The sequence below is a fragment of the Elaeis guineensis genome, chromosome 6, assembly GCF_000442705.2.
Source record: "Elaeis guineensis isolate ETL-2024a chromosome 6, EG11, whole genome shotgun sequence".
Classification (NCBI taxonomy): Eukaryota; Viridiplantae; Streptophyta; class Magnoliopsida; order Arecales; family Arecaceae; genus Elaeis; species Elaeis guineensis.
Genome location: NC_025998.2, coordinates 132,611,395 through 132,667,206, shown reverse-complemented (window position 1 = coordinate 132,667,206; position 55,812 = coordinate 132,611,395). Strand labels below are relative to the sequence as shown.

General features: G+C 41.6%; 2 protein-coding genes and 1 non-coding gene across 5 annotated transcripts; 1 reads left to right on the top strand and 2 right to left on the bottom strand.

Moving 5' to 3' along the window:
• Positions 1-14,930: 14,930 nt before the first annotated feature.
• LOC105046418 (thioredoxin H2-2) lies at positions 14,931-15,935 on the bottom strand. The gene is made up of 3 exons (XM_010924997.3): positions 15,749-15,935; positions 15,509-15,631; positions 14,931-15,376 (listed from the first exon to the last, which is right to left on the bottom strand). Exons 1-3 carry the CDS (start codon positions 15,872-15,874, stop codon positions 15,245-15,247), a joined length of 381 nt encoding a protein of 126 aa, XP_010923299.1. The 5' UTR covers positions 15,875-15,935; the 3' UTR covers positions 14,931-15,244.
• A 1,167-nt stretch (positions 15,936-17,102) lies between these two features.
• Positions 17,103-41,064, bottom strand: LOC105046419 (uncharacterized). Of its 3 annotated transcripts, none has more exons than XR_832264.4 (8): positions 40,904-41,064; positions 23,963-26,197; positions 23,768-23,825; positions 21,067-21,215; positions 19,027-19,113; positions 18,692-18,820; positions 17,655-17,885; positions 17,103-17,556 (listed from the first exon to the last, which is right to left on the bottom strand). XR_832264.4 is itself a non-coding variant. In XM_010924998.4 (7 exons), the coding sequence occupies exons 1-7, from the start codon at positions 40,970-40,972 to the stop codon at positions 17,760-17,762; spliced, it is 2,853 nt and encodes a 950-aa protein (XP_010923300.1). In that variant the 5' UTR covers positions 40,973-41,064; the 3' UTR covers positions 17,103-17,759. The 3 variants fall into 3 exon arrangements, 1 of the variants encoding a protein (XP_010923300.1); XR_832265.4 differs by having other exon boundaries at positions 17,103-17,537; XM_010924998.4 differs by having other exon boundaries at positions 17,103-17,885.
• A 6,992-nt stretch (positions 41,065-48,056) lies between these two features.
• LOC105046420 (uncharacterized) lies at positions 48,057-53,790 on the top strand. Its single transcript, XR_012142236.1, has 4 exons — positions 48,057-48,904; positions 49,001-49,191; positions 53,072-53,144; positions 53,230-53,790. It is a non-coding gene; the product is annotated as an uncharacterized protein (transcript).
• The last annotated feature ends 2,022 nt before the right edge of the window (positions 53,791-55,812 follow it).

The following is a 55,812-nucleotide window of genomic DNA, read 5'->3' as shown; positions in this document are numbered from 1 at the left end:
AGTTCTTCGAATTTCTTTATTCCAACGAAAATCGAGGCCAATTTTGAGAAAATAAAAGCTATCATCAATATGAAGCATCCTAGTTTCAAGAAAGAGATACAGCAACTCAATGGAAGGATCATCGCAATCAACCGATTCATATCAAGATCGTAAAAAGATGCTTGCCCTTTTTCAAAATCTTAAGGCAAGCAAAAGACTTTTCATGATCGGATGAGTGCCGACAGTCCTTCAAAGACTTGAAAAGATCCTTACATCTCACCACTGCTTACAAAATCAAAGGTTGAAGAAATTTTGTATCTCTACTTGACGACATCGATGGAGGCAGTAAATTTGGTGCTTGTCTAAGAAGATAAAAATTGAATTCAACAACTGATCTACTATACTAGCAAAGTGCTTCACAATATTGAAGTGAGATATTCAAGAGCGAAAAAAATGATCTATGCTCTAATCATATCATCGTAATGGTTCGCCCATATTTTTAGGCACACCCTATTATCATCTTGACAGATCAGCCGTTGAAGACAATCTTGCACTGACCTGGTATATCGGATCGAATGGCAAAGTGGGCAATAAAGCTTAGCAAATTTGATATAGAATATCATCCACATCCATCAATGAAAGTGCAAGTTTTGATCGACTTCGTCATCGAGTGTACAATACCTGATAATAAACTTGAGGATGAAGCTAACGATAAAATAAAGCAGACCGTGAATCTCAAATCTGACTTAACGTCGGTATGGATGCTACATATTGATGGAGCATCTAATGCACAGGACAGCAGAGCCGGACTCATCCTCACCAATTTCGAAGGAATTATTACTGAATATGTCCTTCAACTCAACTTTAAAGCTTCAAATAATCAAACCGAATATAAAGCACTCTTGGCCGACCTAAAAATTATCAAAGAGCTTGATATCGACAGTCTGAAGGTCTTCACTGACTCACAACTGATTGCTGAACAGGTTAAGGATGAGTTTGAAGCCCGAGATCCCATTATGATGAAGTATCTTCAGAAGATGAAGGATCTTACATCAATCTTAAAATATTTTAAGATCTTTCACATTTCAAAGATAAAAAATATTCGAGCCAATACATTTTTGCGACTCGTAACTACTTCTTTCAACTCGCTAGATCGGACATTCATCAAGTCGAGGAAGTGCTACAAATCACTGATGAACCAAGCTGGATGGATCCGATTGTCCAATATTTGATAGATGAAATTCTTCCTATGGATCCCTTAGAAGTCAAACGACTCAGATGGACGGCCTCATAATACATTTTGATGAATGATCAATTATACAAGAGATCATTCTCTCTTTCTTACTGAAGTATTTGAGACCGACAGATGCCGACTATGCACTCAGATAAGTTCATGAAGAGATTTATAAAAATTACTTGGGGGAAAATCTCTAGCTTACAAGGTCCTACGACAAGGATATTATTGATCTACCATGAAGAAAGATACAACTGAAATTGTTTAAAGGTGTGAACCATGTCAGAAATATACAAATATATGACACCAATCGGTCAGTCAGTTGACATCAATTGTTGCATCATAACCTTTCGCACAATAGAGAATTGACATACTTGGTCCTTTCCTTCCGACATCTGATCAGAGAAAGTTCATAGTGGTCGCCATCGATTACTTCACCAAGTGGGTGGAAGCTGACTCTCTGGCACAAATCACTGAGAGTAAGATGGAAGACTTCATTTAGAAATCAATTATATACAGATTCGATCTACTACATACCATTATTACTGACAATGATCGATAATTTGATAATTCTAAGTTCACAGAGTTTGGTACGAAATTTATATTACGCACAAACTCATATCAGTCGGCCATCTACAATCTAACAGAGAGATGGAGGTAACAAACCGAATAATTCTTTATGAACTCAAAATTATACTAAATAAAGTTAAAGGCTTCTAGATGAAAGAATTATATCCGATCTTATGGGCATACCGAATGACTCCTCACATACCAACGAGAGAATCGCCATTCAATCTAGCTTATAGAACAAAAGCAATGATCTCATTTGAGATCTAACTACCATCAATAAGAGTATAACAATACAATGAGTCGAGCAATTCAGAATGTTGGAGAGCTAATCTAAATTTGCTTCCAAAAGTCTGACGGTAAGCTCAAATTTGGATGGCATCATATTGGCAAAGAGAAATCGGTATTATAATGTAAAAGTTAAGCTGAGGATCTTCCATCTAAGAGATCTGGTCTTAAGAAAAGCCGAAGTCTCAAAATCTCTTAACCAAAAAAAATTATCTCTGAATCAGAGAAAATTAACTCCAAATTGGGAAGGATCTTACAGAATAATTGAAATACTTAGATCGGACGTATATCGGCTAGAAACCCTTGAGGGAGCAGCTATTCCTCGAACGTGAAATGCTGACAACATAAAGATATATTATCAATAAAGCTGTTCATATATACAGTATTCAGAATTAAATATTGAATTTTAAAATCATAAAAGTTTTGACCAACTATAAAGTGATTTTAGACTGATAGATAGACGGTCAGCTCCTATCGATTATATTTCGATTTTTCACTGTAAAAATTGATACATCGATTATATTTCAGCTTTCACCGTAAAAATCAAAATACCAACTGTATCTCGATACCGACTATATCTCAACTTTTCACTGTAAAAGCTGACTTTAGTCGAATGATTATTATGTCGCTTAGTTTTAACTAAGCGAAACATTATGCTAATACGATCCAGACATATTGAAATTATACCGACTTGACTATGGTCGGTCGAAAGATATTTGATTTATTACTGTTTATCCTAATACCTAAAAAGTAAAGTATGTATATTAACATTCAACTAATGAATGAATTCTACAAGTACTAATAAATGTTCGGCTTGCCGATCGATGTTCGATAGTTAAATAGTAATACTATGACATTGTAAACACAGAAAAGAGAGTTGGTATTTAGAAAAATTTTCTTCCATTCATTCATTGAAAAGAAGATTATAAAGTTGGATCGAAGTTCGATTACAAAAATTTTTGATTATAAAAAGAAGATAAAAATATGACACCGATCATCAGTCATCGTCCCCATCTCCTTGTTCTGATGCAACATCAGTGACTGGAACATCTTCTGGTGCAGCCGATACACCATCTTCAGCAGTCGGTGCGGCATCTTCAATCAGCACAGCTTCTTCTCCAGCAGCTTCATCTTTCAAGATAGGAGGGATGATGCTGCTCAAGTCCAAATCTGGGTACAGCTTTTCGACAGCATCTCGATCGTCTTCATATTCGATGCAATAAAAAGCGAACCTGCCTTCGAAGATTTCTTCTTTAAACTCTTTGGAGTTTTTGAAGTTCTCGACAGCTTGGTTCAAAGCTTCTCTTGCTGACTCTGCCTCCGCTCTCACCAACTCTATGTCAGTTCTTGCAGAAGCTGATTCATCATCAGCCAGTGCCAACCTTTTCAGGGTGGCCCGATGTCTTCCACATTCGATTTCGAGTTCATCGATGTAGCCGTCCCTTTCTCATCGAAGCCGATGGATGGAGTGCTTCTTGCTTTTGATTCGTGTCTCAAGAGACAAGATGTTCTTGTGAGCTAACTCAAGTTCGGCTCCAGAAGATTGAAGATCGACGGTCAGACGGAAGACTTTCTTCTGAAGCTTCACCTCCCATTCAGTCACCGCCTGGAGTTGTTCAAGGGCGACCATCTTCTCAGTATTGGCGGCTGCCACCTTGTCTATCCAGGTCTGATCTAACTAGCAACCTTCCGATAGCCGACCTCTAGGTCGTGCATATCGTGCGCTCACTGAAAGCAGAAGATAAATCAGATCAGATCAAAAAAAAATATTGAAGAACTTACCTCGAGTATCATCGGATAAAAAGAAAAGAACATCTCAGCTATAGATCGATTCTTTTTGTTCTTCTGATCAATCAGAAGAAGAGCAGTTTGGATGAGCCACCTGACCAATGTCGGATTGGCCAAGGCTGACTCACCCTCAGAAACTCTGATGTCGAAAAGAACCGAGTGGCCTACCAACGATCCAACATCTGTCGAAGTCATCGGTGCCTTTCTCCAGTCTCCTGTTAGCTGCCCCGCACTTGAGAATGCAGAGAAATTGGAGCTTAACTATGCCCAAGATGGTTCCACTAAAGGAATGACCAATGTAGCCATCGATTGCTTGACCATGACTTTCGCCACGATCCGAACTTCAACTGGTGGAGCTGTCGATGGTACTGCTATAGCTCCATCTTCTTCTACTACCCCAGCTTTAATGGACGGTACCTCAGAGAGCGTTGTCGGACTGACAATACCAAAATCGACTCAAGAACTGACACTGATGGTACGTCAGATTTCCTCGCCAATGCAGATGAAGCGGCTGTCCGACTCCTCTTTGGTGGTCAGAAAGGTCCAGCTTCGGATGCTGCCTTTTTCTTGGCAGCATGCTGACGAATATTGACGGCCAATACTCATGTCTCTGGCTGTATGGCTGCAATCAAAAAAAGAAAGTCAGTACAGTTCAGAAATAAACAAAGAAAAAATGAAAGTGATCAACTATGCTATACCTAAGGAAGTGATCGAACTAAGGCCAGCATCGTAGAGAGCTTGTTCAGTCATCAGCTTTCTCTGTGGTGGAACTATCATGTCCTTCAATCGATAAAAATCTTTTCGATCGTCGACCTCCATCCGACTATTCTCGTTTGGGCCGATCCTTGGATCACCCCAGCGTGAAGGAAAGTCCCAGGAAAAAGGAGAGAAAACAAAGAAGAATTGATTCTTCCATCCATAAATGGATGATGAAAGATCAGTGATGAAGGAAAGACCTTTTTTCAGATTGAAAAATCACCAACACTTGGCATTAGGATAGGGATGAAGAAGAAAGAAAGTTCAAAAAAAGAAAGGATGAGGTTCGATTGGTATAAGCCGACACAACAAAGCAAAACTAATTATCAGTCAGATTGAGTTTAGTACCAACTGAGTAGGGCAAAGACTGTAATAGTCAAGTAAATTTTGAACGACCTCCAGAATTGAAAATTGAAGATCGATCTGAAGGTCTTCAACGTAGAAGGCAACCTAATCCGGAGGAGGGAGTTCACCCGACCATCAAAGCCAGGAGCAAACAGTTGATACTGCTCTGAGATACGATATTGCTTTCGAAACCACTCAACATTAGGTTCGAACAGGGAAGAAGTTTCCACTTCCAGACTTGAAGAGATTCGTCGGTCGGATTCATTGATCGACTATCCCAAGAAGAAAAAGCCCTAGCCATAAAAGGTGAAAAACTAAAGAAGATCCTAAAATGAAAAGGAGAGACGAACTCAAGGAAAAGGATAAAAAAATTTGACCTGAAAACCAAAAAAGGAAGCGAAGAAGAAACCCTGGAGCTCTTTGGTACTGGGGCGATCTTCCAACAAAGCTTTCGCAGCTGAGAATGGTGACAAAATGCAAAGTAAAAGTTTGACTGAAAGTGACCCTATATATATAGGATCCATTAACAATCCAGATGAAATCGGTAAAATCAGAATCTCATCAGATGATGATACGTGGCAACATCCGGATCGATCATTGATCGGACGGTTCAACGCACCTACTCCTGATCGTGCCACCTCACCGTCATCCGTGTGAACAGCTCCGACCCAATGATGTTCGGACATGTGGCCAAGATCTACTAGTCAGAATCGTATCATTCGACGTTGAATTATTTTTTTGAAATGACGTCCGATATCGAATTATCCTATCGAAATGATAGCCCAATAATGATTCTGCAGCTACCGAAACGACAAAACAACCGAAGAACTCTCGTGCTCCAAAAAATCATAACGACCAGCAATTAAGTCGGGGCTTGAGGCAACACGTGACGACTTCTTTCGTCCAACGTAATAGATCACATGACAATATATATGTTGGACCACTTTGGATTTGGAAGTGGGGGGCAACTATTGGGATAAGTCAACCGACTTCCGACTCCGACTCTATATCGATTGCATGAACACATTACGCCGACTCACAATCGACTGACCGATCGATAGTCGGCTACTATCAACCATCAACTAATAATTTGGTTAACTTCCGACCAAAGATTATCGACATATCAGAGTTATCAGTCGATACTCATTCAGGTTTACTATTGACTTATCAGTATTACCGACATATAGTCGGCCTATCTGCTCAATATACCCTAACCATTATGAACGATTATCGACTGCGTGCCACGATCATTAATGAGAATAAATAGCTTATTAACTCTATGATTATGGTCCGATAATTTAGCACCATAAAAAGCGGGATCATGTATTCAATGATTACATCAGAATCATCAATAAAAAGAAGATAAACGAACAGTATGGATAAGAGAATTCTGGGTGAAGACTCTGCTGCTATAAATATTTTTATCTGCTGTTCACTAAGCTCCTCTTTGACTTAAGCATCGAAGGATCTCCACTGGCACAACTCTGATCTGTGAGAATTTTATCTTGCAGGTGCTCTTCACCGACGACAGCGACAAGAGATTGGCCGCAACACCATCCATCCTCCTATCTGTTTGGTAAACATAGAATGATGGATGATAATGATTTCGATCCATCTATCCTCCTATCTGTTTGATAAACATAGAAGGATGGATGAGAATGATTCTCTCCTCTATTTGGTATAGAAGGAATGAAAAAGAGAATGGACGATATTTTACTAAACTGCCCTTTGATAAAAAATATTATTATGATCTATTTATAATATTTATTATACTAAAAAAAGATAATATATATACTTAAATTCTATATAATTTATAATTATATAAAAATTTAGATATTTAATTTTAATTTAATTTCTTTTAATAAATAATTTTATAAATTAATTATAAAAGAATTAATTTAACAATTAATTATATCTATTAATTGTATAAATAACTAATTAATGTATAACTTAATTCAAATATTTAATTTTTTTGTATAAATAAATAACTAAAAAATAGTGAATATAAATAAAACATATAAGATAATTTTAATTTATTTAATTATAACTATAAAATTATGTACTAAAATTAAAATAATTAGCAATAAAATTTAATAATATAGATAAAATAAATAAGATATTTGATTGAAGTATGGATAATGTTTAACAAATATGATTTGAAGTTCTTATATAGTAACCTAATTTAATATCAAAACTTAATAAAAAAGAAGTAAATAAGCAATATATTTCTCACACCTAAATAGTTCATCAAATTTCATCCAAACATGTAAATAATAATATTTAAGTATAATGAACTGATGGTAATTAGACAAAAGACCATCCCAAATAAAATAATAAAAAAAAATTGGCAACTACAAAAAGATCAGTCTAATAAATAAAATGAGCTCTTAAATATCTAACTCTTAATAGTACTAATACCAAGATTGCAAACATAGATGCATATGGCATCATAAACAGTCCATAACAAAATATAAGATAGAACAACTTTCAAGTACTTCTACAAAATATTTAACTATTTAAGGATCTTTAGTTTCAGCCATCATTTTGCTCAATAATTTTTTATGCATATAAGCTGAAACTCCAAAAAAAGCTCTAATATTTTGTTGACTCTTGATTAAAAATAAAAATACATTAAGAACCTCATGCTTAGGAAAACACTTCATCTTTAGCAATCTTTTGCACCTTTTCAACAATTGCAACCCCCTTCTCAGCAATTGAAAGTCTTTTTCCAGCAATATAATTTGCTTCTTTAATTGCTTCAACTAACTAGCCATTCCAGCATTGATAACTTCTACTTGTTTCTCAAATACATCAATCATTTTTCTTTTGTTACCTATAAATGATGCTCCTAACTAAGAGTTTGCTTAAGAAATTCTTTCACTAGGGGATTATGGACTGTATCCTTCATTATTATTATTTTCAACTCCATCTTTAATAATATTCTACATGAAATTTACCTCTCATTGTTGAACTTTCTCTCTTGCACTAACTGCACCTTTACCAGTTGCTCTATCCTTTGTAAATAGATCATATAATTTGTCACAATTTTGGATCTCTATATACTTCCACTTGCATGCATTGGATTTCACCTGTTGAAAAAGCAAATAGAAAAAAATTAATATATATATATATGAAGAACAAAAAGTTTAAAGTTAAGTTGATCTCATACTTCATCTGCGACTTTAAACCTTTTTGTTAGTAGACTCCATGAAAATCCACTATAGCCCTTGAAAATGTCATACACAATACCAAACTTTTCTTCAGCACTTTAACATGATTTTTAATATTAGCTTTAGTCAATGGAACTTGAAGCTTTTCAATGCATGTATTGACAACGTTTTTGTAAGCTGTAGTTGAGAAAATACCATTTGGTCTATTTCTATTATTTTGTTTTTCTATTAAAGTATCAAGCAAAATAGTATCCATTTCATCATTCTATTTCAAAAAATTTTGTGGAGGTTCAATGAAACCCTCCTCGTTAGTTGCTCCCTTAGTAGATTTCTTCAGCATTTCACAAAAACTGCATATCATAATATTACACATAAATCTAGCAAATTAAAACATAAAATTAAATCACAAAATGAATGGTTTAATAACAAAAGCACATAACACCATTGCAAATATAATATTTTGAGATAAGATAATACAAATAATTGTTAAAATGAAAAGTACATCAAAGTCTATATATAGCTTTTATTTTTGGAGGCTAAGTAGATCCATATGTAACATAATCACTCCACACATGTGCTGGTATATTATTCTTAATTATGTCCCTTGCTTAGCATCTTGCATCTTGATCAATAGGTATTTCACTACACACAAGCGCTTAATCATCCTCCACAATTAATGTTTCATCACGATCTACACCCATCAAATAATTATGTAAAATACAGCATGTTAGTACCATTTTAGTAATTGTATCGATTGGAACTTGAGGTTCTGTCATGCCTAAAATTATGGTAAATCTTTTCTTCAATACAACAAATGCTCTTTCAGTAACATTACGTAATAAAGAATACCGCAAGTTAAATAATTCTTCAGATTCTCTAGAAATATTCTGAATACTCTTTAATTCAAGTGATAATGCACTCTTTTATATGGTATAATGAGTCCACTCCTTAACATAAAACCAGCATCTACTAGATAATATTTGCCTATTAAAGAGAAAAAGTCATCAAGCCTTACTTGCTAAAAAATAATAATAATATGTATAATCTATAATTTGAGGAAGCTTCTTAATATTACCTTTAGGTATTATAAGTTTATCATCTCTAATAAGTGTACTTTTAATAATTCTTGAATCAGAGCAACTCCTTCCCATCCAAGTAATACATATGTAAATTTTAATAAAAATCACATGTAGTCAATATATTTTGCTTGGATACTTTTTCTACCTCGATATCTTGGTGCATCCATTCTAGATAGTTTTGCACGAATATGTATTCCATCGATTGCACCTACACAATCCTAAAATATAGATATAGCACATAATTTTTTTTATTATAAATATCTGTATATATTAAAAAACTAATTATTAAAAATGAGTGGTAAGGTTATATTTATTTGAAATATGAATAATATCCACTACTATTCTATATATATATATAAAGAAACTTCTGATTGAGTTGGTTGCTTGAGAAATAGATCTTCTAAAGTAATAATAGTCTTTAATACTTCATGGAATTAACGGCTTATAATTTTTAAGAAATGGTATCAACAGAATGAGATGGTACAATTTCTCTCTTATATGCCGAAGTATAAAAAAAATTTGGCTATTTTTTCTCAATACAACTATTTCTATTATTCTTGAGCCTATCAGTGTTCTAAGTATTTCACACAACTTTGCAAATGCATTAGGCCCTATATGGAGTAAGTCACAGCAATATTCACTATTAGAAATCCATTCCATTAATTTTTGGTGTTCACTTTCTCTTTCTCCACTATTGTTATTGATTGCTTTATCTATATAATTTGAATTAATAAATCTGCCAATCAAATATGTGGAATAGACAACAAGGCATAAAAGTTGAACTATAGCCATTATGTCATTTTTTTTTAATATATTTATAATTTAAAAAGAATAGTCCACCCAATCAACTCGTTCATTTTCAAATCTTCTTTCCATTAGCTTCCTGAATTTCTCTCACTCATCATTCCAACTATCTTCCATATGTATTACCCTAAAAGAATATTTCAAAAGATAATTAGTTATTTATAAAATAAATAATTTATAAATAAATAAATAATAATATTTAAGAAACTAAACTTGAATATTTGAATATTTCAATAATAGTGTTTACATATTTTGTACTGTAATTCTTCTTAATTTAGATACTAATTGAATGATTGGTCTCAAGCACTATTGTTAAATGGAATGCTTGGCAAAAAATAATTTATTGTTTATGGTTTATCACAAGGATTTGAAGTGTAAATTAACGATCTTGATAAATGACAAGCTATGATTAAAATAAAAAAAAAAAAAATACTACATTTTTTTTTTCTATTTTGAGCTTATACGAACCAAACACTCCCCCCTCCCCTCCCCCGCTTTCCTCCAATCCCACCCCACCCCACACAAAAAAACGTTTTTTCTGTTTAAGAAAACCACCCCACTCCTTCCTATTTTGAGTCCACGGAAAAGCCATCCACCCCACCCCTTGCGCCCTTCTTTCCGTTTTTTCTGTTTCGCATCACCCGCGCGCCCCTTACCACCCAATGCATTTCCTCCATTTGAACTACGTTTTTCTGTTATAATCCATAAAAATCCAAAACTACCGAAAAAACAATCATTTCCCATCAACAATCACTATACAGATAAATGATAAAAACTAAGATAAAAAAAAACAAAATCTATCCAGCTTCATATAAAAAATAAGATCAAAAAAAAAAAAAAACAAATCTATCCAGACTTCATAGAAAAAAATCTTACCTATAAACGATAATAAGATACTGAGAAGAAAAAAAATGACAGGATGCTGAAGAGGAGAGGAACGGCAAAGAAAAGATGAAAGAGAATATCTGGGGTATAGACTATTATTAGGGTTTAGTTAAAATATTTATGAGGGATAATTTTGTCATGATGATGATTTATGCCTCACCAACCCCATTCATTAAGATTTCTGATACTACTATACCATTAGTGAAATTAGAATTGCAAGAAAAAAATTAATTTATACTATACAAAGATTAAATAATTCTCATATTTATCTAGAGGGATATTTATTAATGGTTGCCAGATGGCTTTCTGATCTACCTTTTCTCGTCGCTGGTGTCACTTTTACATGATTACTTAGGGATGATGTATCTTTGCCTTTTATTGAGATTTCTCATATCTACATAAAAGTTAATAAAATCGCTGACTGAATGGTGATACATAATAGAATTCTTTTAAATATCTCTCATATTTTTCATATTTTATTTTTATATTTGTATGGATATATTTATACTTATTTAAGATAATTAATTTTCTAATCTATCAAAATTATGAAGGGGGAAAAAACACCCAGCTCATCAGAAGAAGTTAATCATGCAGATCTGCTTTGGGCCACCTTGGTGTGGAAACCGAGATGTTAATGTGGAAGTTTGCCTTGTTCAATTTTTTGTTTTGCAACTTATGTCCCATCTTAATGGCGAACTAGTGGCGTTTACACACACACAGATCATGTCACCACCCAATGCTTATTATCTCAACAAGCCTAGACTATCCTACAAGACAGTCCTGGTTTTGATGGAATCCAATTATTTTGGTGGAAATATCTCCTGCAATCGACTGTTAAGGTTTTCGGGCATATTAAAATATTTTTATACAACCAAGTATGTCTCTCAGTGAATACCTGATTGCTGTTTCTTGGAAAGACGGATGTGAATTGCTGAAGAAGTAGACCCCTTTGGCCTTGAGGTTTCCCTAATTGCGGAAAATAAATCAAGGTCTGGACCAGTACTAGGGCCGTCAAAATGAACTTAGCCTATAGGGCCAGCCCGACGTAACCTTATAAATGAGGTGGGCTGGACTGCCATATAAATAGTCCAAATAACAATCGGATCTGTTTGACCCACTCCATATCAGCCCAAGGCTCATATGGGTTGGTCGAACTAATCCGGATGAGCCATGAAAATTTTTTAAAAAAAAATTTAAAAAAAATTTATTTATTTTTTAATCCCTGACTCCTTAGCTCCGCTGCTCCCACATCACCGGCCACTGCCACAGACCAACAGGACAACCGCCTCCGCTGATTCCTCTCCCTTTCGCCTCCCAACTCTACAGATCCCCCCTCCTCCTCCTCTTCATCGCCAGTGCCACCGCCTCCGGCCTTCAAGTCCAATCACAAATCAAGATACGCCAGCCCCCTCCTCTCTTCCGCCGATGGATGCCCCTCCATCTAACCTCCGGGCAATCCCCCTCCTCCGAATCCTTCTCCTTCCGTCGACGGATGCCCCTCCATCCAACCTCTGGATGAACCCCTCCTCCTCCTCCTCATCGCCAATGCTGCCACCTTCGAGTCAAATCTGACCTCGGCTCTTTCTCCTCTTCGGATTCTCTCGGTCTCTCTCCACTCTTCAAGCTCGACCGCTTGAGTGACATCATCTCCGAGTCAAATCAGACTGCAGCTCCTCCTCCTCGAGCTCTTTCGGTCTCTCCACTCTCCGAGCCAGATCCGCACCGCCTTCGACCTCCCCTCAGGCTCTCTTGGTCTCTCTTCATTCTTCAGGCTCAACCGCTCAAGACTTTCCCCCTCTCGGGTTCTCTGTCTCTCTTTTTTTCACTCTTCAGTTATTTGAGGTTCAAGATCCATGGGTTGGTCAAACCTGGCCCGGCCTACGGCCCTTAAAGAGTTGGGCTGGGCCAGCAATATTGTGTCCTATTTTTTGCCTGGGCCTAGTCCAGTCCAGTCCATCAAATTATAGGCCCTTGTGGGCCAGGCTGGGTTGGGCCGAGCCAGCCCATTTTGACAGTACTAAGATCCAACACTTTGCTGTTGAGAATATTAAAATTCTTCATTTGGTGAGAGGACGGTGGACCCTAATCTAGATCAACCATAAATTTGTTAAGAACCAATTTTAGATATGTCACGTGAATTAGATTGCAGAGTAGCAAAAATAAAAGTCTTACATGGATTACAACCATACATCATTCTAGAATATTTACGTAGAGAGATTGATTTGGCTATATTTGAGCAAAGCTTTACTTAAATCTGGTTGCATCTACGTTAAACAATGGGATTCCTGCATTGATGATCCAGACAATTAGATATGATCTATTATTTTTAAATTATGTATATATAAAAATATATATATAATTTGAAGATTTTTAACTTATGCATCAACTGATTAATATATATATATAGTGTCATGTTATTCAGACTATCTAATTTTTGATAAAATTTCAAACTATTGCATGCTGAAAATCATAGTGTGGCGTGATCCATATTTTGTAATTGTGGTCGGGCCTGATGGTCATAATAGGGTATTACAGCTATTCGAATAGTGGCCCAGCCCAACAGTCCGGCCGTTTTTTGCAGTTTCCCAGGAGGGAGAGTAGAGTGAGCTGGACCAAACCTCTTTCGGAGAACGCTGGCCTTGTTTGTCTACTGGGCGAACTGAGCCCATTAAACCCCTAAACTTTTACGTGTGCTCAGGGACACCTCGTACGTGTAGGCCCAATTGGTTTTTATACAAACCCAAACCCTCGTTCACTCACCGAAAAAAATCATATGAATGTTGTCCTATAAAATGAAAAAAGATACATGCTACATCAGCTATACCATGATTTTTTTTTTTTTTTTTTTTTTTGCCTTTGGTTATAAAGCTATACCATGATAAGTTGTCCGATGAAATGGCTCTAGGTCTCCTTAGGTGGAGAATGGCTAGTTTTGATAACCTCAGTTTTATCCACATCAATCCATCGATTCCTCGATCTTTTATCTGGAAAGGCTCGAAGAAGATGGTAGTGCTGACTAATTATACCAATTGATGGCACACATAATTCAAGTTTCAACCACCAGTACTCCATCTTTTGAATAGCCTAGGCCTGTATTAGCCTAACAACCCATTTTGCCAGAATGGACAAGCGAATGATCATTTTTGAAGAGCAAAACGTTGAGAGCTCCTTGAAGAAGTATGAGAGAGAGGTCACGGTGTTAGACAAAGTTACTGCTAGCTGCACAGCTTACAAGCTCAGAACAGCGTAGAACTAACAGTGCCACCTTCGGCTGAAAAAAATCCCTCCTTTCTTGGCGGATATCTGGTACCTTAATCAGCAGGGAACTCCAGGGGTGTACAACGGTTTCGGATGGCACCTGCACTTATCATCAAGCTGTGAAGTATTGTACAGACTAATCATTCTCTTTGTGATTATGAAGGTGTAATATAACTCTACTAATAATCAAAAAAAAAAAAAAAAGGGATTTGCATGTGCAACGCATCACACCTTAAAATAAACGCAGGAGGCCTTTACGATTGATTTGAGATAGAAGAGACACAGAATACCTTTAAGTTTGATTCGCTCATCTCTTTATTCTAAAGCTATTAGCATAGCGGCTACATGTTATGTGGGTTCAGGTTGTATCTTCCGCAAGAAAGAATGAATGGTCTTCTTCTTCTTCTTCTTCTATGACGTTGATCGTTCGATCACACTCTACACAGATCTCAAAGCATTTCCAATTCTTTTATTCATCTATCCGCACAAATCTCAAAGTAACCATCATACGATCTAAGTTCCCTTAAAGGAAGGAAGGTGAATCCTTCCTTTGCATAAAAGATACAATCTATGTCCATTTGCTGCTCCAGAAAGCTTATAATCGTAGACATATTTCTTATGCTGCATCTTGACTTGTGTGATATATGCGGTGCATGGCATGTGGTTTGGAATGTCAACCTGACGCCATGTTTTGAGCATCCAAAAATCAGAAAGATTCCAATAACATGTGTACCCAAAAAAGCAAAAAGGTCCAATAATATAAGAACTTTCTAGCCATAATTATTAAGACAAATTTTATTTTTCATATATAGCAAAACAAGCTTAATTTTTCATAATCGTCATATGTAAGCCTTCAATTGGTGCGAAGAACCATACATCCCATTCCTGAAGATTTTTGGGCTTTTCATCTAATAAAAACTATTAATTAGCATTCCACACAACAAACAGAGCAGATTGGCTGCTCTAAAGTACGTAATAAAACCATAAAAGAGATAATCTCGACAGAAGTTCTTCGTTCCACACGCGGGAGACGACAACAAAGTCCACAAGATATATATTAGATAGTTAACTAAAAGCCTTAGCACGTCCTTCTAAGCCCTGAGCTGCGCGATTTTCTTCTCGAGCTCGTCCTTCTTCGCGCCCACCACCCTGCCTACCTCTCTCCCTCCCTTCACCAGCACGAACGCCGGCATCGTCTGCACCTTCCACTGCTGCGCCACCTCCTGAAATATTTATTTCGAAAAAAAAAATCAAATCAAAATTCTAAAACCCCAAACCCTATTCCCATCTCATTCTCTGCAACCACAAATTTTTTTACTTAAAAAAAAAAAAGAATAAATAGAAAAATCCGATACCGAGAGCTCGTCGACGTCGATCTTGACAAAGACCACGTCAGTGTACTTGGCCGCCATGGCCTTAACGGCCGGCGCGATGGAGCGGCACGGCCCGCACCACGATGCCGTGAAATCGATCACCATCTTGCCCATCAAGCCATCAAGAAATCAATTACTCAAGAAACGAAGCGATTATGGTCATTAAAATGGTAGAAGGGATGGGATGACATGGGGCCCGGAGGGAAGAGAGGAGTAGAATACCAGCTTGGAGGAGTCCTTGTGGGACTTCCAATGATCGTTCCAGGCATTCTTGGAGTGGATGGCGAGGATGGGGGAGTCGACCTCCTCGGCGGCGAATGCGGCAGGGGTAGAGAAGTGATGTCCCATCGTCCCTTTCTCGTTATTCTACTCTCACTCGTTCTAGGGTCCCAGAGTATCGGCCGATGAAGCCTCTAAATAGCCGCCGTGGCTGCTGGGCCCCGTCCTCGTCATTCCTTGCCGGCGAATGGATGCGGGTTTCGGATTCTCTGACAGCCGCGGTGCGCTCGAATTCGATTCCCACCGACGGTTTAGGCTTATCCACCCGTTTTTTGAACGTAAACAAATAAAACGGTAAAATAAAAATTGCTCGGAACGCCTTCTTATCACCGCTTGATATTATATAGAGCAGTATTCTTCAATGATAGTGGCGCTGTTCCATTGGTTAGTGCTGGATATCGAAATTATGCGTTCAAATAGAAAGAAACCTTCTTTACATCTCTTTCGGTGGGCCGCTAAAAAATTTTATTAAAAAAAAAAAAAACCTAATATGTGTTAGAGCTCTGTCCGGTCTCCAAATTTTTTTAAAAAGAAAAATCACATTTGAAAATGAGCGTTGCATGGATTTCCAGAATTCCGACTAGCTTTTTTTTCTTCTTTTTTGCGTTGGTGTAAAAATTGTTTTTTTTTTTTTTTCTATTTGAATGATATTTTATGGTAATTGTAATAGGATTGCTAAAGTGTGTGAGATTTACTAAAGTACGTGATACAATGGGCTTGCTAACCTGTGATTCCACGAGTTATTCTACTTGGCACGCATCGTACGAGTCCTTTTCTTGTAGGAATCCATGTTGGTGCCTGATTCTTTCACATTTTAAAATGAGCTTTGCGTGGATTTTCTGAATTCCAACTTGCATTTTCCTCTCTCTTTTTGGTACCGTTAAATACTGATGGTAGAATATGCGCCATGTTATTGGTATGACATCTGGACGAGCATTTTAGTTCCAAGCATTCACATTCAAACCTGAAGGTGTTAGAATTTCAGCAAATAAGGTTATCTTTCTTTAATGCGACAAATAGGTATAAGATTCTGATTTCTAGAAAGTGGAGAGCCATTTTGGTAGCACGCATCACATGCTTTGTGCGCTTAAACCATGTTTCAATTAGCTTGACAATATTATGATTTGTCCATAATGGAAAACTCAGCATTTCTTAATCCAACTTTAGAATAAGATCATTACCAGGGACTGGCAGATTCTATATCGCAACCAACTCTGTCTTTTAAGGTAGTAAACTCTACAGTTTTTGAGGAAAAACCATCTTATATTGGTAAGGAAATATTACCATCTGATGCCTCTTCAAACATAATGCTTAAGATCTATGATCATTCCAATCATAGCAGTCCAATGACAGGTTGCACGAATTAACAATAGCAAGTTCTCTGTAAATGTGTTGCCATCTTAACAAGCCACTCAACGAGTCCCCTCACAATCGTAATAAAACAAACTTCATCCCGAGATGATTACCTGGCCTATGTATCAGCTAATCACTAGGAAGATTATTCTCCCAACAATTAGCAACATTTCATCAGAGACCATTCAAATGCCCACAGTAACGTCGCTTGGAACATATATCAATGTGTAGATTTGATGTCTGTTCGAAAGGAAGCTATAGTGTTTAACTCACAAACTTGGAACCACAAGATCAGCTTCTTCTCAATGGATGAGCTTTCAGGTTATAATTTCAGCTTTCACCACAGTTCATCCATGACCAGCTACCAGCTCCTTGATATCTGTATAAAAGATCCACCACTGTACAGTATTTACTAAGAGAAAAATTCAAGGTAATCTCTGTATACAAAGGATGCATAAACTCAAAACATAACTTTCATTTTAATGCAACTCCATACATAGAGTAGGCGTAATCTGCATGGATCTGCCCCTTTGATGGAAGATACAATGCATGATTTAGATAGTGGAACACAACCACAAAGTCACCATCACCCCGCATCCATTCATGGGTTCTGGCCCGGAGTCCATTCGAATCTTGTATTCTTCTGTTTTTGGCTGCTCACTCTCATAGTAATGTATCGTCTCACTGCTTTCTGATTCACCTCAAAAATGAACCTCATGTCTCTTATCTGCAAGCACCGTCAAATGCTATTTATTAGATTGTTGCTGACCTAACATTTCATATTAATGAATGTGTGAATGATGCCAGTCACCAATTAAAACATCCAAGAGCAAAAGACTGTTAAGCAAACATGGATCTTGAATTCATTTGTCAAGACTACTCCATATGACAACTACCTATGGGATATGTTTATTGATACCTCCAGCAAAAAACAAAAGCATTTGTCTCCTTAAGTATTAAATTAAGAAGAATTATTTGATACAGCATAAGGGCATAGCGTTGTGTATGTAAGATGTGTGCCTTAGAGATGAATGTATTTCCTTGCATCAAACCATCTGCCTTCTTGTCCCTTCATTTTGAAGTTAACAGAAAACCAGGGGACTTCGCATGAGCTTACACTGCATAAAAACTGCTCTTTGGATGAATTATTACCTATGCCTGGTTACCTCCCTATACAAGGAAGAGCCAAAAGCCACCTGATTTCAAAGGTAAATGACAGAAAAATGGGAATGCATGAAACGAATTCAGCACCATCGTCAGAGAAATTATCACGTTCTGATGGATCTTAATCTGGTTGATATTTGTAAAGCCACCTTCATATAGATAGGATAAGGCTTTTTAGCATTTGGCTTTATTGTATGCATACGTGCATGCTCACAATGGTAAAAATTATTGTTAAGGAAATAATTAAAAGAATAATATCCATGGTTATATCAAATATCATCATTTTCATGAATCAAAAAATTGTAATAATAAGCAAGTTTCAAAAGAAATGCAGCAATTCAAATGTTGCAGACAGTAACCATCCCGTACCTCGATCAAAGAACCTGAACTTAGATTTATACGCTTTTTAGCAGATACTTCCTTGCTGTTGACAAAGATTGAACACTTGCCAATATTCTTCAAGACAAATGACCCATCATCATCCATCTTAATAATTGCCTGTGTAAGAAGAGATCATAAAACAGTTCCACTAAACCGAGGTGCATACAAAATGCCCAGATAACTAATAATACATTTTGGTAAGATGAAGTTAAAATGAGCCCACAAATGAATCTTCCACGATAGTCATGCAACTTGACTCGTCTTCCGACTAAACTTTTTCTTAATAACTTGTTATCAGTTAATGGTAGAGAAACAATAGTCACCTGACGCCGAGATATTTTATTAGCACGTCCTTCTCTTCCCAAGTCAATGTCAACTTTTACATCTTCTGTGGCTCTTCCAAGTGATACCTTCATGTTTAGAAAAGATAAAATTATCAAAGGAGGCAAGCAATCAAAATATCTGAATAAACTTGGTATGTGGATCATAAATGAACTTTATACAACTTTTATAACAATTTTATAGTGGAAAAGATAATGTGGCAAAGCATGGACAATAATTCCATAAATCTGCTGACAAAGAAAAACCATAGCATTTTAGATAATATTATAGGCCAGTAAAACAAAAGGTAGCAAGATGATAAATGAAATGAAATTCTCAACTACCACTTGATATATAAGTTTTCACTTAGAGATTCTCACCCAAGATAACCAATGCATAGGCACCACCTAAAGCACATTGTAACAATGTTTGGATTTTGATTTTGGGATTGGATCTGCTATTTGCATGAATATAAAAACAAATAAATATTATGCCATCAGTTTGGGATCACTTCGTGAATCCTACTCTGTTTTTGGTTCCCATACAAGGGTAAATACTCCAAGATAAAGTCTCCAAACCATTTTCAGTATGTCCACACTGAAGTTTTTTTTTTTTTGGTCAACTCTGTTCCAAGCTAAAACCAGTATCTAACCATGCTTCTTGGTGACGCTGTCTCTGGCATAGCTCCATATGCCCAAATCATCTCTTAACAGTAAGTCTTTGCATTGCCATCCATTTCCGATGCCAACATAACCTTTGTTTAAAGAGCCCATTCCTACCTATCCATCCTGGTAACTGATAAGTTATGCTGATAAGTCCACCTATTTAACCAACAATCTGATCCATTCAATAAATTCAGTCCTATTACTGCTCTGTAAATATAATTTTTGGAGTCAGTGGCATACTATAATTGCATAGAACTTATTTCACCTTGCTTCAATCTTATTGAGGACAAAACTTCTTAAATATTCTCAAAAAGGACCAATTAATGAAATGGAACCTGAAACAAGGCAAGGATGTGATCCATCTAAAGAGGTTCGCCATCTCAGTACCAGACCCTATATCAATGAAATCCCACAATAGTATCGAGGTATGCAATACGGTATGGTACGCCCCATACCGTCCAATATAGGATGGTACGGCGAATGCTACTAAAGATAGTAAAACTAAAAACAAGATGCCATTAATAGAAGCTCAATTCCCCAAGATCAAAAGTTCAACCACTCAGAGACAGTCTGGATACCTGACTACCATATTGATATCATTTCTCATGTATGGGTCAAAAATTTAACCTGAAGCCTCTTTATTAGCCAAGGTGAGGAGGCACAGGGGCATGTAGATATTGCAAAGGACTGACCTTGCAAGCCAAAGTTTTGGAGATACTATAATCACCTTTAGATCAACTGCAGTATCCTAGATATCTTCAAATTGCAGAATCAACAACATCTTTACTCCTATTACTTCTCGTTTTCTATTCCTCCTCTTCTCAAATGAATGGAAATCTTCATGTCACATCTCCTACCCATATGGGAAATATTATTCCTATAGAGTGGCTGCACATCCACGCAGCTCCTAATTGAAGCCATTTAGGAGGTGTTTGGTTCGAGGCAGTTGGTGCCTGGAATGGGAATGCGTGACTCTCATTCCAACCATTTGGTTAGGGAGAGTACCATTCCGATTCTGATTCTATGATGGAATGAGAATGGTCCAAGCTTCCTAAAATCCAATCCCGACTCTCTCCTAAGAATTCAAAACTTCATTCTAGTCCTCCGATTTCAATTCTAGGACGGAATGGGAATGGTCCCAACCCCCTAAAATCCAATCCCAACTCTCCCCTAAGGATTCAAATCTCTATTCTAATTCCAATTTCAATTCCAATCATGAACCAAATGCTTCAAAGGACCATTCCGATTCTGATTTCAGTCATGAACCAAACACCCCCTTAAATATTTAGAAGAATTAGGCACTTAATTATACTAGTAAAATCAGAATGTTGTAAAAGCTGAATCCATAACAATTAAAATGCCTGGTTGAGTAAATACCTCAGGAGTTCTTATGAAATACTTCATACAGCGGCCATAGAGAACTGCAAAAGCTCCATGAGATAAGATAGCTCTATTCATAAAAGAGTGGGCACCTTGCTCCAACCTCATGATGGCCTTCTTGCTACCCACAGAGTGATATCTTGAAACTGGTCATGAAAACAGAAGGGATAATAGGGTCAGCAGAGCATGCCACTATGATATTGTATGCAGTCACACCTGAGTACATGCATATAAGAAACACAACACAAAATCATATGGTTACGTATACCACAGGAAAATGTAAAGAATAATGCATAAATCTGTTAAATACAATTCTTTAGAAAAAACTAAAAATTCCCAAATGATTTGCATTTAAGAATTCAAGAAACTCAAAAATCAATAAATTGTCACATGATGAGTGTTTACATAGCTTAGACACCCACGCACAGCAATCTAGCCATATGACGTAGCATGCATCTTCGTACTTCCTGTTCAACACCCCTATCAAACCAAACTCTTTCAACAACCTTATACAAGCAACTCATCTTGTCAAGTTGACCACAATGCTCGTGCGCACCTTCATGCCACTGAAATACACTTCTCATGTGCTCCACAATCAGGCACCTCTGTGTTGTCTCAAGGCTTTGTGTTCCAACAAATACTGCATACCCAGCTGACTCTACACCCAATAAAGTACCCCATGCAACAATTTATCCAATAAGTCCAATCCATGAGCCTACTGTGTGAACCTTCAAATAACCACAATACCAAATACGCATGGCACGCCCCCACAATGCCAAAGTATTGCATGAGGCTTCTAGACAAGCCAAATGCCTGTGTCATGAAGCTACATTGCCAAGCTAACGCATCCCGCAGCTTGGTGAAGCCACAAATGACCATGCACATCGAAGTCCTTGCATGCATCCGTTCATGGCCATATCACCCAACATTTCCATAGCCTATTGGCATGCTATTGCACACTACCATGGGACATATCATCCAAGTCAGCCCACTAAGTAAAGGTTCATTGATCGACAACAGTTCTTTGCAATCACTATCCAACTTCTTAGTACGACACATTGACTTCCAACTCCCTGGCCCAGCTTCAAAGCACTATGTCCCAACATCAGTATTTTATTAGCCACACTTTTGCTCCATGCTTAACCAGTTATGGATCCCCATAAGGCACCATACTAACTCACAATTTATGGAAGTCTTTCCAGTCGGGTGGGCCAAACCCTTGCCTAACTATGCCCTACCGCTCGTACAAGATCCAAAATGCATAGGATAGACTGAACAAACCGGCCATGTAAAACCTTGAAAAAAATCCCTCCATTCAGGTCATCCAACTAATATCACCCTAGATGCCCCTACACAAGAATGCTCAGATAGGGGGCCCATCTCCTACGGGCTTGGGGCAATTGAGCTCCATTTGTTGATTGTCCAAACTCCTCAAAATTCAACATCTCCTCAAGTTTCTAACATATATTCTGATAGTTTGTTGCCAAGCCTTAAAACATGCTCTGCAAGGTCCCCACAACCAGGTCATGGCAAAGGCTTAACTCAACTCCCTACTACCAAGGTACGTCATACCAAATGGTATGGGACATACCATCCAGACCAGTTTGATACCGATACACAATACCAAAGGTATGCCAATACTCAGTACACTAAACCAGCCCCCGTGCTAGATGTACCGACATGGTGATAGGGTAGCACCAATATAGGGCTCGGTATCAATACAACCTACCTTGCCTACTACCTTAGCTAGACATCTGTCCCTCCACATCCAAGGGATTCTAAGATAAAGGAAGCTTCACCACAGCTCAGTCAAGTCTCTCATCCGCAATATGCAAGGCTCATGTTAGCCCACCTTGCAACATGCTAGCACTGTACCTTGCCTACTACCTTTGCTAGACATCCAGCCCTCCACATCCAAAGGATTCAAAGATAAAGGAAGCTTCACCCCAGCTCAGTCGAGTCTCTCATCTGCAATATGCAAGGCTCATGTCAGCACACCTTGCAACATACCAGCACCTTAGGCTAAAACTAAATGGCATCGTCCATTGAATGTTCTCAGCTTTCTATTTAACTTTTTTTTTAGTTTTATGTTTGAATTTATTTTTTGGTGCATCTTTATTCCATTTGATATTTTGCTTTTTTCTTTTTTAGTTTATTCTATATTTTTAAACTATTTCCTTTCCTCTCATTTTTGCAACTCATTTGTCAACTAATCAAAAGCTACAGATCCCTCCAAAAATGTTGTCATTTACCCACTTAAATCTCTCATTACTCGGTTCTCCTTCCTCACATAATAATGTCATCCAACTTAACCCATCTATCTCTTTTCTTGCATATATGTGTAATCAATCTTCTATAGTTTCCTTGCATACCTTGCTCATTCAAACTGGTCTAAGCGCTTCCTTTATATGCTAACATGGTAATGCAACTATAAGTGATGGATGTGCACTTTTCCAATTGATGGTTGAGTGTTTACAGGTACATAAGGAAAATCATGTGTGGACCTCCAAGTATTATTTTTCAATCCCTCCTCCCTCTCTCCCTTGCCGTATTTGCATTACATTTATGAAAATGTACAGGCATATTTGCTTCTGCAACATATTGCTCATACATATATGCATCACATGCAATCCAAAAAAAAAACAAAGGGTTAATGTTGGAAAATGCCAAGCTTTTAATTGCCATGAGCAAGTATTACCTTCCCTGGTGAAAAGGCTGGAATCCTGATCATAAGGACCTAGGTCCATGTCAAGTATCTACAAAAATGTGTGAGTAAATTGAACAATCAATCAGCATTGCAAGTCCGGAATACTTAATCATCAGAAATGGAACTTGAAAGAACACAAAAAAACATTACTTTATTTAACTACAGAAACGGCCAGAGATTTTTTACCATAGCCTCAATGTCAGAAAAGCTGGGTACTTCATTTTCACTGTCAGAAATTTGCTCTTCTTGATCTGAAGTAGATGCATTTGCCACTGGATCTAAAAGACCCAACTCTGCAGAAACTGATCCTGCCTGGGATGGCACAAAATTCCATTGTGTTCCTTGTACATCTGCTTCCTCCTTACAACCATCAACTATGCTGAAGGAATAGAGTTTAGAATGATCAGATGCTAGAACTGGCTTCTCTACAAAAGAATCGATAGAATTGTTGGATTTTCCAATTTTCTCTGAATCTTGTGTTGTACTTTCTTCCTTCAAGGCAGCAACTGGGGCAGAGGGTAAGGCAACATTTGCTGATGTGCATAAATTTGGGTCATCAACAGCAATGCCTGCAAGTCTGGAGATTCCAGCTATGGAATTACTTTTAAAGGACTCTGCTTCTAACATGCAACCTTCAGTTGAGGGCATCGTGCCCACTTTTAGTGATGTAGATGACTTGGCCTTCATGGAGGATAGAAGAGAACGTGCAATTCCCAATTGTTCCTCCTTTACCATGGTTAAGTCTTTTACAGTATGCTTCCCATCATTGGATAACATCTTGATAGAGGAGGAAATCAGACCACTTTGTTCCTTAGAAGTGTGCTCCCATGTAGGCATAGGAACTTGTGGAAGCACTTGAGTGGGTAAAAAGACATCATCATTGCATGGGATTTCAGGATCCTCTGTGTTCAATGTACAGATTACAAACCCTTCGAGAGGGTCAATAATATGACATTTTTTCAAAGAAGAAGATGGCAGATTAACTTCTGAGGCACAAAAACCATGATCATCATCATGGCCAGAATGTATCTGATCACAATTATCGTTGGTCCCACCAGGACATGCCCCTTCAGGAATCATGATGCATGGGTCCAAAACCTCTGTAGCTTTGGGATCACTTGAGTTGAGGGCATCATCTTGATGTGCGTTGCTAGGAGAATTCAACAACATGGAGCCTAAACCATTTAGGCAGGCATTATTTGCAATATCTTCCTCATCCACATCAATGAAAAGGAGCCCCTCGTCAGTAAGATCCATGTTAGAAAAATCCATGAAGTCACTTTCTGAGATCACTGTTGCATTATCTAAGTCAGCATCAGAAATCTCATGATTCGACTTGGGTTCTGAGGTGACACCATCACATCCTGGCATATCAGTGTTAGTATCATTAACAGTGAGAATCTCATGTTCTTGTTCTTCAAAGTGCACACCCACTGGTATAGTTGGTACAGATATGTTCTGAACCGTTCCCCAAACAGGTAGGCCAGGTGCTGGAGATGAACATCCAAGTTGATGGAGCGAGTCCCCACATTCTGGAACTTTCGAATTTATGTTATGTTTTCCTGCAATGCCATCTTCATTACCATCATACTGGTCAAGATTAGCTTCTGTAACTTCATTGTCACACAGGTCGCTTGTTCGTAATGGTTGCAGTTTCTTAATCTCTTGTAAATCTTGGCAGGATTTTAAAGAATCAAGATCCTCTCTAAGGATCTGCACATGATCTTTTTGCATGTTGTCATGTCCAAAGGACTGAATCACATTATTTTCTCCTCCTCTGTCAATTGTCACAGAGGAAATATTTTGTGTGTATCCATATAAGCAGTCCCTATCCACCATCTGATCTGGAAGTTCATCTTCAACTGAGTTCACATGCTCTGTACGAAATGCATGGTGAGTAATATTACCACAGGCAGCAGCAGAATCAACCCTCAGCATATCAGAGAAATCATGTTGTCCTTTATGATAGCCAGTTTCTTGATGTCCATAATGATTTAAGAACGCTGCCCCTAGGGCAGTATCATCAACTGGATGCTGTCCATGAGGTTCGAACTGGTCTCCACAACCATAACTATTGGCAGTATTGATGCGTGGGCATTGTGGCACAAGAAAACCCAGATTAGCAGAACTACAAGGTTCATGACAAACTCTCTTTCGCATGGCATAGTAATGACTTCGTACACTGTCCCCTTTTCGTTTCCCGCATAAAGAATCTTTTCCTTTGGAAGTGCAAGTTCGATTAGTTTTGGGAGGATTGGATATAGAAAGTTCCATCTCAAATTCAATAAGACAAGCAGATGCCTCAGCTGAGATATCTGGATCATAGAGGAGTGAATACCAACGGTCCTGTAGTTCTCGAAGAGTAAACCGACGAGAAAAGCGCACTGCACCTTTAGCCAATGACTCCAAGGAAGCACCAGCCTGAGATATATAAGGCACCAAAAAAAATGCTTTGGTAAATTCAAGACTTAATGAAACATTAACAGAGGCAATTAAACCTTAAGCAAGCATCTAGTATAAATAAGATGAAAACACTGCAAAAAATTTCTGATATGGACCCAAATCACCCAATATGATGATAATTCACAACAGTACATTTCAATCACTGCCTGTGGCCTGATTTTCATGATATCTGCTCATATGCTCCCCTCATAAGTTACAAACTCCTCATTGCATGTGTATCCATCCTAAATCATAAAACAAGCTTACACTGTAGGGTTGGTCCCAGATGCCAAAACAAACATTAGCAAAAGGTTCAAATTTACTACAATATGATCAGTAGTATGTTAGAAGTGATGATGCCATTAAAACTTTAAGATGTTATCAAAATATAAGTAACATCAGATCCTTAAGGCATTCTTGCCAAAAGCACTTTGGCATATGTTTGATTACGGCTATAGATATAGGAATCCACATATTTTATAAATAAGGGGACATGTAGTAAAAATGTACATATTGGACAAACACCCATCAAATGTTCATCAATAGATTCGGTGGTTGGCCCTGAAGTTACATTGTCTACAAGACCATAGAAGTACCATCAGGAACTCCATGTAAAACAATTATCATCCACTGCCAATTTTCTTTATAGATTAACCTGCCTTCCGTATTAGCACTTTCATTGGGTTGTTGATGAAATTCAACAGGCTGATCATAGGTGACCACCAGAAAAGCTGATGAATTCACACCACAAATTTGTTTTTACCACAACATTTGTTAAGGAAATAACAAATAATTATTTATATATAAAAGTGTTTGCCGCCCTTCCCCCTTCCATCAATGCATTACGAATGAGTATACCATTTCTGCCTGCAATTTAAATAAATGGATTTTTTGGGGATTCGAACCTCAAGTTTTTAGTCTCTATGGAACCCTTCTAACCAAGCCATCAAACTGAGTGCATCCTATGCAACAAATGTATAAGAACTACATCTACTAAACTACTATGGCTTGCATCTAGCCCCATGAGCCAATCAAGGACTTTCATTATTATGGTACACAACACTATCGCTCATGGCCGTTCCTGTTCTTATGTTCATTTATCTGACCAACTGCACTCTTTCCTCAAATCCTCAAAAAAACACTTGACAGACTCATCCCTTCTATGTTTATCCTATCCTCATGGGGCTTCCTTATTGTCCACCAATTTGATCAATACATAATAGCTAGTCTTAGATTTCTTTTTTTTTTACAAAAATGAAAAACTTCAATAATACTAACATTTGAATTAAAAGGCAGATTGCCACTTCATTCACCCCGATGTAAAAGCATATATTACATGCAATTGCTATAAGGGTTTATGGCTGTTTGCAGCATTAATATGCCAAGCATGTACCTATACTTTAAAAAAGAAAAGAGAGAGAATATTAAAAAAAATCATAACTTCATACGTAACACGGTAGATCTTGTTAGAGCTAAATCTCACTTTAGTCTTGCTGAAGTAGACTGCATTCAAAGAGATAAAGTTGCTGACCAATTAAAACAACTTTATTAGAAATTTAGAATGGTGCATGATTTCATGTTTTCAAAAAAGGGAATGGTGCGGGCAATTTGAACTTTAAATTATATGGTATTGACATACAACCAAACTGGTGCTCTACAAACTAACCTTAGTAGTAGAAATTTTCTATCTAGGGAATGAACTTGCTTTGGAAACTCCTCAAAAACTCGAATTCCACCTGCTTCCTAAGCACTTCCTACTTTAATAGTTTTAAATTGTCTGCCTCCCCAGACCTGCTTCTGCACCCATTCCTGATTCTGGCAACTAAGGAACTAACAATGACATGCTGGCCCAAAAATCATGCTGCTTGATAACATTTGATGCAGTCACAAAGATCTGGAGAAATGCACCCTACTGGAAGGCAAAAGATCCACTTCTCAAATGAGATGCAGGAAGAGATTTTGATAGGACATGGAAAAGGTAGGTGTCAACAAACAGTTATGGTGGGAGTGTCAAGGTGAGCGTTTATTTTTTATTATCTCCTTTATCATTTTGAACTACCACTGAGGTTTATTGCAAATTTTCAGTACCAAAAGGGGTTGGTTCTGTCAAGGAAACAAACCTTCTGTGCTAAGAAAACCAGGTCGGATGGTTGAAGCAACCATCTGAGCCCATAAAAAGGTTATGGCAACATACAAGGTCCATGGTACCTGGTTGGATTTTACAGCCAAAACATTCATAAAGCCAATTTACAGAAAATGGTCCATTGTTTATGTTGATGTGATATCAATATCTTCCCTAATAGGAACTTATCACAAAGAGCTTCCAATCAGTATTGTTGGTGCAAAAATCCGCCTGCGCCGGAGAAGCTGGAGTCGAGGGAGTCGCGGTCGCCACCGAGACCTGCAAAAGAAGTCTAAACCGGAGTTGGGGTTGCTCCGGCAAGACCCTCCGATGCTCAAGTCAGTTCTCTGCCTCAACAAGAATGGAGTGCTCGAACGAAAATTTTAGCAGAGTTTTGAGATAGAAAATAGAGCTTAGAAAATAACGTATCTGGGATCCCCCTTTTATAGGCGGAGGGAGCAACAGACTTATAGCGATGTTTGTAACCGTCTGGCAGTGGGCTGCCCATGGTCAGGAGGAGTTTGTTGCGAAGAGTAGTGGAGTGGAATCGTGGCTATCACCGGGACATGCCACGTGGAGTCTGTCGCGGGGAGTGGAGCGGCGTCCGTTGTCGCGACTTGCCAGAGGATGGAGGAATTGCGCGGTATCCGTCGCAGGAAGTGGAGCAGGATCGTGGCCATTATTGTGGTCTGCCAGGGAGTGATGGAGCCGCGCGGAATCCGTCGCAAGAAGTGGAGCAGAGTCGTGGCCGTTACTGCGGCCCGCCAGGGAGTGATGGAGCTGCGCGGAATCCGTCGCAGGAAGTGGAGCAGAGTCGTGGCCGTTGCAATGGCCTGCTAGAGGGTCCAGGCCTGTCGGCCGAAGTCCGGCTGGAGTGTCTGGCGGAGAGAGGTGGCTAGCTACCTGTCTGAGAGGAGCTCGGAGTCCGGCTCCCGTAGGAGTCCGGACGAAGTCTTCCTTCAGTCGAAGTCGGGGATGAGGTCCGGCTCCCGTGGGAGTCCGGACGGAGTCTTCCCGCAGCTGGAGTCGGAGACCAGATCTGGCTCCTGTAGGAGCCCGAGCGAAGTCTACCTGCAATCAAAGTTGGGGGCGAAGTCCGGCTCCCGTAGGAGTCCGGACGAAGTCTACCTGCAATTGGAGTCGTGGGCAGAGTCCGACTCCCGTATGAGTCCGGACGAAGTCTGCCAGCAGTTGAGGTCGGGGACGGAGCTCGGCTCCCGTAGGAGTCCGGACGAAGCCTTCCAGCAGTTGAGGTCGGGGACGAAGTCCGGCTCCCGTAGGAGTCCGAACGAAGTCTTTCTGCGGTCGGAGTCGGAGACGAGATCCGGCTCCCATAGGAGTCCGGGCGAAGTCTACCTGCAATTAAAGTTGTGGGCAGAGTCCGGCTCCCGTAGGAGTCCGGACGAAGTCTGCCAGCAGTTGAGGTCGGGGACGGAGCTCGGCTCCCGTAGGAGTCCGGGCGAAGCCTTCCGGCAGTTGAGGTCGGGGACGAAGTCCGGCTCCCGTAGGAGTCCGGACGAAGTCTTCCTGCGGCCGGAGTCGGAGACGAGATCTGGCTCCCGTAGGAGTCCAGGCGAAGTCTACCTGCAATTAAAGTTGTGGACAGAGTCCGGCTCCCGTAGGAGTCCGGACGAAGTCTGCCAGCAGTTGAGGTCGGGGACGGAGCCCGCTCCCGTAGGAGTCTGGGCAAAGCCTTCCAGCAGTTGAGGTCGGGGACGAAGTCCGGCTCCCGTAGGAGTCCGGACGAAGTCTTCCTGCGGCCAGAGTCGGAGACGAGATCTGGCTCCCGTAGGAGTCCGGGCGAAGTCTACCTGCAATCAAAGTTGGGGGCGAAGTCCGGCTCCCGTAGGAGTCCAGACGAAGTCTACCTGCAATTGGAGTCGTGGGCAGAGTCCGACTCCCGTAGGAGTCCGGACGAAGTCTGCCAGCAGTTGAGGTCGGGGACGGAGCCCGGCTCCCGTAGGAGTCCGGGCGAAGCCTTCCAGCAGTTGAGGTCGGGGACGAAGTCCGGCTCCCGTAGGAGTCCGGACGAGGTCTTCCTGCGGCCAGAGTCGGAGACGAGATCTGGCTCCCGTAGGAGTCCGGGCGAAGTCTACCTGCAATCAAAGTTGGGGGCGAAGTCCGGCTCCCGTAGGATTCCGGACGAAGTCTACCTGCAATTGGAGTCGTGGGCAGAGTCCGGCTCCCGTAGGAGTCCGGACGAAGTCTGCCAGCAGTTGAGGTCGGGGACGGAGCCCGGTTCCCGTAGGAGTCCGGGCGAAGCCTTCCAGCAGTTGAGGTCGGGGACGAAGTCCGACTCCCGTAGGAGTCCGGACGAGGTCTTCCTGCGGCCGGAGTCGGAGACGAGATCTGGCTCCCATAGGAGTCCGGGCGAAGTCTACCTGCAATTAAAGTTGGGGGCGAAGTCCGGCTCCCGTAGGAGTCCGGACGAAGTCTACCTGCAATTGGAGTCGTGGGCAGAGTCCGGCTCCCGTAGGAGTCCGGACGAAATCTGCCTGCAGCCGGAGTCGGGGACGAGGTCCGGCTCCCGTAGGAGTCTGGGCGGAGTCTTCCTGCAATCGGAGTTGGGGACGAGGTCCGGCTCCCGTAGGAGTCCGGGCGAGGTCTAGAAGATGGTCGATCATCGTGGAAATTTGGGTGGAGTCCGTCCGTCGCGAAGAATCCGGTCGACGCTGGTGGGGGCTTATCCGTCAGCAAAACTTTGGAGTGTTGCGGGAGCTCGGCCGCCCGGGAGGTTTGAAGGGACGTCGTCGGAGGTCGGAAGTCGGTTGGATCCCTGGAGGGTCACTCCTATCACGAACTTCGGCTGGGAGGTATTTTATACCCAACACCAGTCCCCCTACTTCCGAGTTCGAATTTCGAATGAAGTACAGAGAAATTTTTGCAGCCGAAGTTGTCCCTTTGAATCCTGTGCACGATCGCCCCCAGATATTTTGGCATTAAATGCGCGCGTGCTGGAGTCTTTTCGAATCGGAGCGATTCGAAGGGACCTTTCGGAATTCCCGCTGGTGCGTTGGCCCAGGTACGGCGCAGTAATGGCTCTGTCAGCTGTCAGCCGCTTTTAGCCGTCTGCCGTGGGGAGTGGGACACGTGGCGAGCGCGGGTCGGCCTGGGGGATTCGCGATCATTATGGCGCCGGATCCCAGGGTCTATTTAAACCCGCCCTTCCGCCTTTAGGGGCCCTATTCCGCCTGAAAGTTCTATCGGTGTTCGCCTTCTCTTCGAGAGCCCTGACCCTCCTTGGCGTCTTCCTTGGCCCTAGGTGTCCTTCGAGTCACCCCTGTCCTCGCCCCTCTGCATCCTTCAGAGCGATCTAGATTAGTCCCGGAACCTTCGTTTTTCTTCTTGCCATTTAGGGGCCTTTTCTCCTCCATTTTTCTTCTGTCGCATTCCTCTGGTTTGGTCTCCCGCAACCCCTCGCCCCTTGTCCCGCCTGATTTCTCCGGGATCTTTAGGGCCTTCGTTTGAAATATCTTCCGACACTTCCGCCTCTAGTGGTTCTAGGAGTTCGTCCGCGTCAGCCCCCCAGGACCCCCACACTGTAGACGAACCCACATCTGGGGCTGGGCTTCGTCTGATTTTTGCGCCGGGTGCCATTCCCTGCTCTCTGACTCCGGATGAACTCCTACTGATAAGGGTTCAGTATGGAGTTCCTCCGGAGTAGATCTGGAGCTTCCTGGTCCCGCTGATCGGGCTAGCACCCCTCCTCCTGGCCGCTTCTGCCTGTATCAGGAGGCCTTCCGTGCCGGACTCCGGCTTCCGCTTCCGCCCTTTGTCGTCGCCCTTTTCCGCTTCTTAGATATTTTTTTAGCTTCAGTTGCGCCGAATTTCTTTAGGTTTTTGATAGGGTTTCTCTCCCTTTGCCACGTAGTCGAAGTTCAGCCATCCCTCTCTTTGTTTAGGTATTTCTACACCTTCAAACGTCACCCCTCGACAAAGGACTGGTGGTATTTCTCCCCCCAGTTTGATAAGAAGGGGTTGCTAAAAGGTGCTCCCTCTTCAATCCACAACTGAAAGGGGAAGTACCTCTTCGTCCACTGCCCGACTTTGAGGCTGGGCTTGCCCCCTTGGGGCTCTCTGAGGGACTCTGTCCGCCGGACTCCCAGCCTGGGGGAGGACGACCTTCAAGCCGCCCGGAAGCTTCTTGGCTATTCCGCTCCTTCCCTTCCCAACCTTCTGAAGAGCAGTTTTTGTTCAACATCGGCTTGAGTCCCCAGGATCCTGCGAGTATTCCATCTTTTCTTTCCTCTTCTTTTCTCCCGTCCTTCTTCATTTTCTCTTCTTTTCTTCTCTTCTTTTTTTTTTTTTTGCGTGTCACTTCTTCCTTTTTCACCCCATCACCGATTTTTGATTGATTTTTTTTTTTTAGGAATGGACGCCGAAGTAGCACGGATGCTCGCCAGGGGCCTCAAGGCCCACAAAAGAAAAGGCGCCGCAGCCTCCGGATCAGCAAAGAAGGCCAGAACAGAGGAGACGAGCTCGGCCGCGCCTGCCCAGGCGGCTCCCGCGGTCGAGGTTCCCTCGGACGCCGAACCTCCGGCTCCCCGGGCCTCTTCAAGGAGTCCCCTCACTGAGGCTCCTGTTTCAGGGGTCCGTCCCGCGGAGGCGCCCGGGGTCGAGAGGGGGAGGAGAAGGAAGTCGGTGGCCCGCAGGATAAGTGGCCGCCGGGTCGCCATCGAAGAATCCCACGGTTCTGAAGAAGAGCCGGAGAATCCCTTCAATGACAGAGACTTGATCAAGCGATTGATCGACGGCTGCATTCTGCCCGAAGTCGTCGAGAGGATTGATCGCGCCGATCCTGAGCAGCGGGTTTGGGACTCCCTAGGATCCTTTCTCGAGGTAAACAAATCTTCATTTAATTGGCTTTTCGACCCTTGTTCTGATCCCCTAGCCGCCCTTACAGATTGGGCACCAGCTCCTTGCCAATATCGAGGCGACGAACCGAGCGAGGAGGGACGCCATCCAGGCGGAGGAGCGTCGTCGGGCCGAAGTCGCTCGCCTCAAAGAAAGGGCAGCTGAAGTAGTTACCCTCCAAGAGGCCCTGGAGAAAGAAAAGCAGGCCCGGGAGGAAGAGAAGCAAACCTCGGAGGAGACGGTGAGGAAGGCAGAGGCCGAGGTCGCAAATTTGGCGGAGCAGATCCCGATCCTGGTCTCGGAGGTCAGGATTCTTGCGGTGGGGGAGTTCAAGGCCTCTGTGGAGATGAGGGATCTAAACGTCAGGTTCGGCCAAGAAGCATTAATCAAAAGATTCGAGCTCTGCCAGGAGAAGGTGGCCAGAAAATTTCCCGAGCTCGATCTCAGCTTCTTGGGCGAGGAGTCTGAAGATGAGGCCTGTCCCTATCCTGCTGCCACTGCTGCCGCAGCCCTCCTTCCAGGGACACCGAGCTCCCCAACTCCTACCGCAGAGGTCTGAGACCTCCGACCTTGTATTTTTCTTTTACTGCAATTTTTCCTTTCCTTTTTGTCTTTAAGAAACATTCAATCAATAAAGTTGAGTTTCTCCTTGTGGACGGCTTTTCCACTCTTCTCCGCTCTTCCTTCCTCCTTTTTGTTTTTCTTTCTGCAATGAGACGCACCTTGACGCTTTTGTCTCCCGATGGCAATGTCCTGCCGAAGCACTTCCCCTGCCCAGGAGATTCCGCTGAAGTCCACGATTCAGCACCTGAAGAAGGAAGTTCTTCGTTTGACGAACAGGTCGAAGAAGATGGAAGGTGAGCTTCGCAAGTTAAGGGAGGGTCACTCTGAAGCCACCGCGGAGGCCACCCGCTTCCGAAACCTCCACGTGAAGGGGATCATGGAGTACAGCCGGAGAAAGGCGAACTTCGAGAGGGAGCTCGAGGAACATAGGAAGCACACCAGCGACCGATCTTGGGCTCAAACTGCCAAGATCAGTTCTCTCAGAGTGGAGCTGTCGGCTGCACAGGAGAGGATCGGCCAGTTGGAAGGAAGCTCATCCCGGCTTTCGACTCAAGCCGACAGCGATCGAGAATGGTCGAAGGTCTCCGACCTTCAGCGGCAGCTCCAGGATGCCGAGGCGAGCTATGACGCACACCGGACCGACTGGCGCAGGCAGGTGGACGAATGCAAGGGGAGGCTCAGGATGGCGACCGACGAGGTTGCCCGCCTTCAAAGGCAGCTAGCTAAGGGGGCTCAGTCTGCTTCCGCCAGGGATTCCGACGAACTCCAATCCCTGAGAAGGACCGTAGAAGAACTGTCTGTCGCTCTTGGGGAGGGGAGGGCCGAGCTGCAGCAATTGAAGATCCAGCTGGTGTACGAGCAGCGGGTGGTCAAGGACACGGAGGCGGAATCCGAGGTCCTGAGAAAGAGGCGTCGAGAGGCGGAGAACGAAAGGCAGCGACTTCATCGGATGTTCCAGGACATGCTGCTGAAAAAGAGAGAGCTAGAAGAAGAAGTTGAAAATCTGAGGCAGTCCTTGATAAGGAGTGAAGCCGATAATTTGAGGTCGGAAGGAGCAGAGCTTCCCTAGGGCTCTTTTTGCCTTCCGTCTTTCCATGTATATATTTTTCCTTTTGTTGTTTTGTTTTGTTCTTGTTGTTTTGCTTTTCTTCCTTTAGCCTTCTGGACTTTGTAGTGTATATTTCGTGAATGAAATGAAAAGGAGATTTTGTATTACCTCGTCCACGCATTGTATTAAATTGTCGTCCGCCGAACTTCTTTTGCCTTTTGACTAGTTCAACGTCGACGTAGTTTGGAGGTGCCCAGTCGTTATCGTGTTGTTTTACTTTTCTTGTCGCTTTTCCTTCTCTTTTTTTTTTCTTTTTTGAGTGAGGGTCCTCCCCTTGCTTTTTGCGGGGTCGTGTAGAAGTGTGGAGGTGCCATTGAGGGAACTTTTCCCTTTATCCGATCTTGTCGGGCGATCGGGTTTTTATCATCGTCAGGACGAGGTTCTCCTTCTGTTCTTAACGTAGTCGATCTCAGCTCAGGTTAGGACGAGGTTCTCCTCCTGTTCCCAACGGGACTGTGGGGGCACATAAGTGCCGTTGCAAAGGCCTCTCCCCCCATCCGGTCTAAAAGAACCGGACCTTTGACTTTGCTCATGTCAGGACGAGGTTCTCCTCCTATTCCCAACATGGCTGTGGGGGCACATAAGGACGTTGTAAGGCCTCTCCCCCCATCCGGTCTAAAAGAACCGGGCCTTTGACTTTGCTTATGTCAGGACGAGGTTCTCCTCCTGTTCCCAACATGGCTGTGGGGGTACATAAGGGCATTGTAAGGCCTCTCCCCCCATCCGGTCTAAAAGAACCGAGCCTTTGACTTTGCTCATGTCAGGACGAGGTTCTCCTCCTGTTCCCAACATGGCTGTGGGGGCACATAAGAGCGTTGTAAGGCCTCTCCCCCATCCGGTCTAAAAGAACCGGGCCTTTGACTTTGCTCATGTCAGGACGAGGTTCTCCTTCTGTTCCTAACATGGCCATGGGGGCACCTAAGGACCGTTATATGGGCCTCTCCCCCGATCCGATCTTAAAATAATCGGACTTTCATTTTGCTCATGTCAGGACGAGGTTCTCCTCCTGTTCCTAACATGGCTATGGGGGCACCTAAGGACCGTTATATGGGCCTCTCCCCGATCCGATCTTAAAATAATCGGACTTTCATTTTGCTCATGTTAGGACGAGGTTCTCCTCCTGTTCCTAACATGACCTTGTTTTGATTGTTTGAAGGGGTTATCCCCAGTCGTAACAAGTCCATGCCAAAAGGGAAAGACATGCAAAGTCGAAAGAAATTTTGATTCAAAGCAAAGTCGTTAGTAATACATTTACAAGTTTTTCAAGTCCCATGGTCGTGGAAGGTCTGCTCCTCCTTGAGGTCCTCCGGTGACGGAGTTGATGATTCCGATTGGAGGCCGATCTCCGGACTGCTTTTCCCTCCTCGGCGGTTCAGGTTGCGGCAGGGCCCTTGGCCGATCTTCTCTACCCTCAGGCCGGCGTCGAATGAATCTGTCGAGCCGACCTCGTTGGATGAGCTCCTCGATCTCGTCTCGGAGCTGGATGCATTCCTCCGTGTCGTGACCGTGGTCACGATGGTAGAGGCAAAACTTGTTCGGATTGCGCTTCTCGGGGTGCGTGCGCATCCTCTCCGGGCTTCCCTGCCTGCGTGCTTGAGGAGGAGTCTGGGCACGCTTGTGCCCGGGAGGAGTTCGAGAACATGGCCGAGCTTCTCTCAGCCCTTTTTCGACTGCGGGCTTACTCGAGTCTCCCGCCTGCCGCTCTCTCGCGGTTTCCTCGTCCTTCATTTTGAAGGCTTCTTCCGCTCGGACGTACCCTTCGGCCCGAGCCAACAGGTCTGCAAAATCCCTGGGGTACTTCTTTTCCAGGGAGAATAAAAAGTCGTTCTTCTGAAGGCCGCCTTTCAGAGCGGCCATCGCTACCGACTGGTCCAAGTTCCGGACCTCCAGCGCGGCGACATTGAAGCGGTTGATGTAGGCCCGAATGGACTCCCCCTCCCTCTGCTTGATGTTGATGAGGAACTTCGAACCCTTCCGGGGGCACCGGCTGCTGACAAAATGAGCCACAAATTGGTGGCTCATCTGATCGAAGGAAAAGATGGTACCCTGCTTCAGCGCCGAGTACCAGTTTCTCGTCGCTCCCTTCAAGGTGGATGGAAAGGCTCGACATAGAATGGCATCGGGCGCGCCATGAAGCAGCATCATCGTCCGGAAGATCTCCAGGTGGTTAACCGGGTCCGAAGTCCCGTCGTAGCTTTCGAATTGAGGGAGCTTGAAGTTTGGCGGGATCGGTTCCTGCATGATCATTTGAGAAAAGGGAGGGTCAGTACAAATGTCCTCACCATAAGCGGGGGGAGCGTGACGGAGTTCCTCGATCCGCCGGTTCATCTCCTGAAGCCTCCGGTCCAAGAAATCCTCTCGACTACGGGTCTCGAGGGTCTTCTAGCAAGATGGAGGTAGAGATCTTCCGGGGGTTGAATCGTGGTCTGATTGGGGGCTTTCCACCCTTGGATTCGTCTTTCCGGAAAAGACTGGGCGACTGGCCCAAGGGGCCCATCCCACCGTCGGATTTTGGAGTTCTGGCGACACTCTTTCCGATCGCACTGATGCTTGCGGCTGCTGCTCTATTGCATGGCCTGCACAGCTTCAGTGAGGCCTCTGACCTGCTGCACCAGTAGGTCGAATTGCTCCGTGCCAACCGCCGTTGCCAGAGAAGGGGGTAGAGGCCGGGAGACTGGAGATGAGGCCGGAGCATGAGATCTGGCCGCGGAGGCCGTGGATCGCCGTGTGGATGCTTTGCGGGGAAGCATCGGGCAAAGATCAAGTGGGGGAAGGAGGAATGGATGTTGGAAAAGATGACCGGAGACGGTCCCGTTGAGCGCTCCTTTAAGAACAAAGGTGCTGCGAAGACACAGACCCTTCCTCTAGCGCCAATCCTGTTGGTGCAAAAATCCGCCTGCGCCGGAGAAGCTGGAGTCGAGAGAGTCGCGGTCGCCGCCGGGACCTGCAAAAGAAGTCTAAACCGGAGTTGAGGTTGCTCCGGCAAGACCCTCCGACGCTCAAGTCAGTTCTCTGCCTCAACAAGAATGGAGTGCTCGAATGAAAATTTTAGCAGAGTTTTGGGATAGAAAATAGAGCTTAGAGAATAACGTATTTTGGGTCCCCCTTTTATAGGCGAAGGGAGCAACAGACTGATAGCGATGTTTGTAACCGTCTGGCAGTGGGCTGCCCATGGTCAGGAGAAGTTTGTTGCGAAGAGTAGTGGAGTGGAATCATGGCTATCACCGGAACATGCCACGTGGAGTCTGTCGTGGGGAGTAGAGCGGCGTCCGTTGTCGCGACTTGCCAGAAGATAGAGGAATCGCGCGGTATCCGTCGCAGGAAGTGGAGCAGGATCGTGGCCATTATTGTGGTCTGTCAGGGAGTGATGGAGCTGCACGGAATCCGTCGCAGGAAGTGGAGCAGAGTCGTGGCCGTTACTGCGGCCCGCCAGGGAGTGATGGAGCTGCGCAGAATCCGTCGCAGGAAGTAGAGCAGAGTCGTGGTCGTTGCTGTGGCCTGCTAGAGGATCCAGGCCTGTCGGCCGAAGTCCGGCTGGAGTATCTGGCAGAGAGAGGTGGCTAGCTACCCGTCTGAGATGAGCTCGGAGTCCGGCTCCCGTAGGAGTCCGGACGAAGTCTTCCTTCAGTCGAAGTCGGGGACGAGGTCCGGCTCCCGTGGGAGTCCGGACGGAGTCTTCCCGCAGCTGGAGTCGGAGACGAGATCTGGCTCCTGTAGGAGCCCGAGCGAAGTCCACCTGCAATCAAAGTTGGGGGCGAAGTCCGGCTCCCGTAGGAGTCCGGACGAAGTCTGCCAGCAGTTGAGGTCGGGGACGGAGCCGGACTCCCGTAGGAGTCCGAGCGAAGCCTTCCAGCAGTTGAGGTCGGGGACGAAGTCCGGCTCCCGTAGGAGTCCGGACGAAGTCTTCCTGCGGCCGGAGTCGGAGACGAGATCTGGCTTCCGTAGGAGTCCGGGCGAAGTCTACCTGCAATTAAAGTTGTGGGCAGAGTCCGGCTCCCGTAGGAGTCCGGACGAAGTCTGCCAGCAGTTGAGGTCGGGGACGGAGTCCGGCTCCCGTAGGAGTTCGGACGAAGCCTTCCAGCAGTTGAGGTCGGGGACGAAGTTCGGCTCCCGTAGGAGTCCGGACGAAGTCTTCCTGCGGCCGGAGTCGGAGACGAGATCTGCTCCCGTAGGAGTCCGGGCGAAGTCTACCTGCAATTAAAGTTGTGGGCAGAGTCCGGCTCCCGTAGGAGTCCGGACGAAGTCTGCCAGCAGTTGAGGTCGGGGACGGAGCCCGACTCCCGTAGGAGTCCGGGCGAAGCCTTCCAGCAGTTGAGGTCGGGGACGAAGTCCGGCTCCCGTAGGAGTCCGAACGAAGTCTTCCTACGGCCGGAGTCGGAGACGAGATCTGGCTCCCGTAGGAGTCCGGGCGAAGTCTACCTGCAATCAAAGTTGGGGGCGAAGTCCGGCTCCCATAGGAGTCCGAACAAAGTCTACCTGCAATTGGAGTCGTGGGCAGAGTCCGACTTCCGTAGGAGTCCGGACGAAGTCTGCCAGCAATTGAGGTCGGGGACGGAGCCCGACTCCCGTAGGAGTCCAGGCGAAGCCTTCCAGCAGTTGAGGTCGGGGACGAAGTCCGGCTCCCGTAGGAGTCCGGACGAGGTCTTCCTGCGGCCGGAGTCAAAGACGAGATCTGGCTCCCGTAGGAGTCCGGACGAAGTCTACCTGCAATCAAAGTTGGGGGCGAAGTCCAGCTCCCGTAGGAGTCCGGACGAAGTCTACCTGCAATTGGAGTCGTGGGCAGAGTCCGACTCCCGTAGGAGTCCGGACGAAGTCTGCCAGCAATTGAGATCGGGGACGGAGCCCGGCTCCCGTAGGAGTCCGGGCGAAGCCTTCCAGCAGTTGAGGTCGGAGACGAAGTCCGGCTCCCGTAGGAGTCCGGACGAGGTCTTCCTGCGGCCGGAGTCGGAGACGAGATCTGGCTCCCGTAGGAGTCCGGGCGAAGTCTACTTGCAATTAAAATTGGGGGCAAATTCCGACTCCCGTAGGAGTCCGGACGAAGTCTACCTGCAATTGGAGTCGTGGGCAGAGTCCGGCTCCCGTAGGAGTCCGGACGAAGTCTGCCTGCAGCCGAAGTCGGGGACGAGGTCCGGCTCCCGTAGGAGTCCGGGCGGAGTCTTCCTGCAACCGGAGTTGGGGACGAGGTTCGGCTCCCGTAGAAGTCCGGACGAGGTCTAGAAGATGGTCGATCATCGTGAAAATTTGGATGGAGTCCGTCCATCGCGAAGAATCCGGTCGACGCTGGTGGGGCTTATCCGCCAGCAAAACTTGGAAGTGTTGCGGAGGTCGGCCGTCCGGGAGGTTTGAAGGGACGTCGTCGGAGGTCGAAAGTCGGTTGGATCCCTGGAGGGTCACTCTGTCACGAACTTCGGCTGGGGGATATTTTATACCCAACAAGTATCATGGTGCTCTGCTGATTGTTACCCCTTCAAGGGTGACAAAGGCACACAATTATACATTTGCACAGCTTTAAAGTAGCTAAGAGTAAAATCAATAAAGTAATTTGAGATGCAATTGATTACAGTCAACCCTTTATTCATTCCTGTCTTGTCGATGAATGACCCAATATTTGGATATAGGGTTAACATCATCTCATATACAAGGTTAAACTAAATTAAAGACAGAACCCCTGAGTTGCTATCAAATATTGACTTGTACTGCATTGAAAGCTCTAACTCCTCTTAATTTCGAGAAACTTCCGTAGAATTATCCTAAAGAGAACAGAAATGAGATGAAATAAAGCTAAACGGCATCTCAACATCCAATTTTCCCCAAAAAGCACTCAAATCTCGAAGCAGAAATACATTTTTTTTAAAAAAAATCACTGAAAAACTTTTCGAATGAGCAAACTATCAGAAGTTTTAAACTAACTCAATATATATAAAAGTCCAGATAAAGAAATCAACTCGAGTATGAAAATTGTTGGTTCATTGCAATGTTCGAAGACATCGAATCAGGATAAAATGAAAGGGACAAAGAGAACGCGAGATCTAGTTACCTCGACGGCGTTTTTGAGTAGGAGATCGTCTTCTGGGATCCACTTGGTCAGGGTCGTGAGAGCTCCCATCTTTGGGGTTGGGGTGGGGGTTCCCCGGCCCGGGGGATTTGGGGGCCTAGAGAGCGGTTAAGGCGACGGTGGGGCGTGAGAATGGTTTAGGGTTTAAGATTTGGCAGGAGAGGGAAAACCAGGTGGGGCAGCGAATTCGGGATCCAACCCGGACCGTGACTTCGGTATGGACCGGTCCGGCCGCAACCGCCCTTGGATGGTCTTGGGTTCGGTCGGAGACCCGATTGCCTGGCCGTGTACCGGGCGAAAAGTGTGCAAGAAACCGGTTGTTCCCGGAACGAACCCGATCGAAGCGGGAAAAAAAAAAAAAAAAAAAAAGCTAAAACGACCACCATCAAGAGTGTCAGACCTCCAACAATTGTTTCGAAAATGATTAACCTCCAAAAAACGAGAATCTGATTTTATACAACCATGAAACGAACGCTGTACGTTATCTTCGCTTATACAAAGGTCGATCTAACCTAACTCTAAAAGAAAAATATAATTAATAACATTGATCTAATTCAAATATAAAAAGTAAGTAAATTGAATCTAATTCAAATAGGAAACAGCTCAAAAAGATCACAATAATTTATGGCAGCATCCAAATGACTGCCTGGTTACTTGATGCAAAATGGATCTTTAACATACTAAAGATGACGAGGGAGGTAAGGTGAGCTCATCACCTATATTCGTCGTGTCTACAGAGGAGACTGCTTGGAGTACATCATGGAATACTCCAAAGGAGAAAAAAAAATCATATAGGGCAGGTTTTTTTCTTTTTTTCTGTAAAAAATGATGTATTCAAATAATTTTAATATGAATACAACTAAGAGTGTAATAAGATAAAATATCTCTAAGAGGCTCCAGAAGTATCTCTCCTGCTATTCAAAATGATCTTTCAAAGTGGTCAGCGATATAGACAACCACTCAATCGATAGCAGTATTCACTCTCAGTAGACATATCTAGAAATACACATTCGACAACTAGATAATGAGAAAAAAAAATTATGAAACGAGTTCATAGTTTCTATATTTCTTCTAATACTATTCTTTTAAAAGAAATAAAAAAGTCAAAAAATTTTATTAAAAAAGTTATTGGTCTCGTAATTAAAAATAAATAAAATATATTATTCCTTTCTTTCTTGTTTTCATCGTATGTTTTTTATTGACATATACTGTGTAACCAAATAATATACATCAAACAAATCAATACGTGCTTCTAAATAAATCGATACATAGTTTTTTAAAGAATAGAGTTCATCAATATATAATATACGGCTAAATAATACATAGTTTATTAATTATCTCGTAATCAATACACATCTAAACAAATTAATAAATAATTTTCATAATCTTATGTCACCAATACATACCACATGGTATAATTATGCATATCAATCAACTTTCTGATACATACTACGATATTTTTTGATACATGTCTAACATTGATCCAATATACATCTCTAAGTAAATCAATACATAGTTTCTAAAATATAGAGTTTACCAATACATAGTATACGATTATATGATACACACATAGCAAACCAGTCATCTAGCAATCTAATGTATATATCCAAACAAATTGATATATAATTTTTAAAAATATTATATATGATCTGATACATACTCGTCGATTTTTTCATACATACCACAAGCTTCTTCAATGCACACTTAATAACGATCTAATATATACTTCTAAATAAATCAATACACACTTTGCTGACTATGTTTTTTACCTGAAGATATGTATTGGATTATCTTTAAATGTACATAAAAAAAAGCTTGCAGTATTTATCAAAAAGTTAAATAAATGTATATGACCAGACCATATAGTGTACATTAGATATGTGATGGCCCAACCCATGTAAGAATCCAAACGAAAAAAAAAAAATAGAAAAAAAGGGGAGAAGACTCCCGAAGGGAGTCTTCTTCCTCCTCTCGCCGGCTCCCAATCGGAGTCGGAGATGAGCTCCCTCCGGTTCTATTTAAGGATCTCTAGGAGATCCCTCCTCTCTCCTTCCATCAAAGATCACAAGCTCAGTCGGCGGCAATCGCCGAAAAATTCTCGTGGAAGATCCGTCCCTGTGCCGTCCAATTGCTCGCTAGAAAAGCCTCGCCGGCGTCGGAGGTAAGCCTCCTCCCCTTCCTCTCTTCTCCCCCTTCCTTTCCATACAGTGTGCATGCTCGCTGGCGACTGGAGTCGCCGGATTTTGTTGCGGAAGAACCTCTATATTTTGCTCGTTTTTCTTTGATTTCCGACGTCGATGGTCGCCGCCGACCATCGATTTTGGCCCTCTTCTCATCGTTGGGTTGCTCCCCTCCTGCCGATGGCCGCCTCACGCCGACCGTGTCGCCGGTCGGAACACCAATGAGGGGACCTCACGGTCCCCTGTTTCAGCCCAAAACAAGTCCACGGGAAGAAGAAAAGAAAAAGAAGAAGAAGAAGGAAAAGAAAAAAGAAAAAGTAAAGAAGAAGAAGGAAAAGAAAAGAAAAAGAAAAAAAGAAAAGAAAAAAGAAAAAAAGAAGAAGAAGAAAGAAGAAAAATAAAATGATAATAATATAATAATAATAAATAGGATTTTCTTCTCTCTTCCGTGAAGAAAAAAAAAGAAAAAAAGAGAGAGAGAAAAGAAAAAAAAATCATTAAATTAATTAATAAATAATGATATAAATAATAAAATATGAGAAAGAGAGTTTCTCTCTCTTTCCTCTCTCTCTTCAGCTTGAATTAGTATTTTCTCTCTCTAAAATTGGACTTTCTCTCTCTACTTTATCTCTCTAGGATCCTCTCTCTAGATTATTTCTCTTTCCTAAGATTTCTAGAATTTTGAGAAGAATGATGATGAATTTAAATGATCTTCGTGATGGATTTTTTGATTTGTGATCGTCGGACGATACACCGACATCCACTTTGATCAGATCCGATATTTTAAGATTCTATTTCTCATGATCTTATTGAATTATCCACATGATAATCTTAGCATGATTTGATCTGATCGATCAGAATTTGTTGAATCATATTGTCTGAAGAATTCAAGATGAGTTTTCTCTCTCTAGAATTTTCTCTCTCTAAAATATTCTCTCTCTTGATTGATTCTCTCTCTAAAAAAGGTTAGTGAATGAAAAAATTTTTTTAATAAGTCTGATCTGATTCTAATGAAGAATCCTGATCCATGATTGTCAGACAGCGTACTGGCACCCACCTTAATCAGACCATGAATCTTTAGATTTGATTATCCATGATTTCGATCTAGCCATGACTTGATTTGATCATGTTGATTTCACCAATCGAGATATTGGATCAATCGTAATGTTGGATTGTGTCACTTGATCAATTCGAATTGTACCTCATGAATTCTCTCTCCTCTGATTTTCTCTCTCCACTTGATTTTATGAAATCGATGAAGAAACCTCGGTCCTATCACTTCGAATCCGATTTGATCTGATAGTCAAACTTTGGATCGTTTAGGTCCTAATTAGATTTTGATTAGATGAAATTAGATGATCGGACCCAATCTAAACCGTTGAAATATGGTATTCGTATTCTTTCTAATTATTGAAATTGATTCTGTATAGGATTGTGGATGTTTGATCATGGGATATCGCGATATGATCTACGAATAGAATTTTTGGAAGAAAATGTATAGAATTATGTGGATTTATTGGAATGTGTTCGAGGTAAGTAATGTTTCATTTTTTTTAGATTTATCGACAAATTATAATGTATTTTTCTGACATGATTTGTAAAATAATGCATGAATTGAATGAATGATATTTTGTTATGAAAATATCTTATTTGAAATGTTATGATGAAGCATGATTAAACATATTGATTTCATGATGCATTACATTGATTGATTTCGATACTACATGATTATATGTTTTATTATCGAAATTAGAATATAAAATATGATTTATGAAAAATTATGATATAAGAAACATTATGAATTGACAACCTGACTATGTAAAGGACTTTGCCAATGGGGGCATATACGTTGGCAATTGATTGTCCTGAGGGTTTATGTCGCCAGCGAGACCAGCTACATGTCGCCAGAGAGACCAGCGACAAACCGTCAGAGAGACCAGCGGTTCCAAAGGACATGGCTGCCAGATGATTCGCAGCCTACCGCAAGCAGATACACGGTATTATGACCCTGCTACAGGGAAAATGTGGTCATAGCTCATGGTTGACGAAAAGAAATTGAAGAACAAAAGAAATTGAAATCCCGAAAAAACTTGAATTTTCGGAAAAGAAATGAATTTGGCATGAATTATGTTACATAATTGAAATTGATTTCGAATTGATGAACTCTATATGCTTATTTTCTATAAATGATTATTTACTTATATGCCTGATGAAATCTGTTGAGAAGTGATCATTGCTTACTGGGCTGTCTAGCTCATTACCTTCTATTTTACTGTTTTTACAGATGTTGAGGAATTAAGATGATACAAGATATGAATGGAAGAGTGATCAGAAGCAGAATCCTTATACTTTTATTTTAGGTTGAAAGTCTTATTGAATTTGGTGTAAGACCTATGAATCATTGTTGAATTTATTAAGATATTAAAGAAGAAATTTAGATCGTTATATTTTGGATTTAAATTATTGACTAATTATTTTGCTATTGTTTTAGGATAGTATGATAAGATGCCTTGCATGCTTATGGGAAGAGTTTCTATGAGTATGCGGCGGTTGCCATGACCCTCGATTCAAAATCTCGGGTCGGGGGCGTGCAAGATATGAATATAATTTTTAAAAATTATGCATTAATTTATCCGAAAATATATATTAGATTGCTAGATAACTAATTTCTTAAGTGTGTATCGTTTGATCATATACTGCGTGTCGATAAATTTTATATTTTAGAAACTATGTATTGATTTATTTCAAAGTGTATATTAACTTACTTAATGATTAATTTATTCAATATATATTATATGATCATATAATATGCATCGATAAAAAATATATATCAAATATTAGAAAGTAAAAAAAAATCATATTTCGATAATTTTAATGGTAGAAAAGTTTTAAATTTTTAAATTAATTTTTTAAGAGACGAGGGACTGCTTTATTAGTGGCTCTTGTAAGGCGAGCTGTGAAAAGCTAGCACCCGAGGTGATTCCATTGGCACCGTGAACACGGGCAATAAAAGAGCGATACTGCCATGGGTAACGAAGGACTCTCGGTAGAGATTGTTCCCTGGGTGTATGTAATTAAAAGCTTACGCCCAAGCTCTAGCCCTTGCCAAATTACTGATGACGGGGAGGAACGACTTGGTAAACAACATTTTAAGAAAGTGATGAACTCCTTGTTTGTAAAGTTCTGGGAGCTTGCGCAAAATGAAGCTATCCCCAGCTAGGAAGACCGCGGACCGCAAAGCTGGTCAAGATAAGTATTTCTCAGCAAGAGCCTTTCAAATAGATGGAAGCTCCCCGGGGGACTTTGTTAAGTGTTATCACCTGGCAGCCAATAATTACGTCATCCTATTTCAACCGGAGGAAGACTGTTCACAAGTCATGACCCAAGGGCCATGGATTATGAGAGTCTAAGCTGCTGGTGCTTCAGTCCTGGAGAGAAATTTTTCGTGCACCGCGACTGCCTGTGGTGGTAGGCTCACGGACGGAGTCGAAATGTGATGTACAAAAAAAAATATTTTATTCTTTCAACTTTTTGTGTGAGTCAATTATCACGGACGATGCATGTAATTTTGCACTATTTGTGATGTGCAAAGAATTTCTACAGCCCTGGAAATCAAATTTAAAGGCTTCCAATTCCAAAAAGCCCATTAAACACGCCGTTGTTTTCATTTTTTTGAGAAATTCTTTGTGCAAGCACGCCGTTGCTTTGCGCGCGGTGCATAAAGAATTTTTTTTATTTTTTATTTTTATTTGGCAAGGGCCGTTGTTTTTATTTTCTGGTGCAAAGCATGCCACCGTTTGGATGCGCATGGAAGAAATGCCGGTGGAGTTTGGGAGGCGCAAGACGATCATCGAAATAGCATTTTGCTAAGACTCATAAGCATTTGCTGGAAACCCTTTTTGCTCGATGAAATGGAACGGAAGAACTATGCCAATAGCATTTTGGTCGATCTAGACAAACCCGGGACCGCCAATGTTGATGGGGAGATCGACGACGGAGTTCCACCTTTTTTTAATATTATATATATATATATATATATATATATATATATATATATATATATATATATTCATTTTAATAAAATGTTGATGACTAATGGCTTCCATTAGTCTCCACTTCCCTAAAAAAACATTAGTCACCATATTTATTAAAATAAATAAAAAGTTACACATAAGAAAAACAATAATTATAGGAGTAGATGATTGATTTGAGATTCAGATTCAGCTAGCTTATACAAAAGACACGGATACTGACAAAGGAAAAAAAAAATCATCCAAAAATACAGCAAAATTTTAGATAGGGGACTCCAAAAAAAAAAAAAAAAATCAACAAAACTAATACCCTTGCAAAACGAAAGCCACAGAACAGAATCACAAAGACTCCTCAATCTGCAAGTCTTTATATATTATATCCAACACAAACTATTTTGACTTCTTTACCCAAGCAATATTCATTATGCTGTTTCCTGGTTCTATCATCTTGACTACCTAGTCATGATTCATGAGTTTCAGAATAACCAGCACAGAACTAAACAACAATAGAATAGCTCCCAGTTTTATGGAGAGACATGGCCGGCAAATGAAAACCCCTTGCCCAAGTACCAATCCCACTGTTTTGTCGTAGGGAATCAAAATTACTCAAACCTCCCAAACAGGTCAATCGATTTATGGGCAGAATCCGACTCATATCAGATGGAGTTCCTCAACCAAAAGAAAGGACCCCTCATCTTAGCCACCAAGTAGCCTACCACCGTAAAAAGAGCCGAAAAGCTCTGTCCGCATCAAAGCGGTGCGACCTCGTGAGCACCATCATACGGCTCCCAAAAGTCTCTCGTGCCCGCTACATCTCTGATCGCTCCAGCTACATCATGCACGAATCTCAAATCCAAGCCTTTTCGTAGCGCTTCTCCACTTCTCCGACCCCTACTTAGTACCCGCAATCCCTTCTCCTCCCCTCCCCTCGGAACCCCTATCCCGCCGCTCCAAATCGGCAGATCCCCACGCCTCCTCGCCCTTTATTTCTCTCCCTTCCCCCCGGCTCTCCCTTTAAACTCTTTTCTCTTCTCCCAGAGGCCATCCCATCCCACCAGCTATAGAAGAAGAGAAGAGAGAGAGAGAGAGAGAGAGACAGGGGTGCTCACATGGCATCGGGCTTGGTGGCGGCAGGGGCGGCGGAGGTGGCGGACGGTCCGGTGCTGAGCCTGATAAGCAAGCGGCTCCGGGCGCTGCGGAAGAAGCACAACCGCATCCTTCAGACGGAGGAGAGCCTGGCCCAGGGAAAACCCCTCAACAAGGAGCAGGAGGATCTCCTCCGCTCCAAACCCGCCGTCACCGCCCTCATTGATGAGCTCGAGAAGCTCCGCTCGCCCCTCGCCGCCGCCCTCCACGAAGAGCTCTCCCGCTGCCCCTCTCCGCCACCCCAGGACCCCTCCCCTACCCCTCCCCTCCCCCGCCCCTGGCCGTCGCCGCCGAGTCCAACGGCAAGGCCATCGAGGACCTCCTTGCCTTGCTCTACTTTGGCTGCCTCTTCGATATCAGGCCACAGAGCGAGTTCACCGGCATGATGCTCACTCGGACGCACGAGCGGGACTGCTGCTTGACGTATGATTATGTGACCGACGACGCCACCGATTTGCTCGGGGAACGGGACCTCGACGCGATCTCCGTGCTCGGGTCGCTCGTGACGTCCAGGCCGACCTACTCCGGGGTCTCTCACAAGAACGCGCTCCAGGAATGCGTTCAGCACGCCAAGTTCTGGCTTCAGAAGTCCGACCAGCCCATCCATTCGGGAGTCTCCGTTACCTGTATCTATCTGCCATTGGCTTCTCAATGACTCGTTATTTTGTTAATTGATTTTTTGGATTGATTTCTTGGTTGTTGACTTTTGGATTGGTTTGCAGATGCTGGGTTGAGGGAGAAGCTGAACAAGATTATGGCGTCGGACTACTTCACCACGACACCGGAGATGAAAGCTCCGGTAGATGTGGCTGCGGCGGTGGGGAAGTACAGCACGACTAGCCAGGTGCAGATTTCTGAGACCACCTCGCCGTCTGCCCAAACTGAAGGTTCCCCGACACATCATCAGCACAAGGTGAACTCTTTATTGCATAAGTCATACTTAAATTCCTTGCTTTTAATTTTCCAGTTATTTATAGGTTCCCTGTACTTGTCCCTTTTTCGATCTAGAGTTAGTGATGTCCAATCATAAGATGGCAGAGTACCGTCGCTTTTTACGTCAAAGCTCTCTTCCTTTCGTTGCCCCATTTTTCTGATCCATTTATTTTCTTCATTGAAAATACCCTGTAAGGGAGTTATCTTATTCTATACAGCTAAACTTCTTGAGGACATTGAATGTACTTGCAACCAAGTTTGATCCACAAATGCGGTTTGTTTTAGCGCTCATACATAGCTATCTAATGTAAGGAGTGATAAAAACGAAGATGCCCTACTTGTACTTCCCTCCTTAGTCTAGTCATGGTCCTAAAGGATTTTGCGGCAATTTTATGTATGTTCAAAAATTGTAACTTTTCATAGGAATTTGGAAATGCTCATATTGTCAAAGGCATCTAGCAGTGCTAATTGGTGCAACTCAATTGACGATCAGGAAAAACAGAATGTGTTTGTGAATATGTTATTCGGTTGAGTTACAACTGAATGGAAGGTTTTACCCATTTTTCATAGCATAGTTCAATGTTGGTAATACTAAGTATAGATTGGTTATGAGTGAAATATGACATTGTGGTGGGTTCATGAACTTGAAGGTGTTTTAAAGTTTAAAAAATGGTGACTTTGCATGTTTCTAATTAATTTTGCTGAACTTGGTTTTGCAATTGTAAGGTTAAATCCTGATGTAATTCCTGCATCTAATCTGGTTTCTCAAATCATACGGTCCATTACAACATTTTTTTCTCCTTCCTGCTTCAAATGTTAACATAAATAAAGCTTTGATCTTGTTCCATTTTGTAATATTGATAACACTATACTGTCCATGGTTATGTAATTTTTATGGTTTACAACTTTATCATCAATGTATTTGTTTTCATTCTTTATCTTTTGGGAATTAGCCTTTCAGCTGAAATGAAGTGGACTGAATGAATATGTTACTTGTATTGTCCTTTTTGCTCTTATATCATGTTAGGGCTCAGGGTGATTTCTTATAAAATGCTTGGGAAATTCAACCAGCGGTCATGGTATTGATAACCATCTTTTAGGTTTTGTTCCACAAATTGGCATCTTTGGGTTGCTTTTGGTTTTTCAGTCTTTGGTGATATATGTTTGTGTTTGTACATATCTGCCTTCATAAATTCATGAAGACATTGATTTACAAATTTGTTGTTCCTTGCAACTTAATCACTCTGTTTACAATAACGTGCTCAGATTTATCTGATATAGCCAACATTATTTCTTGAACTTCTCATGCATTGTTGAATAAGGATTTTGTTGACTTTTCAGAGTATCATCTTGTGATTTTGATTCAATCTAGTTGAAACAATTGAAGTAATCATACTCATACATACCTCATATTTAGCTTCCATATATTGTAATGGAATTGAAAAAGTTTGTTCAATGTGAATATCTTGTTATTTGCAGTTACTGGTAAATCTTTCCTTGGCTTTTGACAATTTTCATACAGAAAAGCAATGAATGATCACATCAAGGATGATGCATAGAATAGTTATGCCTTTCATGTGGAATGATGTCTATTGTCATCAGTTTAACATAGAATGGGTTAATATTTATGATTCTGACAAATGTCTTGATTGATTGTACAACAAACTAATTGAATTTTACAGATTTAAGATCGTCGAAAATAAATCTGTTAAGTATGTTTAGAAGGCTGTGCCAAACACTTTAAAATTAAAATATTCAGTAATGTAATAAGGTGGTTGTTTCTCAGATTATGGGCTCCAAGAGTGTAGCATGAACACAATGTGTATGAAACAGTATTATGATAGATAAATTGAAAATATGACAATTACCTTGGGATAAGTCGTGTTGTATTTTCCACTGATAATGGTTGTTGCTGCTTCTATAGTCGTTATTTAAGCACAAGGAAAAAAAATGGGAAGGCATTAATGTAAAAACATCTTGCAGTGGAGATGGATTAGGGTGATTGAGGTGTATCCTTAACGTTTTCACTAAAGGTGGACAGCCAGGTTCTTTTGAGAATTCAGTAGTGTAGTAGTAGTCACCACCAGAATTAAATGAGCCAATTATATCTCGTTGAATGTTGTGCATGAAATAGGGAGAAACAAAGGATAGATGCATGGTATTTACTTACCCAAGTTCCATAGTGTTATGTATGCCCTCAAATTGATTTGATATTTACTTACCTAAGTTCTATTGTGTTATGTACGCCCTCAAATTGATTTGCTTTGGTTGATGAACCACTAGATCCACTGAAATATGTTTGAAATCTAACATATATCATTTTTATGTACAGAGATGCACAAACATTAGGAAGTTTCATTCAGTATAGTCAACCTCTTCTAATTGGAGCTTTAATATTTTGAGTCAGCCTCTTTCCTCTATTATGGAGTTTCAAGGCTTTTACGTTTTGATGGATGCATCCAAGGTCACTTTTGGAATGAATGTATCATGAGTGAAGGATGGCGGAGATCCTATGTTATGCACTAATTTATGACTAGAAGTTGGGCATGTAGGTACCTATCTAACAAACAAAGGTGCCCTTGTACAACCTTGTATGATCAGGCTCAGTGCACAGAAGTCTTAACTGCCGTATGGTATACCTCCTTAATTTTAGAGTCAATGCCATGTTGATTTTTCCTAAAAATTGAAAATTTCTTTTTTCATTCGTGATGCATGTACCTTACAAGATGCTTTGGTTGATTTTGATGGTGAATCTGTGTCGCCATGTTGCTTCTATCTTATTTTTCGGAAAAATAGCTCTCAATATCAAAAAAATTATTTTACTGGATTGTGTGTCCACAGTCCAAGCTTAGTTCATCACCTTACTGCTAGGCTCACTTTTCAAATAGCATCCTGGAAATTGTTGATCCTTTCACTGGATAAAGTTATATTGCTTTCATACTTTTGATGGCTTCTCGTTAATCAACTAAAAGAATTTTGGTGTTGGTCCATTTACCTTGTATGATTAATTTGATTATGTACAACTAGCTAGTTAAACTCTCTATGTTTGACTCTTCAAGACAAGAGAGAGTTGGCATTTTACCAATCCAGTTTTCCATTCCATGCCAAAGCAGGGCATAAGTTGTGTCAATTATGCTGCATTTTTAGGGCATCTTTGGCTTGAGTTGTTCATAGAATTAACCTAATATAGGCAACCTTGGGAGAAAGATGAGCAGTGGGGAGAGCAAGAGTTTTAATTGCTGGGCCAATTAGGAATGCATGATCTTAAGAGATTAGTATTACTGCAAATCAACTTTCAAAAAAAGGGATCCATAATTCCTATTTCTTTGGGATACTACAATCAGGGATTTATTGGGATGTGTGAGTTTCTTCTTTGTGGTCGCTAACCCTTCTCCCAGGGTTGATGCACTTTGGGTTTTTCCACCAATTATTTTTTTCAGTAGTCTGGATAGGTTCTAAATGTTGTAGAACACTTGTATATACCATTGTCATTGTTCAAATATATTTGAATTCCTGAACTTTAATGTCTGTAGATGAATCTTGATGTAATTTTTGTCTCTCTTTGATTGGTTCAAGTTTTGCTGCTGTCTGCTTTTTGCTTAATCATAGAAGATGTGAAAAATCACCTAAAAATTTTAATGTGTTCCAGCTATCTCAAGGAATCTTTTCTTGTTTTTCTTTGGATATGTCATTGATGTGTTTTCAATGATCAGTTAATTTTACATGCTATGATTGTTAGTGATTAAACAAACTAACTATCTATTGCAGGCTGTATCTCTTGTAATATAAGTTTTATTTTGTTTGAGATGTTATTTAGTGGTTATCACAACTAGTGCTGGATCTGAGGTTTGTTGTGACAGGAGGATGAGCAACAAGATTTTCAAGCAACTGAAGTCCACCCTAATCATCAGTCTACTCCTGTTGATGAACCTCAAAGATGGTACTTATGAAAAACATTAGAATGCATTTTGCCTTCTGTTAAAGTATATCTTCACAAATTTATATGTCTTGCTTTTTGCTTCTCAGGATGAGGCAGACGTGCTAAACCCATCAGGGGACATTGGCTCTGCCCCGCAGGAGCAGCAGAAACTGGAATCAGATGTGGAAGAACAGAACCAAGGAGATCCAGAACCAAAGGATCAACAATACGTTCCACGGAGGGTTTACCCGAACCAGAGAGGTGGAAGTCGTGGTGGTGGCGGCGGCGGCGGCGTCGGGGCCGGAGAGGCTATCCAAATGGTCGTGGTGGTCGTGGCCGAGGTGGGGGTGGTGGTTACCAAAATGGGCGGAGCCAGTATTATGAGCCTGGATACTATCCAAGAAACTACTACAACTCCCGGGGAAGGGGAGGTCGGACTGGTGGTTCATCCATGTACAACAGTCACGGAGGAGGACCACATGGAGGTCATGTCCCTGCAAATGTTGAACTGGGCGCAAGCACTTAGTTTCTTGTCTGATGTGCCAGGAATAGACTTCATTTTGAGAGCTCCTATCCTATCTGAAGGAAATCTGGATTATGACACCCTCAATTGCTTCAAAGTTACTAATTTAATATTACTATGTGTGGGGGTTCTGCTTATATTATGAACTATAGATGGTTGCATACAATTTATATAGGCAAGTGGCTGTAGAAGGGAAACAGAGGCTTCCTGGTTGTAGGTAACTGTTCTATTTCTCTGCATGGACATGCTTGCTTTGTGCAGCACACCGATTAGGCTTGAGTTATCTTCATCTTTTTTTTTATACAGGAGGTCCTGCAGCTTAATTAGCATGGAGTTTATGATGTAGGTAATTGTTTTATTTCTGTGCATGGATATGTTTGTTTTGTGCGGCAGTCGGATTAGGTTTGAGTTGTCTTCATCTTTCCTTTTGTACAGGAGGATCTGCAGCTTAATTTGGATGGAGTTTATGATGAAATAATTTGGCATTGTAGTCAAACTATATGCTGCTAATTATGTCATCCATTCATAATTGGTCATAGTTGAAGCTATTCTAAGTGTATAGAAACTGCAAATTTGGATTTTTTTCCCACCGGTGTGTTGAAAATCTTTGAGATGCATCTCTTGGTTGTCCCTGTGCTGTTCATCAAACACTTGGTCATAGTTTACGAAAAAAGCCGGGGGAAGGTGGAGGAATGATGCTTCTTGTGCAATCGCTGTATCGGTGACCATGCATTTGGTACTGATTGTCGGCCAAATGTCCTTTTGTGATGTTGTTTTTGATTCATTCTAGTAGTTTGACCGTCAAAGTCCCTGTCGACGGGAAAGCTTACAATCGGGATTGTTAGACTTAAGATTGTTACATTTGTTGTTTGAAATGCCATATTTAATCTGCCATGTAGGTCCGAATTAAATCACCATGACAATGATATCCCAACGCAGGAATTGTCATAAACAAATGAACAGAAATGGGATAGTACGCATTTCTAGAGCCCAAAGGAAAGATTGAGAGCTTAGGATATATTTTGTTGCAAAAGGATATGAGAGCTGATTAGGATGGCGATGTTCTTTTTTTTAATCCTTTTTTTTTTATACCCTCATTATACATACATACATATATATATATATATATGTATATATATATATATAGAGAGAGAGAGAGAGAGAGAGCCGTCCAGTTGGATCTCTACTGAGAATTGGTCATATTTAGATTGTATGGTGAGGGTTTCAATATTAATGATTTGAGTTGTTTAATGTGATTTATTAACTCCTTAAATTATTTACTAAAATTCATGTTATTTGGTGACTCTTAAATTATGTATTAAGTTTTTAAAATATTAAACAATTTAAATAAGATAAAATAATATATATATTTTTTAATCACTTAATGTATGAGTTAGAAAAATTCAAATCATATAATTTTTGATATATAAATAATTTAAAAATAATAGATCATATCCAATGAGTCGGATCGTCGATATAAGATCATCATCATTTGATCTAAATCTGATTAGATTTAGTTGATAATCCATTTGACAATAGCTAAGTTCATATATATTATAAATATACTAATCTCTAATTTGATGAGTATATTAGCATTTGGTGAGTATACTTGCACTATGTAATTATTATTTTGGCCTCCTTCCCCGAATGGATATTATTTTCTTGAGAAAATTTTTTCGCTGTGTTTTTTAGGAAAATGGAATACCTTGACGGTTAAATAGGTGAACCTAACTTTAGCTTTTGGTGATCAAGAGAAAAGTTTCGCATAGACAAGATCATTTTTCTGTACAGCAACACGTACAGCACTTCGAATTAATTTTTAAGATTTTTTTTTTTACCAAAAAATAGACTTCCTCAGATTTTAGGAAATGCACTCTTTATATATTTCCACTTGAAATATTGGAGAAGCTTAGAACCCATTGATTGATGCTTGACTTATCCATTATGCTCATCATAGCCTCTTCTTTTTGGTAGTAATGATAACCTTTTATATACATACGCATGACCAACCTCTTCAACTCATCCACCTAATAGCTCATAAATCCTCTTCATTCCACCCACGCAACAAATTTTTATTTTTTATTTTTTCAGACGATCGTTGTCCTGAAATTAAAGGTGGACTTCTCAGGCTCTGACCCTCATCCCTTTCTTAAAGCTAT

Bases quoted from the DNA above. Each gene is read 5' to 3' on its own strand.
- LOC105046419 (XM_010924998.4), bottom strand. From the start codon at position 40,972: ATGGGAGCTCTCACGACCCTGACCAAGTGGATCCCAGAAGACGATCTC. The intron at 26,198-40,903 runs GTAACTAGATCT...TATATATCTCAG, and splicing joins TACTCAAAAACGCCGTCGAG to GCTGGTGCTTCCTTGGAGTC. The intron at 21,216-23,767 runs GTAATACTTGCT...TTTCATGACCAG, and splicing joins CAGCCTTTTCACCAGGGAAG to TTTCAAGATATCACTCTGTG.
- LOC105046418 (XM_010924997.3), bottom strand. From the start codon at position 15,874: ATGGGACATCACTTCTCTACCCCTGCCGCATTCGCCGCCGAGGAGGTC. The intron at 15,632-15,748 runs GTATTCTACTCC...TTGATGGGCAAG, and splicing joins ACAAGGACTCCTCCAAGCTG to ATGGTGATCGATTTCACGGC. The intron at 15,377-15,508 runs GTATCGGATTTT...TAAATATTTCAG, and splicing joins TCGACGTCGACGAGCTCTCG to GAGGTGGCGCAGCAGTGGAA.